This window comes from Gossypium hirsutum, chromosome A08, assembly GCF_007990345.1.
Source record: "Gossypium hirsutum isolate 1008001.06 chromosome A08, Gossypium_hirsutum_v2.1, whole genome shotgun sequence".
In the NCBI taxonomy this organism is placed as follows: Eukaryota; Viridiplantae; Streptophyta; class Magnoliopsida; order Malvales; family Malvaceae; genus Gossypium; species Gossypium hirsutum.
In genome coordinates, this window is record NC_053431.1 from 13,950,397 (window position 1) to 14,022,485 (window position 72,089).

Here is a 72,089-nt window from a genome sequence, read left to right on the forward strand (position 1 = left end):
CTTGATTCTCTAATGTCTTGAGGTTTAAACAATCAATGCATTAATGCCTACATTTTAATTCAAGATATATCAATCATCGTCATAAATCAATCAAAATTTTTCTTAAAAATGATATGAGAGCTTTCCAAGAGAACAAGGCAGTCATTCAGGGATTTTTCTGATAATGGAATAAATATCCCCCCACACTTAAGATGTACATTTCCCTCAATGTACAAAGATAGATATTAGAATAAAAATAAGATAGGGAGAGAAGTGAAACTTCCTGTATGATGAATTCCTCGAACTGGAGTTTTGGAGAGTGATCGGTTCGAGAGTGGAGGAGGATACTCCGGCAGTCGTAGAGGTTCATTAGTCTATAAGTCCTGCGCCAAAAGAATATTATATCTAATGGTAGCTATGGTCGTGGTCGATCAGGACATGGCAGTCCTGGAGAACCTTTCTCGGTGGAGTTTTTAGTTCCTATGCGATGATTAGCTTTAAGAGCTCTATATAACTGTGATAAGATCAGAAACTTTTTAGGGGATATTAGGGAGAATAATTATTCATAAAGAAAAAACTGAAATTGATAATTAAAAATAAAATTCTAAAATCCAATCAAAAATAAAAAGTAGTTTTAATAAAAATTAAAAACATAAAAAAATAAATATTTTTAAACATCTTCATCGTTGTATGGTTCGCGAGGTGGGTCTGGCGATGAGATGTGGAGGTGCTGACAAATCTGCTGTAGAGTAGCATCAATGTTGTCAAATCGTTGAAAACACTACTGCTCGAATCTAGTTAGGCACTCAGAGATGTCAACATATGAAGCCGCCGCATGAACTGGACGAGAGGGTGGTGGTGGCTGGGATGGTGGGTCCTCGTGCTGCGGAGGGACATCATCAGGAATGTCCTCGTAGGCCTCCTCCTTGGTAGATTGGGCGAGACAATATTTAGGAGGGTAGGTTCCTCGGCGCCTCTCGATCATCCTCATGCTAAGCATGCTCGAGATGCCTTGTGGAAACATCTGGCCAATAAAGGTCAAGGATGATTCCTGGGCCGCGGTGTCGAGAAGCCCAAAGTTTCGAGCCAATCGCGTCACATAGGGGCCAATGGAGATGACCCCCTTCCTATGCCACTCCTTCTGGTGCTGAATCGCGAGGGAGATGAAATAGGCAAGGTCGATGACGTGCCCGTGCAACATATACCATAAGAAGTAGGCATCGTGAGTGTTGATGACGCCAGTGCTCTTTCACCTCCCTATAATCGTGTAAGCCAAAATGGCGTGTAGGTACCTCAGAGATGGTGGGAGAACTGATGCCTTGGAGCGGCTAGGATTGTAGGAGGCTGCGCCAGGAGCCAAAGTGTGCCAGCACTTCGAGGGAGAGAAATGTATGTGGCGAGTGAGAGCATGTAGTTTATTCTCCTCCTTAAACTCCTTCGTATATAAACCCAGTGCAGCACCGAACTCTGCGACGCTTAGCTGGTGGATTAATCTGCCTAGGCGAAATTAGACCGTATCGGGATCATCATAATTCGTCATTACGGTCTGAAGATGGAATGTTGAGCATAGTTCCATATGTTGGTTCGATAATCCCAAAGAACAGTTTCCAAAGGTTGGTGGTTAGGAGGGCCCGAATTGCATCAGCCATCTGAACTTGTTCTAAGGCAGCCCAGTCGATGCAGCAGCCCGCAATTAAAGGTCGGGCCCGAAGTATTTGAAAAAGCTCTTCTTGGGGCCCTCGGGGGAACTGCAGGAGAGGGTGACAAATTTTTATGGTTAAACCCGCAGAAGATGACACTCCCTTCCTCTTCTTCGAGGCAGGTACGGTGATTTTCTTTCCTCGTTAAGACAACATGGTACCTGCGATCAAGAACCATTAATTCATTTTGAGGAATGATCAAAGTAAAATGAAGATAATTTGTAAATAACAATCGTAATGTCAGCAACTACTAAGACTAACAAGTTAATCAAAGCAATCAATTGTATGGCATAAAAATAGCAACAAATTTCATGGAATGCAATATGTGTGACGGATGAAAAACACTAAAGGCGTGAGTTTGAATATTGTTCTAATCATGAATATTTACTTCTAACTAATCAAATAAAGTAGAGAAATAATATAATGAGTAAAAATTTTAACATGAAAAAGATAATAACTATTCTAGATATAACATTTGTATGAAAAAATAAGAAAGTAACATGAAAATTTTCATATTAGTATGATAAATAGCCCTAGAAACTAGTACGAATAAACGAGAAAAGAGTGAACAAACGCTAGAAAGATGAGAATGGGCGTCTAAAATGGAGTTGGAGGCAGTGCACAGGCGTGGCAAGAAGGCCGTGTGGAATTGCAGCGGCTAGGGTTAGGGTTTTTGAGTGGGGAAGACAATGAATAGTGCAGGGTATTTATAGATTTTGGGGCACACGGCCAGGAAACACGCCCGTGTTCCCTAATTTTTACCCGTGTGTTTTACGTTTTTCCTATTTAGGTGTGTTTGAAATTTGTCCCACACCCGTGTAACTTGGGCGTGTGGGTGCACACGGTCGTGTCGAACGACCGTGTCTAGCTTCGTTCGCTTCTCCCACTCCCGTGTATGCAAGGTCCACACCCGTGTTAATTTAACAGGTTCGACCATGGGCACTAGACAAGGGCGTGTTAAACGCCCACGCTAGTTTCTCAGATTCAACCACAGGTCTCCCACACGGGCGTGTCTCACGCCCGTGTTGTTTTGGCAGGTTCAACCACGGCCATGTCGCACGGCCGTGGTGTTTTATCGTAGTCCGTGTTGGGGAAATCTTTTACCCTGTTTTCACACGGCCCTAAGCACGCACGTGCGCTTGGCTGTGTCTTTGTGGAAAAGCCTGTATTCAAGATCTCTATTAGTAAGTTAGGTGTTAAATACTAAAATTTAAAGAAATCAATATTGTTACTGCTCGAGTTGCCTCCCGAGAAGCGCTTATTTATAGTCTAAGCTCGACTTACCTCTCCATTGAATGGTCATGGTGGTTCGAGGAGTTTATACTTCTCATTCCTGTTGTTAATCTCATCAAAATAAGGTTTTAAACGGGTGTTGTTTACCTTAAAAGTGCCAAACTTGGGATGATTCATCTTGACCGTACTGAATGGGAAAATGCTGAGTACCATAAGAGAGATTTCTTCATTCGATGTGGTAGCGACAATGTGGGGATCTGTGGAATCTAATAAGACTCTATCTCCAACCTTAAGTTGATTTGGAAAGGGATTGAGCTTGTTCTGTCGTAGATTCAGTTTGTCAGGTGTTCTCGGTTTATACGTCCGCCATTCATCTAGCTCCTTGATTTGTAGCCTTCGATCTTCATGAATGGGTCCTCTACTATTGCTTGAGAGTGTCTCATGTGCTACCTTCAGACTCATTTCCTGCAAACTAGGTTGTACCATATTGTCAGTTTTAGAAGAATGGGTTAAACGATCACCTTCAATTTCCGATGTGTTGCCAGAATTGCGAGCTTGAAGAGTGATTGTTTCGTCTCCCACACGGAGTGTGAGTTCACCTATGCCAACATCAATAATTGTTTTAGCAGTTGCTAAAAAGGGCCTTCCCAGAATTAAAGGAGTGTTGCTATCCTTCTCTATATCTAGAACAATAAAGTCAACGGGAAATATAAATTTATCGATTTTAACTAGTACATCTTCAATAATACCCCTAGGGAATCTTATAGTTTTATCTGCTAATTGAATGCTCATCCTAGTCTGCTTGGGTTTCCCGAGACCTAATTGCTTAAACATTTTGTAGCACATGACATTAATACTAGCCCTTAAATCAGCTAATGCATTATTAACATCTAAACTACCAATTAAGCAAGGAATTGTAAAACTCCCTAGATCTTTTAGTTTGTTAAGTAGTTTATTTTGGAGAATAGCTGAGCAAACTACGTTCAGCTCCACATGCGGTGCCTCGTCCAACTTCCGCTTATTTGCTAAAAGATCCTTTAAAAATTTCATTGCGTTTGGAATCTACGATAGAGCTTCAATAAACAGTAAGTTAATATGTAATTTTTTTAAGAGTTTAAGGAATTTACCAAATTGTTCATCTGAGCAGTCTTAAGAACAAGTTAAATATTTATCATACAATTCAGAAAATAATAACAAGATTCATCTTAGGTTTCATTCCCCTTAGGTATTTAGGGGATTTAGTTTATAACTAAATAAGAAAACATCTCAGAATAATAAAGAATACAAAACATAAAGAAAAACCCAAAACTCCTGAAGGGGAAATTGAGGAGAGATCTTCAGTTTTGATGATGAATCTGGCTTCTAAGATGAATCAATAGACTTTCTTGGAGAAATTCCTTACCCCCTATTCTTTGTGTCCCCTTTCTTCCTCCTCTAAGGTGTATTTATAGGCTTTGAAATGCCTAAGAACCTTCAAAATTAGCCTTTTCTGAATTTGACTCAACTTGGGCTCGGCAGGGACATGCCCGTGTAACACGCCCCTGTGCAATTACTTCAGGCTATGCTCGAGCCTGCCAAATTGACATGGCCGTGTGGTCTGCCCGTGTGATGAGGTCCAGGCCATGTTGATTTCGTAATTTGGCCCATTTTCTCCGTTTTTGGCCCGTTTCTCATTCCTTTCGCTCTCCTATGCTCTTCTAAGTATAAAACATGAAATTAAAGCATTAAGAGCATCGAATTCACCAATTTTAATGGGAAATCATCCATAAAATGCATTAAACATGGGGTAAAAATATGTATAAATTACGGTTTATCACTAAACTAAGAAATCACAGAAAAGAAATTTGGGGAAAATACTTTTTGGAAAACTCGATTGATTAATATTGTAATATCCCGAATTAGGGCCTAATCAGAATAGTGGTTTTGTGACCACAAATCTGAGATAGAAATAATTATTTTATAATTATTTTGAGGTCTATGATATGATTTCATGATTGTGTGAAAATTTCGTGAAGAAATTCTATGCATAAAGTGCTTAATTTGAAGTTAGGGACTAAATTGAATTAGTTGCAAAACTTGCATTCTAGAAGTTTCTAGTATGAAATTGTTGTGAAATATTAATTAGGAAGTCTTAAATAGAAATTTGACCAATTTCTAAGTTTATGGACAAAAATTTGGACATGGATGGAATTTTTGAAAGTTTAGTAAGGAATGGTATTTTGGTCATTTTGATATTAAATGAAATAAAATGGGAAAAATAACACAAAAATGGTCATCTTCTCCATATGTTGCTGCTGAATTTTTCTCTCTCCATAGCTAGGGTTTCTTCAACTTTTAAGCTTCATAGTAAGTGATTTCAAGCCCCGTTTTTAATGATTTTTATGTTTTTGAAATCCCGGTAGCTCGATTTAGCTTATGCTAGCAATAATTCAACCTAAGGTTCATAATTGGAAAAATACCCATAGGTGAAATTTGTGTATTTTGGTGTTTTATGATAGAATATGATGTTTTAAATTATGTTAGACAACTTGTGCTACTCGGTTTTAAGTGAAAACGAGAAAAAAGGGCTTAATCGGTAAAAATACCTAATAGTCATAAGTACATGTTAGAGTGAGAATTTGATGTTGCCATAGAAGGGAAAAATGATTAGCATGGCATAAAACATAAGAAAATAAGATGAAGTTTAATTTTCAAACATTGGGGCAAAAGTGCAAATATGCAAAAGTTTAGGGGTCAAAATGAAAATTTTTAAAAATATGATTTTTGGACCCGTATGAATAGTGTGACTAATTATTAGGCTAAATGTGATATTATAGATGAAGGAAATCGAGATTCGGGCTTAAATTGGGAAAATATAAGGTTATGGACTAAAATGGTAAATTGCCATTTCTGGATCGAGGTAAGTTCGTGTGTTAATAATAATGCAATACCATGCATGAATTGTAATTCTCTATTGATATGACATAAATTGTATGATTTAATATGTTTAAGAGAAGTTGATGGATGGTATGTATGATATGGAAAAAAAATGTAATGCTTGTTGTGTCATGTGAAATTGAATGGAAAATTTTTGTTACATGAATTGAGTGTTAAATTACTATTACCTGGGTTGTATGAATTGCTGCACGGTTGTACCTGATAAGATTTTGACAAGTTTGTACGTAAATAATTTATCGATTCTTTTTATTTTATTATATTTTGCTATCATATGTAATGTGGCTACCTATAGATTGACTATTTGTTGTAAATTGAAAATTGAAAAAAAGACTATGAATAAATTTGTAACATGTTGGAAAGTGAGGAATTTCCCGGTTGAGCCTTCAGAATAAAAACGATACTAATGATCTATTGTAAGGTCGCATGTGTAGCACTAAGTGTAGGCTACTATGTGTACCTGATAACTTCGATCACGTGTGTAGTACTAAGTGCAGGCTACTACGTGTAACGGATAATTGGTCGCATGTGTAGTACTATGTGCAGCTACTATGCGTACCAGATAACCTTGTCTACAAGTGTGAAAATATGTGCAGGCAACTGAGTATCAGTTATTATTCCGAAGAGTTCAACAGGAAAATCGATTAAGTAAAAATACATGTGAACATGATTATATGATGAATAAGTGCAGGTATATGTTTATGAAAATTTTGAGCAATGTGCTCGATATTTGGGTGAACTTCAATAAGACAAAATGGATTAAGTGAAATTATGTAAGAGTGAATTTTAGTAGTAAAACAGTGTTGGACAGCAGCAGTTGCGTGACTTTGAAAATTCACCAAAATTTTTTAAGTTGAATTAAATTTCAAACAAATTATGGAATTAAACATTAATGAGTCTATTTTCATATAAAAAAAACAGGGGGAGCAAAAAAGTTATATATTATGTGATATTATAATTTTTGTGAGACAGTGTTAGAATGAATTCTAAATCCCCTGTTCTGACTTGGAAAAAAAATTGTAAAAAAATAATTATGAGTTATAATTTACATGAATAGAATCTTCAATGAGTCTACTTTTAGGAGGAATGGATGGGAACATCATCTGAGTCCCGAAATATGAGATAAATAATTTTTAGTGGAGAGAGGTCAGAACTGTTGGACAGCAAAACAGAGGAAACTTTAATGAATAAACTGTACTAATTGGCTGAACCAAAAATTCTAGAAAATTTATGGGAGAAATATATATATGAATCTAGTTTCAAGGAAAATTAACGAAACTAAATTTGGAGTTTTTTAGCTTCAGATATGAATGATTTAGTAACTGTAACTCGATAGCACAGCTTAACCTGAACATGTGTAATGGTACAATTATAGTGTTTTATCTTGAAAAGCGTGGTAGTAATTGCTTATTATTTTCATATAAACTTACTAAGCGTAAAGCTTACCCATCCTCTCCATTTCTTTAATATTGGCAAGTCAGCTCGGGGTTGGAGATCGTCGAAGGCAAAATCACACTATCAAACTATCATTTTTGGAAGAATTAATTCAAATATTAGAAATATCAAGTGAGTGGCATGTATAGGAAGTTGGTTTGTGATATGTACTTTTATTATGATTTTGACCATACGTATCAGTCTGCATTGAGCTATCGTATATAATCATGAGATGTGGTCCTTATCCATTATGGTTTATAAGTTTAATTAATCGTTTCATGTCCTATGTTTTGATGTAATGATATAGTTAGCTTTGTTTGTTATGCATGTGTTCGAAAAGTTTTGAATTAAATAAAATTTTATGGCCCGATTTTCGTCTATGTGTATTGTTAAGTCTGGTAATGCCTCGTACTCTGTTCAGGCCTTAGATACGGGTAAGGGGTGTTACAAAGACAATACCTAAGGAAAAATCCACCTAGACTTCACTTGTTATTTGACTCTGAATCGGACAATTTATTTATTCAATTTGTTCCGTAGAGACCCCTAAGTTATGTTATTATCTCTCTCGAGACTAACAACGTCTAACCCTAGTTTGAATAATTGATATCTCTTTCTAATTAACGCCCTAGGGTTGCATTAACTCGATCTATGGATCCCCTTATTAGGTTCACCCTAATCCGGCAAAATCTTGTCACCCTATCTCTAGGCGTGCAACCAACTCCGCTTAATTATGACAAATTTACTCTTAGACAGGGTCTATTCCTCCTCTGAATAAGAGCTTAACTTGAATCAATATTCTAGAATATCAAAACAAGAATTAAGAACACATAATTAAGAACAAGTCAAATATTTATCATATAATTCAGATAATAATAACAAGGTTCGTCTTAGGTTTCATCCCCCTTAGGTATTTAGGGGTTTTAGTTCATACTAATGAAAGAAAACATCTCAAAAGAATAAAAATAACAAAACATAAGAAAACCCAAAACTCCTGAGGGAATTTGAAAGGAGATCTTCAGTCTTGATGGTGAATCCGGCTTCTGAGATGGATCGATTAGCTTCTCTAGAGCAATTCCTTGCTTCCTCCTCTGCGTCCCCCCTCTTCTCCTCTCCTAGGGTGTACTTATAGGCTTTTGAATGCCTAAGAGCCCTCAAAATTGGCCTTTTCCGAATTGAACTAAACTTGGGCTCGGCAGAAACACGCCCGTGTGACACGCCAGTGTGCGATTGCTTAAGGCTGTGCTCAAGGCTATTAAATGGGCACGGGCGTGTGATCTACCCTTGTGAGGAAGTCCAGGCTGTGTTAATTTCGTATGTTGGCCCATTTTCTTCATTTTTGGCCCGTTTCTCATTCCTTTCACTTTCATATGCTTACCTATGTATAAAACATGAAATTAAGGCATTAGGAGCATCGAATTCACCAATTTTAAGGAAAAATCATCCATAAAATGTGCTAAGCATGAGATAGAAATATGTATAAATTATGGTTTATCAAATACACCCACACTTAAGCATTTTCTTGTCCTCAAGCAAAATCCTCAACTCTTAATCAAAATAAATTATTCTCAACTCATAATTTCTATCGATAATATCTCAAAATAATCCATAGGTAATCATACATTGAAATTTCAACTGAAAGAATATCAAAGTTTCAAGCATTCCAAGTTGAGCATTTTATTATGAAAACATAGGTGTCTCCCATCATATAAGTAATTTCCTTTGATTCAAAATATCACAGAGTTTCACATCCTCACTAAATATTCACTCAAATCAATCGAGGTGTTTAAGTACAATAAATGAAGCACTCAATAGTCAATAAGGGAAAGTCATTACCATAGGCTTGCATGAAAATCAAATCTCCACCACTGTAAATTAAGATGAAAAATCAATCAAAAGGTCTTTAGAGGGTTGTAACGTGGCTTTGGTTAGAGGGTGTGGTCACAAGCTGAAAGAAAGGGTTAGAATCGAGATTGAATTGAAAAATTGCCTAACTAGAAAAATGACTAGTCATCAATTGCGTACAATAGAGCTTTTTCTCAGAATATGAAATTTAACTTTTTAGCTTGAAAGATCACTACTACTAATATGTATACATGTATATATATATTTTTAAGAACAAGTCAAATTACAAAATAGAATAAAACATAGCTAAGCAGCTATTCCAACTCAAATCTCGACAAAAATAGGGATCAAATTGATTTAGGGGATTTCAACAATAATGAGTTATGGGTTAATATTGAGGGTAAATCAATGAATGGGTTGTTAGGCTCAAGGGGGTTCACTAAGGGTTAATTGTAAAGGTAGGCTTTTATAGAGTGAGTGGGTTAAACCTAAGTGCCTTTATCATTTTGACATATCAAATCAAATGGTGTAGTCTTGACATGCATAATCAAGCAAGTTCTAGAATAACAATTCAATACTAACGCACTCATAATGAAAGTGAGCATGAAAGAAATAATAGATGCTCTAAAGGCTCAAGATCTCACAAAAATTATGGCTTTTTGATGTTTAAACTTGTGAATTCCAACTCAAAATAATACCAAAACTTAGGGAAACAACCTAAAAGTTTTTAATTCTTCAAAAATCAACTTATCATGCTTGATTCCCTAATGTCTTAAAGTTTTAACAATCAATGTATAAATGCCAATGTTTTAATTCAAGATATATCAATAAGCATTATACACTAATTGGAATTCTGTATAATAATGATATGAGAAGATTGCATGAGAATAAAACAAAATTCAGGGATTTTTCTGATATAAAAGACCCCCCCACACTTAAGATGTACATTGCCCTCAATGTACAAAGGTAGATATATTGAAAAAGATAGATATATAATTATAAGATAGGGAGAGAAGTGAAACTTCCTGAATGATGAATGAATTACTCGAACTGGAGTTTTGAAGAATAACCGGCGTGAGAGTGGAGGAGGATACTCCGGTGGTGTTAGAGGTTCATTAGTCCATAAGTCCTGCACCAAAAGAATATTATATCTGGTGGTAGCTATGGTCGTGGTCGATGAGGACATGGCAGTCGTGGAGAATCATTTCCGGAGGAGTTTTTAGTTCCTATGTGATGGTGAGCTTGAGGAGCTCTTTATAATTGTAACAAAATCAGGAATTTTTTTAGGAAGTATAAGGAAGCATAATTACTCATAATGGAATAACCAAATTTGATAATAAAAATTATAAAATCTAATAGAAATAAGCTTAAAGGAAAATAAAAAGTAGTCTTAAAATAGAATAAAAATAAAAACATAAAATAATAAATAAAAGTTTTTAAACATCTTCATCGCTAGATGGTTCGCAAGGTGGGGGTGGCGATGAGATGTGGAAGTGCTAGAAAATCTACTTAGAGTAACATCAATGTTATTGAAGCGATGAAAACACTGTTGCTCGAATCAGGTAAGGCGCTCAAAGATGTCAGCATATGAAGCCACCGCATGAACTGGACGAGAGGGTGGTGGTGGTGGCGGAGACGGTGGGTCCTCATGACGTGGAGGGACATCATCAGTAATATCCTCGGGATCCTCATCCTCGGTGGATTGGGCTAGGCGATACTGAGGAGGGTGGGTTCCTCGGCGCTTCTCGATCATCCTCATACTAAGCATGCTCGAGATGCCCTGTAGGGACATCTGGCCCATGAGAGTGAGGGAGGATGATTGGGCTACTGTGTTGAGAAGCCTGAAGTGCCAAGCCAACCGCGTCAGATAAGGCCCAATGGAGATGAACCCCTTCCTATGCCCCTCCGTCTGAAGTTGAATGGCGAGGGCAATGAAATAGGCAAGGTCGAAGACGTGCCCGTGCGACATACACCATAGAAAGTAGGCATCGTAAGTGTTGACGACACTAGTGCTCTCTCTCCTTCCTGTTAATGTGTGAGCTAAAATGGCATGTAGGTACCTCAGAAATGGAGGGAGAGTCGATGCCTTGGAGCGGCTAGGATTGTAGGAGGCAGAGCCAGATACGAGGGCATTCCAGCACCGTGAAGGAGAATGTTGGATGTGGCGATTGAGAGTGTGGAGCTCATTCTCCTCCATGAATTCTTCAGTGTAAAGGCCCGGTGCGGTACCGAACTTTGGGACTCTCAACTGGCGGACTAGACTACCGATGCAGAATTGGACCTTTCTCGGATCATCAAAATGGGTCATCACGGTCTAAAGATGAAATGTTGAGAAAAATTCCATCGTGAGCTCGAGATACGTTGACTTGACAATCTCGAAGAAAAGTCCCCAAGGATCGGTGGTGAGGAGGGCCCAAATTGCATCAACAAGTTGGACTTGTTCTAGCGTGGTTCAGTCTATACAGCGGCCCAGTTACAAGGGTCAAGCCATAGAATCTGAAATAGTTCGTCCTGATTGCCTGGTGGAAATTGGAGAAGGGGTGGAAAATTTCTGTGGTAGGTCCTGAGGATACACCCCTTTCCGTTTTTTCGAAGTGAGGACGGCAATCTTCTTGCCATGTGAGGTAGACATAATTTACCCATAATGGAAATTGAAGTGGAATATGAATACTTTCCATGGGGCTTACTTATTAACCTATACTATAACAACCAAAATAAATGTGCTAAATAACCTTATGAGAATAAGTAATAGAGATATCTAAAGAATGAATTTGTGTGGGGTTAATAGCATGAAACTCTTAGGAACAATGAATGTAGCCTAATATACTGACTAAGAAAATAAAAATTACCAAAACAAAACTTAAAAACATAAATTTATCTACTATTCTAACTATGAAACTGCACGAAAAATAGTCAAATGGAGCATAGAAATCATGAAAGAAGCAAAATAATTGAAAAAGATTGAGATAAAAGAGTAAACAAACACAAGAGGGAGGAGCTTAGGTGTCAAAAATATGGTTGAAGACGGTGCACGAGCGTAGGAGGAGGCCGTATGAATCTGTAGCGGCTAGGGTTAGGGATTTTGGGTGAGGGAAATGATGAATAGTGAAGGGTATTTATAGATTTTTGGGACACACGGCCAGGGGACACGCCCGTGTTCCCCAATTTTTGCCCGTGTGATTCTCAAATTTTGAATTTGGGCGCGTCTGACATTTAGCCCACGCTCGTGTTTCTTAGGCGTGCGGGTGCACATAGCCATGTCGCACGGCTGTGTCTGTCTCCGTTCGCTTCTCCCACGCCCATGTTAATCTGACAGGTTCGACCATGGGTTCTAGACACGAGCGTGGCGAATGCCGGTGCTATTTTCTTAGGTTCAACCATGATTCTACGACACGGGGGTGTCGCACGCCATGTTGTTTTGGCAGATTCACCCACGTTCCTAACGCACGGCCGTGGCGACTTATCGCATCCCGTGTTGGGGAAAATTTTGCCTTGTTTCCACACGGCTTAAGGCACGTCCGTGTGCCTAGCCGTGTATGCTTTAGAAAGCCTGTGTTCCATGAGTCAGTTAGTATGTTAGATGTTAAAACTAAATTTAAAGAAATTAATATTGTTAGTGCTCGGGTTACCTCCCAAGAAACGCTTATTTATAGTCTAAGCTCAACTTACCTCTTTGGTGAATGGTCATGGTGGTTTGAGGAGTGTATACTCCTCATTCCTGCTATGAATCCCATCAAAATAAGGTTTTAGGCAGGTATTGCTCACCTTAAAGGTGCCGAATTTGGGGTTACTTACCTCGACTGTACCAAATGGGACAATGCTAAGTATCGTAAGAGGAATTTCTTCATTCGGTTTGGCAGTGTTAATGTGAGGATCTGCAGCATCTAATGAAACTTTATCTCCAACCTTAATTTGTTTTAGTAAGGCTTTGAGCTCGTTCTGGCGTAGTTTTGGTTTATCGTATTTTCTCGGTTTAAATGTCAGCCATTCATCTAACTCCTCAATTTGTAACATTCGTTCTTCATGTGTAGATCCTTTGTTGTAGATTGAACATGGCTCATGTGTGTCCTTCGAACTTATTTCCTACAAAATAGGTTGCACTGTATGATCAGTCCTAGTAGAACAATTTGTACAATCACCTTCAATTTTCAATGTGTTGTTTAGGTTGCGAGCTTGAAGATTGATTGTTTCGTCTCCTACACGAAGTGTGAGTTCACTTGTGCCAACGTCAATAATTGTTCTAGCAGTTGCTAAAAAGGGCCTTCCCAAAATTAAAGGAACATTACTGTCCTCTTCTATGTCTAAAACAACAAAATCAACTGGGAATATAAATTTTTCAATTTTAGTGAGTACGTCTTCAATGATACCCCTAGGAAATTTGACAGTTTTATCTGCTAATTGAATGCTCATCCTAGTTTGTTTGGGTTTCCCTAGACCTAGTTGCTTAAAAAATTTGTAAGGCATAACATTGATACTAGCCCCTAGATCAGCTAACGTATTATTAACATCTAAACTACCAATTAAACAAAGAATCGTAAAACTCCCTGGATCTTTTAGTTTGTTGGGTACCTTATTCTGAAGAATGGCTAAGCAAACCGCGTTCATCTCTACATGCGACCTTTCATCTAACTTTTGTTTATTTGCTAGAAGCTCCTTTAAAAATTTGACTGCATTCGGCATCTGCAAAAGTGCTTTAATAAACGGTAGGTTAATATGTAGTTTCTTTAAAAGTTTAAGGAATTTACCAACTTGTTCGTCTGAGCAGTCTTTCCTTATCTCATTGGGGTATGGCACACGAGGTTTATATTCTGTACTTCCGCTTTTTGTTCGTTTTGGCCTACCTCATTCTTACTTTCACTTACCACCGGTTCTGGCCTTGGTTTTGCCACTAACCCTTCCTCATCTTAAATGGCAATTGCGTTGAGTTGCTCCCTCGGGTTAGATTCTGTGTTGCTTGGTAGGCTATCTTGTAGTCGTTCGGAAATCAATTTGGCAAGCTTTCCAATCTGAGTTTCGAGCCCCTGGATTAATGCTTGTTGATTTTTAAGTGCTGTTTCGGTATTCTGAAAATGAGTCTCTAACGCCGAGATGAATTTGGTTAGCATCTCCTCAAGGTTCGGCTTTTTCTCCTGCTGGTATGGTGGTTGCTGAAAGCCTGGAGGGGGTGGTGGTTTCTGATTTCCTTGGCCTCCCCATGAAAAATTTGGGTGATTCCTCCAACCTGCATTGTAAGTATTGCTATAAGGATTGTTTTGAGATCGAGGATTATTACCCATGTAATTTAACTGCTCATTCTCCATGTTGTGGCCATAAAGTGGGTATTCTGAATTGCTCGATCCACCTCCATTTTCTTCATACTGCATTACTGGGTGAACCTTTGAAGAACTAAGAAAACCATCAATTTTCTTATTCAAGAGTTCTACCTGATTAGAGAGCATGGTGACCGAATCGACATTATAAACGCCGGCTGTTTTTTTTGGCTTTCTCCTCATGACTTGCACTGATAGTTATTCAATGACATCTCATCTATAAATTCATAGGCATCTTCAGGTGTCTTATTATTGATGGTTCCTCCAGCGACTTCATCAATCATCTGCCAAGTCGAAGGATTCAGCCCATTATGAAACGTTTGAACCTGTAGCCAAAGCAGTAACCCATGGTGAGGGCACATTCTCAAAAGGTCCTTGTATCTCTCCCATGCATCGTAGAGTGTTTCTAAATCCATCTGCACAAAAGAAGAGATATCATTAAGTAATTTATCCGTTTTAGCCGGCAAAAAGTATTTTAATAGAAACTTTTTGGTCAATTGTTCCCAAGTAGTAATTGACCCTTGTGGTAACGAGTTCAACCACTGTTTAGCTTTGTTCCTCAACGAAAAGGGAAACAACCGAAGGCGGATGGCGTCATCAGAAATGCCATTAATTTTAAAGGTATCTCAAAATTCTAGGAAATTTTCCAAGTGAGCATTGGGATCTTCGTCCTGCAAACCATCAAACTGAACAAACTGTTGTGTCATTTGAATTCTGTTAGGTTTCAGTTCAAAATTATTTGCAGCAATAGCAGGTCTAACTATACTTGACTCAGTTCCTGTTAAATTAGGTTTAGCATAATCATACATAGTGCGTGAAGCAAGATTCTGATTTACAGCAATCGCAGGAGGTAGCGGATTTTCTTGGTTTTCAGCCATCTCCTCGGTTGTGGTTTGAATATCGTCCTCTTGCTCGTTCTCTGTGTATCTTAAGCTTCGCCTTATTTCTCTTTGGTTTTTGTGAACTCTGTGATCAATCACACTGTCAAAAGTAATGGTCCTGACGGGTTTCTTCTAGTCATAAACTATAATAACCTTCCAGAAAAAGGGGAAAAGAAGAATTAGTAATAAAAGTTAGATATAAATTTAAATTGCAGTAAAAGTAAATGGCTAAAGTAATAAAAATCGAGTGTTCCTAATATCTTAGTTCCCCGGAAACGGTGCCAAAAACTTGATACGTGATATTCGTGATAGGTTTTAAATATTTATAATGAATCGTTCTTGAAACTAACTATTATCACGATGAAGGTAAGTGTACCTATCGAACAGTAGTATAGCTTTAGCAAGACCGGATTATCGAACCCAAAGGAACTAAAAGTACTAGTATCAACTTTCATTTTATTATCTAGCCTAAAAAATAAAAGGGTTTTGTTTATCTAACTAATTAACTAAACTAAGAAATAACAGAAAAGAAATTTGGGGAAAATACTTTTTGGAAAACTCGATTGATTAAGACAATACCTAAGGAAAAATCCACCTAGACTTCACTTGTTATTTGACTTTGAATCGGACGATTTATTCATTCAACTTGTTCCGTAGAGACCCCTAAGTTATATTATTATCTCTCTCGAAACTAACAACGTCTAACCCTAGTTTGAATAATTGAAATTTCTTTTCAATTAATGCCCTAGGGTTGCATTAACTCGATCTATGGATCCCCTTATTAGGTTTCACCCTAATCCGATAAAATCTTGTCACCCTATTTCTAGGCGTGCAACCAACTCCGCTTAATTATGACAAATTTACTCTTAGACAGGGTCTATTCCTCCTTTGAATAAGAGCTTAACTTGAATCAATATCCCGGAATATCAAAACAAGAATTAAGAACACATAATTAAGAACAAGTCAAATATTTATCATACAATTCAGATAATAATAACAAGATGCGTCTTCGGTTTCATCCCCCTTAGGTATTTAGGGGTTTTAGTTTATACTAATGAAAGAAAACATCTCAAAAGAATCAAAATAACAAAACATAAGAAAACCCAAAACTCCTGAGGGAATTTGAAGGGAGATCTTTCGTCATGATGGTGAATCCGGCTTCTGAGATGGATCGATCGGCTTCCCTTGAGCAATTCCTTGCTTCCTCCTCTGCGTCCCCCCTCTTCTCCTCTTCTAGGGTGTATTTATAGGCTTTGGAATGCCTAAGAGCCCTCAAAATTGGCCTTTTCCGAATTGGACTAAACTTGGGCTCGGTAGAGACATGCCCGTGTGACACGCCCATGTGCGATTGCTTAAGGCCATGATCAAGGTTGTTAAATGGGCACGGGCATGTGATCTACCTGTGTGAGTAAGTCCAGGCCATGTTGATTTCGTATGTTGGCCCATTTTCTCCGTTTTTGGCCTGTTTCTCATTCTTTTCACTCTTTTATGCTCACCTAAGTATAAAACATCAAATTAAGTCATTAGAAGCTTTGAATTCACCAATTTTAAGGAAAAATCATCCATCAAATGTGCTAAGCATAGGATAGAAATATGTATACATTACGATTTATCTGAATTCCTTACACGGGTAGACCACACACCCGTGTCATGTTAATAGGCTCTAACACGGCTTCGACTTCCTTACACGGGAAGATCACACGGCCATGTCTATTTAACAGCCTTGAACACAGATTGAAGAAATCACATACAGGCGTGTCCCTGTCGAGCCCAAGTTTAGTCCTATTCAGAAAAGGCCACTCTTGAGGGCTTTTAGGCATTCTAAAGCCTATTTAAACACACTAGAGGAGGATTAGAGGACACACACGGAGTAGGAGGCAAGGAATTACTCGAGGAAAGCTGATTGATCCATCTCAGAAGCCGGATTCACCTTCAAGACTGAAGATCTCCCTTCAATTCCCCTCAAGAGTTCTTGGGTTTTCTTTATGTTTTGTTATCGTTATTCTTTTGAGTTGTTTTCTTTCATAAATATGAACTAAACCCCCTAAATACCTAAGGAGAATGAAACCTAAGACGGATCTTGTTATTATTATCTGAATTGTATGATAAATATTTGACTTGTTCTTAATTATGAATTCTTAATTCTTGCTTTAATATTCTAGGATATTGATTCAAGTATTGATGTGCTTATTCAGAGGAGCAAAAGTCCCTGTCTAAGAGTAGATCTAACATAATTAAGTAGAGTTGATTGCACGCCTAGAGATAGGGTGACATAATTTTGCCAGATTAGGGTGAAACCTAATAAAGGAATCCATAGATCGAGTTAATGCAACACTAGGGGTTTTAATTAGAAAGAGATTTCAATTAATCAACCTAGGGTTAGATGTTGTTAGTCTCGAGAGAGATAATAATATAACTTAGGGATTTCTATGGATCAAGTCAAGTGAATAAATCGTCTGATTCAGAGTTAATAACAAGTGAAGTCTATGTGGATTTTTCCCTTAGATATTGTCCAAATCTTTCAGTTTTCCCAAAAGCTATTCCCAAATTTACTTCCTGTGCATTCTTAGTTTAGTAATTATTTTAGACAAAACAAACCCCTTTATTTTTGGGCTAGATAATAAAAAGAAAGTTAATACTAGTACTTCTAGTTCCTCTGGGTTCAACATCCCGGTTTTACCATAAGCTATACTACTGTTCGATAATGTGCACTTGCCTTTGTCATGATAATAGTTAGTTTTCGAGAACGGACATTCATAAATTATAAAACTTATCACGATTCACATCACATCAAGTTTTTGGCGCCATTGCTGGGGAACTAAGATATTAGGAACACTCGATTTTTATTACTTTAGCCATTTTACTTTTATTGTAATTTAAATTTTTATTTTCCTTTCTAATTTTTCATTTATTCGCTTCTGGCAGGTTTTTATAGTGTATGACTAGAAGAAACCCGTCGGGACCATTACCTTTTGATAGTGAGATCGATCGCATAGGTCCCAAAAATCGAAGAGAAATAAGGCGAAGCCTAAGATTTACAAAGGAAGAGCAAGAGGATGACATTCACACCACAACCAAGGAGATGGCTAAAAATCAAGAAAATCTGCTACCTCTTGCGATTGCTGTTGATCCAGTAAATCAGAATCCTGTTCGGCGCACTATGTATGATTATGCTAAGCCTACTTTAATAGGAACTGAGTCAAGTATAGTTAGGCCTGCTGTTGCTGCAAATAATTTTGAACTTAAACCTAACACAATTCAAATGATTCAACAGTTTGTTCAGTTTGATAGTTTGCAAGACGAGGACCCAAACGCTCATCTGGCGAACTTCCTAGAGATTTGCGATTTAAAATCAATGGCGTTTCTAATTATGCCATTCACCTTCGGTTGTTTCCTTTTTCATTGAGGAACAAAGCTAAACAGTGGTTGCACTCGTTACCACGAGGGTCAATCACTACTTGGGAACAAATGACCGAAAAAATTTTACTTAGATATTTTTTGCCGGCTAAAACGGCTAAATTGAGAAACGATATCTCTTCTTTTATGTAGATGGATCTAGAGACACTCTATGATGCATGGGAGAGATACAAGGACCTATTGAGAAGGTGCCCTCACCATGGGTTACCTTTATGGTTGCAGGTTCAAACGTTTAACAACGGCGTGAACCCCTCAACAAGGCAACTTATCGATGCAGCTGCTGGTGGGACTATCAATAACAAAACACCTGAAGTGGCTTACGAATTTATTGAAGAGATTTCATTGAATAACTATCAGTGGCAAGTCATGAGAACAAAGCAGACAAAAGCAGCCGGTGTTTTCAACCTCGATGCGGTTACTATGCTATCTAACCAGGTAGAACTCTTAAATAAAAAGATTGACAGTTTGTGTGGTTCTACTCAGGTACATCCAGTGATGAGGTGCGATTCAAATGGAGGAGGAACATACACAGAATATCAACCCTTCAACCCTAGTATCGAGGAGGAACAAGTTCAATATATGGGTAATAACAATTCTAGATCTCAAAATAACCCATATAGTAACATATATAATGCAGGTTGGAGGAACCATCCCAACTTCTCGTGGGGTGGTCAAGGGAATCAAAGGCCACAACATCCTCCGATTTTCAACAACCACCTTACCAACAGGAAAAGAAGCTAAGCCTTGAGGAAATGCTAACAAATTTTATCTCGGTGTCAGAAACTCACTTTTAGAATACCGAAATAGCACTTAAGAATCAACAAGCATTGATTCAAGGGCTCGAAACTCAGATAGGCCAACTCGCCAAATTGATTTCTGAATGACCTCAAGGTAGCTTGCCGAGTAACACTGAATCTAACCCAAGGGAATAGCTCAATGCAATTACCATTCAAGATGAGGAAGGGTTAGTCGAACCTGAACCAGAACCGAGGCAAGGAATTGTGGTAAGTAAAAGCAAATGTGAGGTAGACCACTGTGAACAAACACCAGTAAGTAAAGAGTACAAACCTTGTGTGCCATACCCCAATGCAACAAGGAAAGACCGCACAGACGAACAATTCAGTAAATTCCTTAAATTATTAAAAAAATTACATATTAACTTACCGTCTATTGAAGCTCTTTCGCAAATGCCAAACGCAGTCAAATTCTTAAAGGAGATTTTAACAAACAAGCAGAAGTTGGATGAAGCGTCGTATGTGGAGTTAAATGCAGTTTGCTCAGCCATACTACAAAATAAGTTGGCCAACAAATTAAAAGATCCAGGGAGTTTTACGATTCCTTGTTTAATTGGTAGTTTAGATGTTAATAATGCTTTGGCTGATTTAGGGGCTAGTATCAATGTCATGCCTTATAAAATGTTTAAACAACTAGGTCTTGGGAAACCCAAACAAACTAGGATGAGCATTCAGTTAGCAGACAAAACAATCAAATTTCTTAGGGGTGATATTGAAGATGTACTCGTTAAAATTGATAAATTCATATTCTCAATTGATTTTGTTGTTCTAGACACAGAAAAGGATAGTGACGTGCCTTTAATTTTAGGGAGGCCTTTTTTAGCAACCGCTAGAACTATAATTGATGTTTGTACATGTGAACTCACACTTCGTGTGGGTGAGGAAACAATCACTCTTCAAGCTCGTAATTCAAGTAACACATCAAATATCGAAGGTGATTGTATAAATCGTACTACTAATATTGATCATGTGGAGAAACCTTCTTTGCAGGAAACACGTTCAAAGAACACACCTAAGTCATGTTCGAGTAACGACAAAGGACCCATCTATGAAGAACGAAGGCTACAGGTCGAGGAACTAGATGAGTGGCGGACATAGAAACCAAGATCACATGATAAATCAAAACCACGCCATGACGAGCTCAATATTTCACTAAATCAACTTAAGGTTGGAGACAAAGTACTATTAGATGCAGCAGACCCTCGGATTGCCACCTTTGAACTTAATGGAGAAATCCCTCTTACGGTACTTAGTACTTTCCCATACGGATTAGTCGAGGTAATTCATCCTAAATTCGGTACGTTCAAGGTAAATAGTACTCGTCTAAAACCTTATTTTGATAAAATTGATAGCAGGGATGAGGAGTGTAAACTCCTTGCACCACCATGACCACACAACAAGAGAGGAAAGTCAAGCTTAGACTATAAATAAACGCTTCTCGGGAGGCAACACGAGCACTAACGGTGTTAACTTCTTTAAATTTTAGTTTTTAACATTTACTTCATTAACTGAATCACTGAACACAGGTTTTCCAGAACCACACGGCCAGGCCCACGGGCGTGCTTTAGGCTGTGCCCATACCACGAGAGGCAACACGGCCGTGCGATACAGTCATGTGAAAATAGAGCCAAATTTTTCCCAACACGGGATTCGATACGTTGCCACGGCCGTAAGATATGGCCGTGGACAAAACTGTCAAAACAACACGGTCGTACGCCACACCCGTGTTTAGAAGCCGTGGTTGAAATTGAGAAATTAACACTCACGTATGACACGCCCGTGCCCACCACCCGTGCTCGAGACTATGAAAACAACACAGGCGTGGGAGAAGCGAATGAAACAGGACACGGCCGTGTGCACCAATACTCCCAACGAACAAGGGCGTGGGCCTAATTTCAGACGCGCCCAAATTTAAAAATCACGAAACACACGGGCTGAACGGCTGTGTGCCCCAATATCTATATATACCCCTCACTATTCATCATCCCCTTCCCCAAAAACTCTAAACCCTAGCCGCTGTAACCCCTCCCCCACTGCAGACCGGCCATCCTAGCTTTCTTTTCTCTTTCATTTTTCTCCCCTCTCTCTCTTACTCCTCCCCTCTTCTCACCCTTGCGCACCACATGGCACACCGCCCACGCCCATGGCAGACCTCAACCGCTCCCCACCATCACACCGTCGCTCCTCCGGCCACCACTCCTCTACTAACGGTTTTCTCTTCTCTATTACTTCCTTTGGACACTTACTAACATGATAATTCTAATTTTTATCCTTTTATTTCTTTTGCTACTAATTGTTTGTCATATCATCCTTTTTGAGGATTTAGTTCACCAGGCTTAGTTACTTTCATTTAGTTCATTTTGAATTTAGTCCTGCTATTACTCTGCCATGTACCATAAAATCTCTATCAAGTTTGATTGCTTTTTGTTGAGTCTTGCTAGTGTTAGTAGTTTTTGATTGCATTTGTTAGTTTAATTCATGGTTAACTCCTTTTTGGATTTGTTAATATATTTTATCGTTTACATTCATTAAGATTTAAGTTCCTCTTGCAGGTATATTATGTCGAATCCATGCGACAAGACAATCGTTGTCCCCACCTCGAAAAAGAGGAAAAGAGCAGCATCATCCTCTGGTCCTATAGCAAAGATCAAGCACCCATTCTTCCAATTCCCACCGAGATCGCAGGAGGAACTATTTCAGATATTACGGGCCCAACCCTTAGGTGTGGGCCGTTGCATTGACTGGGCCGCACTTGAACAAATCCAACTGGTTGACTGGGCTCCTTTTCGAGATCATCGAGCTAACATACCTCGAGCTCACACTCAAACTCTCCTCGACCTTCCATCTTCAAGTAGTTATGACGGAGTTCGATGATCCCAAAATGGTCCAGTTTCGTCTCGGCAGTTTAGTCTGCCAGTTGAGTGTACCTGAGTTCGGTGTCGCTTTGGGGCTCTATACGAAGGAGTTCATGGACAACGATGATTTTGACACACTCCATCGCCACATCCACTTATCTCCCTCCAACTGCTGGAGGGCCCTCGTTCCTTCTTCAGTCACCTACGACCCTAGTCACTCCAAGGCATCGGCTCTCGCCCCATCCCTGCGATACCTACACGCCATCTTGGCCCACACTCTGACGGGTGGCGAGAGAGCACCGACATCGTCAACACTCATGATGCCTACTTTTTATGGAGTATGGCAAACGAGCACGTCTTCGACCTTGCCTATTCCATTGCCCTTGCCATTCGCCATCAGACGGAGCGGCATAAGAAGGGAGTCATATCTATCGACCCTTATGTGACTCGCCTGGTGCGGTATTTCAACCTCCTTAACACGGTGGCGCAAGCATCTTCCCTCACCCTCATTGGTCAGATGTCCCAACAAGGTATCTTAAGTATGCTACATATGAGGATGATCGAGCGACGACGTGGAGTTGACCCTCCCTAGTACCGCTTGGTCCAGTCCGCAGAGGAGGAGGACCCAGAGGACATTACTGATGATGTCCCTCCACAGCACGAGGACCCACCATCTCAGCCACCACCCATTTATCGCGCATTTCATGCGGCTGCTTCATACTCTAACATCTCTGAGCTCCTTACTTGATTTGAGCAGCAGTGTTTTCAGCTCTTTGATCACATTGATGCTACTCTACATCAGATTTGTCAACACCTTCACATCTCATCGCCACCACCACCTCGCGAACCATCTGGCGATGACGATGTTTAAAGACTTTTTATTTATTATTTTTATTTTCACTTTTATCTTTATTTATCTTCTTTAAGTACTTTTTATTTTCTTTCCTTTAATACTATTTCATTTTTAGGTTTTATAATTTTTATTAAATAATTTATAGTTTTGGCTATTTCATTACGAGTAATTATGCTTCTTTATATTTCCTAAAGAGTTCTTGATTTTATCACAGTTATAAAAAGCTCCAAAGCTCACCATCACTTAGGAACTTGAAACTCCACTGGAAAAGGTTCTCCACGACTGCCATGTCCTGCCCGACCACCACGACAACCTCTTCGCTGGACACTGTGGTTGTGGAACCCAACCTCTACCACCACCAGAGTATCCTCCTCCAATTTGATCATTGCCTTGGCCGATTATTCTCCATACCTCCAATTCAAGGGTTTTATTCAACATTCAGGAAGTTTCACTTCTCTCCCTCTCTCTTCTGATATCTTTACACATTAAGGACAATATACATCTTAAGTGTGGGGGGATATTTATATCATTAGCAGAAAACTCCCTGAATTTTGTCTTATTCTCAAATAATCTTCTCATATCATTATTAGAATGAATTTTGATTAATTTATGATTTTTATTGATATGTCTTAAATTAAAACATATGTATTTATGCATTGATTGTTAAACTTTAAGGAATTAGAGAATCAAGCATGATAAGTTGATTTTTTTGAGAATTAAAAATTTTTAGGTTGTTTCCCCAAGTTTAGGTATTATCTTGAGTTGAAATTCACAAGTTTAACATCAAAAAGCCATAATTTTTGTGAGATCTTGAGCATTTAGAGCATCTACTATTTCTTTCATTCTCACTTTTATTATTGCTTTGAGTGCGTCTATATTGATTTGTTATTCTAGAACTTGCTTGATTATGCATGTCAATACCACACCTTTGATTTGATATGTTAAGATGATAAAGGCACCTAGGTTTAACCCGCTCACTCCATAAAAGCCTACCTCCATAATTAACCCTTAGTGAACCCCCTTGAGCCTAACAAGCCATTAATTGATTTACTCTCAATATTAACCCATAACCCATTCTTGTTGAAATCCCCTAAATTAATTTAATCCCTATTTTTGTCGAGATTTGATTTGAATAAATTGCTTAGCTATGTTTTATTTTTGATAGCTAGCCTATCTTATTTGACTTGTTCCTAAAAAAAATACATACATTTATATTAGTAGCAATTCTTTGTTTTTGAGCGTAAATTTTTAATTCCATATCCTGAGAAGAAGCTCACTTGTATTCAATTGATGATTAATTATTTTTCTAGTTAGGTAATTTTTCAATTCAATCTCGATTCTAACTTCCTTTTTCAGCTTGTGACCACACCCTCTAACCAAAGCCACGTTACAACCCACTAAAGACCTTTTGATTGATGTATCATCTCAATTTATAGTGGTGGAGATTTGATTTTCACGCAAGCCTATGGTAATAACTTTTCATATTGACTAATGAGTGCTTCATTTTTTATACCTAGGTGAGCACAGGAGAATAAAAAGAACGAGAAATGAGATAAAAACGAAGAAAATGGGCCAACGTGGGAAATCAACACGGCCTGGACTTCCTTACACGAACAGACCACACGCTCATGTCGTGTTAACAGGCTCTAACACGACTTGGACTTCCTTACACGAGAAGATCATATGGTCGTGTCTATTTAACAGCCTTGAACACGGATTGAAGAAATAGCACACGGGCGTGTCCCTGTCGAGCCCAAGTTTAGTCCTATTTGGAAAAGGCCACTCTTGAGGGCTTTTAGGCATTCTAAAGCCTATTTAAACACACTAGAGGAGAATTAGTGGACACACACGGAGTAGAAGGCAAGGAATTACTCGAGGAAAGCCGATTGATCCATCTCGGAAGCTGGATTCACCTTCAAGACTGAAGATCTCCCTTCAATTCCCCTCAAGAGCTCTTGGGTTTTCTTTATGTTTTGTTATCATTATTCTTTTGAGATGTTTTCTTTCATAAATATGAACTAAACCCCCTAAATACCTAAGGGGAATGAAACTTAAGACTGATCTTGTTATTATTATCTGAATTGTATGATAAATATTTGACTTGTTCTTAATTATGAATTCTTAATTCTTGCTTTAATATTCCAGGATATTGATTCAAGTATTGATGTGCTTATTCAGAGGAGCAAAAGTCCCTGTCTAAGAGTAGATCTAACATAATTACGCGGAGTTGATTACACACCTAGAGATAGAGTGACATAATTTTGCCAGATTAGGGTGAAACCTAATAAGGGAATCCATAGATCGAGTTAATGCAACACTAGGGGTTTTAATTAGAAAGAGATTTCAATTAATCAACCTAGGGTTAGATGTTGTTAGTCTCAAGAGAGATAATAATATAACTTAGGGATTTCTACGGATCAATTCAAGTGAATAAATCGTCTGATTCAGAGTCAATAACAAGTGAAGTCTATGTGGATTTTTCCCTTAGGTATTGTCCAAATCATTCAGTTTTCCCAAAAGTTATTCCCCAATTTACTTCCTGTGCATTCTTAGTTTAGTAATTAGTTTAGACAAAACAAACCGCTTTATTTTTAGGCTAGATAATAAAAAGAAAGTTAATACTAGTACTTTTAGTTCCTTTGGGTTCGACATCCCAGTCTTACCATAAGCTATACTACTGTTCGATAAGGTGCACTTGCCTTTGTCATGATAATAGTTAGTTTTCGAGAACGGACATTCATAAATTATAAAACTTATCACGATTCACATCACATCAAAATGCACCTGCTCTTTTTATGGACTTGATTAATAGAATTTTTCGACCGTATTTGGACAAATTTGTGGTTATGTCTATCAACGACATTCTGATTTATTCTCGAGACGAGTTCGAGCATGCCGAGGACTTAAGAATTGTATTGTAGACTTTGAGAGATAAATAGTTGTTTCTTAAATTCAGTAAGAGTGAGTTTTGGCTCCGAGAAGTTGAATTTTTGGGACATATAGTTTCAGGTGATGGTATTCGAGTTTATCCAAGTAAGATTTCCACTATTGTCGATTAGAAACCGCTGAGAAATGTATCTAAAGTTAGAAGCTTTTTGGGCTTAGCCAGTTATTACCGAAAATTTTTCCAAGGATTCTCGATGATTGCTACTCCTATGACCAAGTTATTGCAAAAAGATGTTAAATTTGAATTGTCTGAAAAATTTCAGCAAAGTTTCGAGAAGTTGAAAGCATTATTGACTGAGGCACCGGTTTTAGTACAACATGAGCCGGGAAAGGAGTTTGTAATTTGTGGCGACGCGCCACTGAATGGATTAGTTTGTGCGTTGATGCAATAGGGCAAAGTGATAGCTTATGTCTTGAGACAATTGAAACCGCATGAGAAGAATTATCTGATGCATGATTTGGAATTAGCCGTCATTGTGTTTGCTTTAAAAATTTGGAGACATCATTTGTACGGTGAGAAATGTCATGTCTTTTCTGATCATAAGAGCTTAAAATACTTGATGACTCAGAAAGATTTGAACTTGCGACAACGGAGATGGCTCGAGTTATTGAAGGATTATGAGCTGGTAATTGATTACCACCATGGTAAGGCAAACGTAGTTGCAGATGCATTGAGTAGAAAGACTTTGTTTGCTTTGAGAGTGATGAATACACGGTTGACTTTGTTTGATAACGGTTCAATTCTAGCTGAGTTGAGAGCTAGACCATTATTTCTTCAGCAAATTTTTGAACCTCAGAAATGTGACAGTGATTTGCAAGCCAAAAGAGTTCATTGTGAATTAGGTAGTGACTCAGATTTTCATATCAGATCTGATGATTGTTTGATATTCTGAAGAAGAATTTGTGTACCGAAAAATGATGAACTTATTCAGAAAATTCTTCACAAAGCACATAATAGTTATTTATCTGTGCATCCGAGTAGTACAAAAATATATAATGATTTGAAAAAATTATATTGGTGGTCAAGTATGAAACAAGATCTTTTAAAATTTCTTTCCAAGTGTTTGATTTGTCAACAAGTGAAAGCCGAACACCAAGTGCCTTCGGGTTCACTTCAGCCAGTTATGGTACCCAAGTGGAAATGGGATAGGATTATGATGGATTTCGTAATAGGTTTGCCTTTGACTCCAAAAAAGAAAGATTTCGTATGGGTTGGGGTTGATAGACTGACGAAATCGGCTCATTTTATACCGGTGCGTACGGATTACTCACTTAATAAGTTAGCCGAATTGTACATTTTGGAGATTGTGAGATTGCACAGAGTGCCTATGTCTATTATTTCGGATAGAGATCCGAGGTTTTAGAAGAAGCTGCAAGAAGCTTTGGGTACGAAGTTGAACTTTAGTACCGCATTTCATCTGCAAACCGAAGATCAGTCTAAAAGAATGATTTAGGTACTTGACGATATGCTCCGATGTTGTGTTCTGGAATTCGAGGGTAGTTGGGAAAAATATCTACCGTTGGTTGAATTTGCTTATAACAACAGTTTTCAGTCGAGTATAAAGATGGCACCTTATGAGGCATTGTATGGCCACAAGTGCCGAACATCCTTGTATTGGATAAAGCTTAGTGAGAAATAGATTCACGGGGTTGAATTGGTCAGAGAAACCGAAGAAAAAGTAAAGGTAATACGTGATTGCTTGAGAGTAGCTTCATATCGACAAAAGTCGTATGTAGATTTGAAAAGAAAAGAGATTGAGTTTCAGGTTGGTCATAAAGTATTTGGCCGTAACGACAAGTTGAGTCCACGTTTCATTGGGCTGTATGAGGTTATTGAAAGAATAAGGCCAGTGGCATATCGGCTATCTTTACCGATAGAGTTGGAAAAGATTCATAATGTGTTTCATGTGTCAATGTTGTGTCATTATCGATTAGAACCCTCATATGTGATTTCTCTATTAGAGATTGAGATTCGACTGGATATGACGTATGGTGAAGAACTGATCAAGATATTTGCTCTAGAAGTCAAACAGTTGAGAAATTAGAGTATAGCCCTAGTGAAGGTGTTATGGCAACGACATGGGGTTTAAGAGGCTACATGGGAACCCGAGGAGGCTATGAGAAAATAGTACCCAAACCTATTTTCTGGTAAGATTTTTCGGGATGAAAATCATTAAAGGGGGAGAGTTGTAACAGCCTGATTTTAGGCCTAAACGGAACAATAGTTTCGGGACCACGAATTCGATGTTGTAAAACTTGTTTTTATTACATTTTCATGGTCTACAATTTTTTGGAATAATTCTGTGAAAATTTCGTTCGAAAATTTTTGACATCTGCACACTCAGTTTGGTCAAAAGGACTAAATTGTAAAAAGTGAAAAAGTTGAGTTCTACATGCTAGAGGTGTCTAATTGTTATGAAATTTTAAATTGAAGGTCCTTAGATGGTAATTGGAACATTTTACTTTAAGTTGGACAAAAATAGACATAAGGTAAGAGAGTTTTAGTGTATTGAGAAAAGGGCATTTTAGTCATTTGGTAATTCAATGAATTAAAAACCAAAAATCAAGCCAAAATTTAGTCCATCTTCTTCATGCTTGGCTGAAAATTTCAAGGAAGACATATCTAGGGTTTTGCCACTTTTCAAGATCGATTATCAAGAGAAACAAGGTTTGGACCTAGATCGGGAGAAAAACAAAGTATTTGACGATTAGGTCCATTTCCTACTATTTTTGTACTAAGTGTCATCAAGCCAGCTCAAGGATCAGAGATTGTCGGAGATCTAGTTACACTATCAACTTAATATTTTGGTACCAATGATTTCAATATTCTGAGTTATGGCATGTATAGGGACTTGGTCATTTTGTTATGTGTCATAATTGAATTAGCCTAATGTGTTGGCCTATATTGGTTGATAATTTATTTTGTAAGTGGCCATATGGTGTTGGCTAATATTGGTTTAAGTATATATATAAACATGCATGTGATGATGTTTTCATGGATGTAGAAGTTTGCATGATTGAAGTTGATAAGTACGTGATGTTTGTATGTGGTAAATGGTAGCATGTGAATGATGTGTGGGTGTCTTGATTGTGGCTGAATTTGTTGAACATAATTGCTTGGATTGGTGTTATGTTTTGTTGTGTAGGTGTGTGCATGGAAGGGTGACAAACTGGCTTGGTAAATAGCCTTATTTTTTTCCACATGGGTAGACACACGAGCATGTGTCTAGGCCGTGTGTGACACACGGCTTGCCCCATAAGCGTGTGTTCTGGCCGTGTGTCCCCTGCACCTTAATTGTTTCAAAACAGAATGCTCAGAATTGGGCACACGGGCAGAGACACGGGTGTGTGTCTTAGCCGTGTAGATGACACGGCCTCAGGCACGGGCGTGTGCTATTTTATGAAAAATTATAAAAATTAAATCGACTTCACCGTGTGACTTCAATTTATTCATAGGTGACAAATAGAGAGTTACACGGGTTAGGGAAACAAGCGTATGTGACCACACGGCCTGCCCACACGGGCGTGTGGCTCTTAAAACATGAAAAATTTTCTAAGTGTTGTGAAATTTTCCAAAGTTCTCGGTTTAGTCCCAAACTGCTTCCAATGCATGTTTTGGGCCTCATAGGCTCGTTTTAGGGACGATTTAAATGTAAATGAAAAGTTTTAAATTTGGATGGAAATTTACATCTCGGTTTTGTATGTTTGCTTATGTTTAAATCTGGTAATGCCTCGTACCCTGTTCCGGCGTCGAGTACGAGTAAGGGGTGTTACAACATATACTTCCATTTCAAATCATACAAATCATATATATCATTATTCATTTCTATATTGAATATATTGATTTGCTTATTACCATATCAGCCCTCCAAGCTCGTATAAACCGTTTTGCATGGTATTTCACATGCATTCCATAATCGTATTTTGCATGTAACACTTGTAATATCAAATCATATCAAAACAAGGCACATAATGTTACAACATAGTGAGCATAAGAAACATAGGTATTCATTTGTGTCAATATTAGAAACATAACCAAATATCATCAAATTGTACCAATTCATATAAGATCATTACAATCTCACATACATTCACTAGGATACTAGTCCACGTCAACACAATTATAACCACCTACCTTTATAGCTTATGAAATTCGAATCATTTTCATTTACCAATTTCATGATTCAATTTTATAATTTAGACCAATGAAACCCTAGTTAAAATGGACTTGGATACGCGAGTGAACTACACCACATCAAAATAGCTCATATAAGCAAAACTACACCAAACCAAGCACTAAAGCTAAGCCCATAGGCGACAAATGCATATAAATATGCAAATACACCCTCCGCCACACCAAGCTCTTTAAAAAGACAATGAATACTCGATGATTCACAAAAAATGTTGGATCTCGAGTGGCATAACATGATCTCCACATCGCTAACAAACCCGTACATAATGTGCATGTAACACCCGTTAACCCTTATCCGTCGCCGGAACAGGGTTACGAGGCATTACCAGACAGTTAAAAACAAAAACAGGAAATCACATATATGTTTAACATATACATTATAATCTAATCACAATGTTCCTTTAATGAGCTCTCAAGGCCCAAAACACGTGTTCGGAACTAATCGGGACTTAACCAAAAACTTAGACAATTTTTCACGAAATTTCAAAATTTTTCCTAGGTGCAAGGCTCACAAGCCTATGTGGTTCAAGGACACGCCCGTGTGACCTTAAACACGCTCATGCTTCAGACTGTGTCCTACCCTGTGTAACTCTCTAACTTAGGCCACACGCTCGTGTGTAAAGCCCGTGTGCCTAACACGGTCGAGACACATGCCATGTCTCTACCCGTATACAATTTCCTGAGCACTCTATTTTGCATTTTTAAGGTACAAGGGACACACAGCCTATCCACACGCCCATGTGTAAGCCATGTGTCTCACACGGTCTGGCCACACGCCTGTGTGCCAGGCCATGTGGACTCAAAATGAGCCATTTTATGTCAAGTATACCAACCCTACAAATTTTACACGACAAGCAATTCAATACCCAATTTTTCAACCAATTCAAAATACATTCAAATACCTGATAAAGCTAATGACTTAAACAATGTATTCACATAGTTATTTCTTAAATTTAAATCAAAACAATCCAATATAACATCATTTAAGCCAATTCAATCTTTATACCAAAATATACCATTTATAATTTCAACAAAACTCATAAACTTAGACATAAAACCAGCTAGTATCATTTGTATCATTATATACAACTATTTCTCCACATGACTTACATATAACAACCTAGGTACATACCATTTACCAAAAAGAAAATGTACTTCACCACTTGAGTTCAGAATTGGTTCTAGATGCTGATTCAACGTGTGAACTTTAACCTAACCTGCGCATGGAAACAAACTGTACACTGAGTATAACACTCAATGGTATTTCTATAATCCAAATAAATTTATAATATTTAAACATATAATTACACAAAACAAAAACTATTCAACAACAATCAAATTTCATAATTATAGTTTTCAATACACTTCCAATTATCATATCTTTTTTTTCAATCATTTATTTGTTATTTAATAGCAATTCACAATAAGATATTCAATGTGATTTCAATATCAATATCCATTTCATGAACCCATGGTTCATACAATTCCATGCATTTCAATTACATATTCCATTTCAATACTCATTCCAATTCATAATCAATGTCTTTCAATATCAATCAATTGATTAATTCATTCACAAACCCCTATTAACGCAACTCGGACTCGGACGGATACACGGATCCAACCAGAACACACCAGTACAGTACTGAGTGCCTCATCAGCTATGCCAAAGTATAAATAATACGGTACTCAGTACCTCATCGAAATTATCCGAAGTAACAATACGACACACATGGTGCCTCATCGACTCAAGGTCGAAGAATCGCTTACTCAATCAATCCTATGGCATGCCAATTATATCCGACTTAGCCCGAAATTGTTAATAGGGTTTTCAATTCACATTTCAATTTCCCAATGATATCAGTTTCAATTGATTCCAATTCAACACACATTTCAATCATTCTCATGTTTCACAAGACAATTCAATTCAATATCAATATAATAGCAAATAATACACAATTAATTCAATTTCACTTACCTTACCTATTAAATGACAAATACAATAAATAATTATCAAATTTGGATTATAGAAATACAAATCGTATTTTTCTGAGTCACTCCTCGTTAATTTTCTCTTTCCCCTTCTTAGCCGATGTCTCCAGCACAACGTTAGCTACGGAAATTAAAACAATTAAAATTTATCAATACATTACAATTTCATATTAAATATTTCAATTTATACAAACTTTTACCTAAATTCCAATTTAGTCCTAAAATTTAACTAACTTCTTTTCTTACAAAACCAATTCCATATCTCAATTTAATTTCCACTTTAATCAAATTTTGTACTTGCTCGATTTAGACCCTATTTCGAATGGTGGTTTTGGGATCACGAATTCGAGTCAGAAAAATATTTTAAAATTATTTTCTATGTTTATTATGTGTCAATTTATATCTGTGAAATTTTTGTGATTGAATTTTGTCGTTTGAGTGCCCGATTTAATAAAAAGGGCTTAATCGCGTAAAATGAAAATTTGATAGTTAAATGTGAAAGGGGCAGAATTGATGCTGTCTTTATAGCATGAGGTATTTAAGTTTAAATGATACCATAAATATATAGGATGGACAGATGTAACTTTATGTTATAATGGTTTTATATTTTAAGTTAAAGGTTAAAAATGTAATGTGTGTAATAATATATGTTATAATAAAACATTAAAAATTAAAAGGCATTGTTCATATTTTCTCTCATGACCGGACAACAAAAAAAAAGAACAAAAGCTTAGGGTATTCAGCCATTAGCAAGCTTGATTCAAGGTGAGTTTTAGCTTGATTTTTTATATTTTTCACGTTTTTGAGATTGTTGCAGTTAATGTACAAAGCCCATGCTTGAATTTTTTATTTTGATGAATATTTTGAGTTATGCCATTGATGAATATTTGAGCTTTGTGATGTTAGTTGATGAAATATGAAAGATATGTTTTGGATTAACATGTTTTGCATTGGAATTTTTGATGATTTTGAGTAATTAGGACTAAATTGCAAAAATAATAAATTGAGGGACTAAAATGTGAAATAAATGAAATGTATGGACTTGTATGAACACAAGGAACATTTGGCCTAAGCATGGTGTGTGCAAATTTTGCATGTTTTGTGTTTTGTGTAATTTGGACTAAATTGTAAAAAGTGTGAAATGTCAAGGGTAAAATGGTAATTTGCCCATTTTTGTACAAAAATGAGTGAAAATATGTTTGAATGAGTTTAATTTGAATATCTTTAGATCAAGAACCAAAGAAATCGAATTTGGATCGGGGGAAAACCAAAGTTGTCGATTAGCTGTCTTGTTCCGATTCTCGTTGTCCGAGGTAAGTTTATAAGCAAATAAATGCTGTAAATTTTGAATATATGTGAATGTAAAATGCTGATTTAAATTTTATGAGCTTGTATATATGATAGCCGAATGTGTATTTACTTGGGAACTATGTGTACAAGTTCGATTCGATCGAGTTACGACGTCCGAAAGCCCCGTACAAACCTTAGGAATAGCTAGGATACATATGTCATGACATAGGATTTCTTATATGTGTTCTCGTGTAAGACCACATCTGGGACATTGGCATCGATATGTGATTACGTGTAAGACCATGTCTGGGACATCGACATCGTATTTGATTCATGTAAAACCCTATCTAGGACAGTGGCATCGATATGTAATAGCATGTAACACCACGTCTGGGACATTGGCATTGTACGATATGTGTGATTATCCGAGTATCCTATTCAATTCCGAATGGTTCAACAGGCAATGATAAGTTGTGATTGAATGTGTAAAACGAGCTAAAATGATCAAGTATGAGTTAGTTGATTACCTATTTGAAAATAAGATAAGTTGGCTATTTGATATGTGATGCAAATTATACAAGTTACTAATGTAAACATATATACATTTGTGTAGTATATTCGGCTATATGCTATGAATATGTATGTGATGTTATTTTTTGATTCATGAGTATATATATATGAGTGTAATTGTACTTGGTTATATAATGAAATTTTTGGCTTTGAAATTGAAAAATACTTTGTTAATATATATATACATTCGGCCATGAATAAGTTTATATGTGAAAGTATATGTTACACATGTAATTGTAAGTTTGAGATTTAATGTGATTATAATAGTATAATTTAGTTTGGTTAAAATGAGTTGATTATGTAACAGGCTGATTTTGGGCCTAGTCGGAACAGTGGTTTCGAGACCATTAATATGAGGTCAAAAAAAGAATTTTATTATTATTTTAATATTTTAACATGTTTATATTAGTGCATGAAAAATTTGGTGAAGTAATTTTAGCGTTTATGAGCTTAATTACGAAAAAGGACTAAATCGCATAAAGTGCAAAAGTCCTATTTTGATAGCTAAAGGTGTCAAATAGCTAGAGAACCTAAATTTGAGGTCTTTAAAGGGCAATTAGACCCTTTAGAATAGCATGGTCGGCCATAGGAGACAAAGGTGGTCAAAAGTCAAAATTTGGTGAAATTAAGTGTTGAAATTGAATAAAATAAAACAAATAGTAAAAGTTGTCTTTTTTTTTCATCTCTCTCTTTCTTCTCGATTTATCTCCAAGAAAATGGCCATGGAAGCTTGAAAATTTTTAGCAATTAAAAGCCTTTGCAAGTAAGTGATTTGAGGGTTTTTCTTGAATATTTTTGTACTTTTGAGGTCCGTGTAGCATGAGCTTTCTAATAAAGGGACTATTTTGCAAAATGGTTGAAAGTATAGGGTCTTTCCATGATAGTAGACATGTTTATTTCTGAAATTTTATGGAAGAATATGAGTTATAGTTCTGAAATAAACAACTTTTGTGAAGTAGTTTTCATGGAAACCCTAACTAAGGACCATTTTGCATAAGTTGTAAAATAAGTGATAAATGTGTGAAATAATGAGAATTGTAGGCTGCCTCTAGCATGAAAACTATTCGGCTAGCCTTGGTTAATGAGAAAGTGTGATAAACATCAATTTTCGGGTCTAAGGGTAAAATGGTCATTTTGCAAGAGTCTAGGGGCAAAATGGTCATTTTACCCAATTTTAAATTTTTGAGTACCTAGATTGATAGAGTGATTAAATTTGTTAATTTTTATCATTATAGATCAAGAATTACAAAATCTGGGCCTAAACCGGGGAAAAGCAAAGCTAGCGGATTAAGACTGACTCGTCGCCTACATTTTGATTACTAAGGTAAGTTGTATGTTAATAATGCAACTATATCTTTATTATCTGCAATTGAATTGATATGGCATAAATTGTTTTAATTTTGAATATGAGAATACATGTTGAAGGATTAGTATAGTAGAGACTTTCATTGAACATTTGGAATAAACTTGGATATTGATACCTTGATATTGGGTGATTGTGTGCTAGTGTAAAACATGTCTGGGACATGCATCGGCCACAATATGAGAGCCAGTGTAAGACATGTCTGGGACATGCATCGGCGTCGAGATATTTAAGCTAGTGTAAGCCATGTCTGGGACATGCATCAGCATTGAGACAGGAGCTAGTGTAAGACATGTCTGGGACATGCATCAGCCTCGCGATAGACAAGCTAATGTAAGACCTATCTGGGACATGGCGTCAGCTTGTCGTGTGTCAGTGTAAGACCTATCTGAGACATGGCATCGACACTGATAGATGAGAGCCAGTGTAAGACCATGTCTGGGACATGGCGTCGGCATCCTAACCCATGTTAGGGCTATTGAGTATCCGGTAGAATTCCAAATGGTTCAACAAAAAAGTTTATGATTTATATCAAAAAGAGAAGAGTTATGACCATGTGATAAGTGGTACAGGTACCTAATTGAAATGTATGAGATATGAGTTCAATGTATGCAATACAAGTTGTAATGGATGGTGACGAGTAAGTTGTATTTACGTCTACTTATGGTATTCATTAATAACCTATGAAAGATTATGAGCATATTGCCTTATGATAAGTAGTTGTTGTTTATTTTCATGCAACTTACTAAGCTTTATGTTTACACTATTTCTTTCCATTTTCTTATAGTGTCGCCTAAATAGCTCGATGACCAATGGACGTTGGAGCCAACGATCACACTATCAGCCGAAGCACTTGGTATAGTTAGATTACTTGTTTTGAGTATGGCATGTATAGGGCTTAGGCTTTAATGTTTTGTGTCATTGAGAATTGGCCAAATGTGTTGGCTTGGGTTAAAATCCTTTATTTTGCATAAAACCTTGAATGAGGGCTAATATTCATTTTGTTATATATACATAAAAGATGTTATTTTCATGGATGAGTATATTACATATGTGAAATGTTGTCTAATGTGGCTATTTTAGTTATGTGGATCATTCTTGTATTGGTGTTGATTGATTTTGTGTAGGTTATGAGAGTAAGGGTGATAAAGAGGCTTGGTAGATAGCCTTATTTTGCCCACGCCCATGTGTCTAGGCCGTGTGTGACACACAGTATGCCCCACAGGTGTGCGATCCGACCGTGTGTCCTCTGCAGGTAAAATTTGCAAGTCAGTATGCATGGTAGTAAACACACAGGCAAACACACGGTCGTATGGCTCAGCCGTGTGAAGGACACGGCCTAACACACGGGCGTGTGACTTGGCCGTGTGACCCTTAAGAATTGCTTACGTCAAAAATAGAATGTCCAGGTTTTTGCGCAGGGGAGTGTCATGGCCGTGTGAAAACCCTTGTAGGTTCAAAATTGAAATTAATTCCACATGGGTAAAGGACACAAGCGTGTCGCTGTATGCTTAGGCTGTGTGAGCCACACGAGCCAATAGCACGACCATGTCGAATTGGTCACACGGGCGTGTTGCCCCTCCCACACGTGCATGTGCCCCTATGTCTAGTGTTATTTTTCAAAGTTTGTTGAAGGACCCCAATTGGTCCCGATTGGTTTTTAAATGAATGTTTGGAGTCTTGTAGGCCATATTGAAGAAGTTTAGACAAAGTTTTAAATTTGACCAGGTCTTGATGATTCAGAAACGTAGGAATGCATGTGTTCAAGGTAGGTAACGCCTCGTATTCCGTCCTAGCGTAGGGTACGGGTGTAGGGTGTTACAAATTATGTCATTGATTTGTTTATTTGCTTATGACTTACTAAGCTATGATAGCTTACTGTGTGTGTCTATGTTTACCTCTGTTTTATAGATTTTGGAGATTTGTTACAAGCTCGGGGATCGTCAGCAAAGTCCATCACACTATCGACCACTTTTGGTATTTTATAAGTTTAAACTTGAACCTATGGCATGTATAAGCTAGGATATATATGGTTAAGCTTGAAGTTGTATATATATTAAGCCATGCGAAAATGGCTAATATGCTATGAGAGTATATAAAACTTTAGTCAAGTTTATATGTGTTATATGTATTGATGATGGTTGGTGAATTTGGATGTGGTTTGATTAAATCGGCCATGGTATGTACATAAGTATGAATTATGCTTGTTATGTTACTTTTGATTTATGATTCGGCATTTGTATATATATATGTTATAGTGCTTGGTCATGTGTTTCGATAATAGGGTAAATGATGGATGCTTCTTGAGTTATAATATGTAATATATTAGTTAAGTAAAATGCATGTCATATATATGTGGTGTACTTGGTATATGCTTACGGTTTAAAGTAATGATATGTATGGCTCATATCATTTATTATGGTAAGCTTGTCAATTGATATGTTTTGTTTTAGTTGAACTTTATGATTTAGCTTAAACGAGGTAAACATAGTTGATGGACATATATATATATATATATTTCGGTTGTGGTTTAATGTTGGCATATTAGCAATGTATGATATGTATTATGAATAGTTCAAGTTAACAAGCTTAATATAAAGTATATATATTTGTGATGTTGTTATATGATTTGGTAAAGGGGTAATGATAAGCAAATTGTATATTCGACTGTGTTACTAAAATATTTTAGAAGTGTTTTTATGGCATATTTAATGTGATGGATTAGTATGATTCTTGTGTAAATATGTTTGATGATTGAAATTATGACCATTTGTATAGTAAAAAGAAATGTTAAGTTAATGCTTGTAATCGGTTAGTCATAAATAAAATAAGTGTATTTACCAACGGTATGAACATGTGTACTTGGTTATGTAAATGTTAATTATGTATGATAATTATCATGCGAATGGAATGTACAATGGGTTGTATTATGTACTCATTTAATCGTTCATAGTAGTATTCTAAAATGTGTATTATATATATATTGCATTAAAGTTATGTTCGGCCATATAGTAATGATATTAAGGTTGCATATGTGTTTGGACATTAATTGGTGTGTAATGGAATGTTTGGTTTTTAACATGCGCAAATGTAGAGTTCTTTAAACGATATGTTTGATATTTATTAAATTAAATAGATATATTAGCATGTATTTGATATATGTGTCTAAGTGACTTAAAGTATGCGCATGGAATTTGTTATGTAGTATCATATGTTATAATTCAATTATTTGAATGTTATAAAGGAAATGTACATATGATTTGTATAATTGAGTTTGTATTAACTTAAACATGAATAGTAACGTTTGATTCTCTTAAGCTGTGTATGGTTCGGTAATGCATCCTAACCCTAATCTGGTGACGAATACGAGTTAGGGGTGTTACAAATTTCAACACCCTAATTTCACCATAAAACTCAAATTTCAAATTTCTTTCAATTTAGTCCCTACTATTTAAAACTTATGATTTGTTTTACAATTCAATTCTTTTCTCAATTCTAACTTAAAATTCTATCAATTCAAACCCTAATTATTCAATTAATTCAATATAAACCACATCTAAAAATCAACTAACTTTCAAATTTTCCACATAAATCAAGTAGTATTTTGTTCTAGAATTCCAAAAACAACAAAATTACAAGAACATGGACTAAATTGACTTACCACTTAAGCTTGAAACCTCAAAACCCTAATTTCTCCTTTTTTTTCTTTCCCTTTTTCTTTCTTTCTTTCCTTCCTCTGTTTTGTTTTTGCTATTCTATTTCTTTTGTTTCTTTTTATATTTTATTATATAAATATATAACTTAATAATTATTATTTCTTAATTAATAAGTAAAAACATATATGTATTACAAATGTATGTATAATATTTATTACACGTGTATTTTATTTTTACCACACAATTGTCATGATTTGGTTTATTTATTTATTTAGTCTTTCATTTCTTGATTCTATAATTAAGCTTTCACACTTAATTCCATTTAATCCTTATACCTACTTAACCTTAATTCAAACTAATTCACCTAATTAAAATCTAATTAACCACAAAACTAACTTCGTAAATATTTTTAATAAATATTTACAACTTCGTTTTATGAAAACGGTGACACGAAAATTCACTTTTTCGATAACCATAAATTTCAAGTCGTTACAATTCTCCCCCTTAATAAATTTCGTCCTCAAAATTTACCTGAAAAGAGGTAGGGGTACTGAGATCTCATAATTTCTTCCGGTTCCCAAGTCGCTTCTTCAACACTATGACTTTGCCATATGATAAACTGTAATTTATACATATTTTTACCCCATGTTTAATGCATTTTATGGATGATCTCCCAGTAGAATTGGTGAATTCGATGCTCCTAATGTTTTAATTTCATGTTTTATACTTAGGAGAGCATAGGAGAGCGAAAGGAACGAGAAACAGGCCAAAAACAGAGAAAATGGGCCAAAGTACGAAATCAACACAGCCTGCACCTCCTCACACGGGCAGACCACACGGCCATGTCAATTTGGTAGGCTAGAGCACGGCTTGAAGTAATCGCACACGGGCGTGTCCTTGCCGAGCCCAAGTTGAGTCCAATTCAGAAAAAGCTAATTTTGAGGGCTCTTAGGCATTCCAAAACCTATAAATACACCCTAGAGGAGGAAGAAAATGGGGCACTGAGAGGAAGGAAGGAATTACTCGAAGAAAGCCGATTGTTCCATCTCAGAAGCCGGATTCATCATCAAGACTGAAGATCTCTCCTCAATTTCCCTTCAGGAGTTTTGGGTTTTCTTTATGTTTTGTATTCGTTATTCTTCTGAGATGTTTTTCTTTTTAGTTATGAACTAAATCCCCTAAATACCTAAGAGGGATGAAAACTAAGACGAATCTTGTTATTATTTTCTGAATTGTATGATAAATATTTAACTTGTTCTTAATTATGTGTTCTTAATTCTTGTTTTGATATCCAAGGATACTAATTCAAGATAAGTTCTTATTCAAAGGAGGAATAGACCCTATCTAAGAGTACATTTGTCATAATTAAGAGGATTTGATTGCGCGCCTAGACATAGGGTGATAAGATTTTGCCGGATTAGGGTGAAACCTAATAAAGGGATCCATAGATCGAGTTAATGCAACCCTAGGGTGTTAATTAGAGAAAAGTCTCAATTATTCAATCTAGGGATTAGACGTTATTAGTCTTGAATAGGGATAATAACATAACTTAAGGATCTCTACGGAACAAGTTGAATGAATAAATCGTCCGATTCGGAGCCAGAATAACAAGTAAAGTCTAGGTGGATTTTTCCTTAGGTATTGTCTTAATTCAATCGTTTTCCAAAAGTAATTCCCCAATTCCATTCTCTGTGAATTCTTAGATTAGTTAATTAGTTAGTTAAAACAAAACCTCTTTATTCTTAGGCTAGATAATAAAAAGACGGTCATTACTAGTACTTTTAGTTCCTTTGGGTTCGACAATTCGGTCTTGCTAAAACTATACTACTGTTCTATAGGTACACTTGCCTACATCGCGATAATAGTTAGTTTCAAGAACGATTAATTATAAAGATTTAAAACCTATCATGAAATCACGCGATCAAGTTTTTGGTGCCGTTGCCAAGGAACTAAGATATTAGGAACGCTCAATTTTTATTATTTTAGCCATTTATTTTTCTTGCAATTTAATTTTATTTTTTATTATTTATTAATTTACTTTTTCTTTCTCTTGGCAGGTTTTTATAGTTTATGACTAAAAAAACCCGTCAGGACCACTACTTTTTGATGAAGAAATCAATCACACAGTTCGTAGAAACCAAATAGAAATAAGGTGAAGCTTAAGATACACAGAGAACGAGCAAGAGGACGATACTCAACCCTCAACCGAAGAGATGGCTGAAAACCAAGACAATCAGCTACCTCATATAATTGCGGTTAATCAAAATCCTACTCCACGCACTATGTATGATTATGTTAAACCTTCTTTAACATGAACTGAATCAAGCATAGTTAGACCTACTGTAGTTGCAAATACTTTCAAACTGAAACCTAACACAATTCAAATGATACAACATTTTGTTCAGTTTGATGGTTTGCAGGATGAGGATCCCAACACTCATGTAGCAAACTTTTTGGAACTATGTAATACATTTAAAATTAATGATGTTTCTGATGATGCCATTCATCTTCAGTTATTCCCTTTTTCGTTGAAGAACAAAGCTGGACAGTGTTTGAACTCGTTACCATGAGGGTCAATTACAACTTGGAAACAAATGACCGAAAAATTTTTACTAAAATATTTTCCGCCGGCTAAAACGGTTAAATTATGTAATGATATCTCTTCATTTGTGCAGATGGACTTAGAAACTCTTTACGATGCATGGGAAAGATACAAGGACTTACTGAGAAGGTGCCCTCACCATGGGTTACCGCTTTGGCTTCAGGTTCAAACATTCCATAATGGCCTGAATCCTTCGACTTGACAAATGGTTGACGCAGCTGCTGGTAGAACCATCAATAATAAAACACCTGAAGATGCTCATGAATTTATAGAGGAGATGTCACTGAATAACAATCAGTTGCAAGTCATGAGGACAAAACCAACTAAAACAGCAGGCGTTTATAACGTCGATTCGGTTACTATGTTGTCAAACCAGGTACATCCAGTAATGAGGTGCGAGACGAATGGAGGAGGAGCATGCACAGAGTATCAACCCTTCAACCCTAGCATCGAGGAGGAATAAGTCCAATATATGGGTAACAATAACTCTCGATCCCAATTTAACCCATATAGTAACACTTATAATGCAGGTTGGAGGAACCATCCCAATTTCTCGTGGGGCGGTCAAGGACATCAAAAACCACAACATCCTCCGGGTTTTCAACAACCACCCTATCAACAGGAAAAGAAGCCGAACCTTAAAGAGATGCTCACAAAGTTTATCTTGGTGTCAGAAACCCGTTTCTAGAACACCGAGACAGCACTTAAAAATCAACAAGCGTCAATCTAAGGGCTCGAAACTCAGATAGACCAGCTTTCTAAACGAATCTCCGAACGACCACAAGGTAACTTGCAAAGTAATACTGAACCCAACCCAAGGGAACAGCTCAACGCAATTAATATTCAAGATAAAGAAGGAGTCGTTGAGCCTGAGCCAGAACCGAGGCAAGACACTGTGGTAAGCAAAGGTCAATATGAGGTAGGTCATAATAAAAACAAATCAGTGAATGTCGAATATAAACCTCATGTGCCATACCCCAACATGACAAGGAAAGACCGCTCAGATGAAAAATTTGGTAAATTCCTTAAACTTTTAAAAATATTACATATTAACTTACCGTTTATAAAAAGCCCTATCGCAGATGCCAAACGCAATGAAATTTTTAAAGGAGCTTTTAGCAAATAAGTAGAAGTTGGACGAGGTGTCGCATATGGAGCTAAACGCAGTTTGCTCAGCTATTCTCCAAAATAAACTACCCAACAAACTAAAAGATCCAGGGAGTTTTATGATTCCTTGCTTAATTGGTAGTTTAGATGTTAATAATGCATTAGTTGATTTACGGGCTAGTATCAATGTCATGCCTTTCAAAATGTTTAAGCAACTAGGTCTTGGGAAACCTAAACAAACTAGGATGAGCATTCAATTAGTAGATAAAACTATAAGATTTCCTAGGGGTATTATTGAAGATGTACTAGTTAAAATAGATAAATTTATATTTCCCGTTGACTTCATTGTTCTAGACATAGAAGAGGACAGCAACACTCCTTTAATTCTAGGAAGGCCCTTTTTAGCAACTGCTAAAACGATTATTGATGATGGCACAGGTGAACTCACACTCCGTGTGGGAGACAAAACAATCACTCTTCAAGCTCGCAATTCTGGCAACACATCAAAAACTAAAGGTGATCGTTTAACCCATTCTACTAAAACTGACAATATGGTACAACCTACTTTGTAGGAAATGAGTCTGAAAGAAGCACATGATTCATTCTCAAGCAATAGTAGAGGACCTGTTCATGAAGATCGAAGGTTACAAATCGAGGAGCTAGATGAATGGCAGACGCATAAACCGAGAACACACGATAGACCAAAACTACGCCAGGACGAGCTCAATACCTTTCCAAATCAACTTAAGGTTGGAGATAGAGTCTTATTAGATGCCGCAGATCCCCACATCGTCACTACCACACCGAATAAAGAAATCTCTCTTACGGTACTCATCATTTTCCCATTCGGTACAGCCGAGGTGAGTTATCCCAAGTACGGCACTTTTAAGATAAACAACACCCGTTTAAAACCTTATTTTGATGAGATTGATATTAGGAATGAGGAGTATAAACTCCTCAAACCACCATGATCATTCAACGGAGGGGTAAGTTGAGCTTAGACTATAAATAAGCGCTTCTTGGGAGGCAACCCGAGCACTAACTGTATTAACTTCTTTAAAATTTAGTCTTCAACACCTAACTTACTAACGGAGCTCTTGAATATAGGTTTTCCACAGAGACACGGCCAAGTGCTTAGGGCCGTATGAAAATAGGGCAACGATTTTCCCAAACACGGGCTATGATAAAACACCACGGCCGTACGACATGGCCATGGTCAAACCTACCAAAACAACACGGGCGTGTGACACGCCCGTGTGGAAGAACCAGGGGTGAACCTGTTAAAATAGGACGGGCGTGTGACACGCCCGTGTCTAGCACCCATGGCTGAACCTGTTAGATTGACACGGGCGTGGATCTACATACACGGGCGTGGGAGAAGCGAACAACGCCATACACAGCCGTCCAACAAGACTGTGTGCACCCACACGCCCAAGGAACACGGGCGGGTACTAAATGTCAGACGCGCCCAAATTCAAAATTCGCGAATCACACGGGCTGAATTGGAGAACACGGGCGTGTTACCTGGCCGTGTGCCCTAAAATCTATAAATCGGCTGCACTATTCATTGTCTTCTTCACCTAAAAACCCTAACCCTAGCCGCTGCAAGTCCACACGCCTTCCTCGCCACGCCCGTGCGCCGCCTCCAACTCCATTTTTGACACCCATTCTCTTCTTTCTAACGTTGGTTCACTCTTTTCTCGTTTATTCTTACTGATTTCTAGGGCTATTTATCATAATAATATGAAATTTTTCATGTTCCTTTCTTATTTTTATCATACAAATGTTATATCTAAAATACTTATTATCTTTCTCATGTTAAAATTCTTACTCATTACGTGATTTCTCTACTCCATTTGACTAGTTTACGTAAATATTCATGATTTCTCATGCCTTTTGTGTTGACATTTTTGTTCATCCATACAATATTCTTTGCAAAAAAAAATAGTTATTCATGCTACTATTATGTAATGCCACAAAAGTATGATTACTTTAATTAAAATTGTTAAGTGTTAAGAGTTATGGCTGAAATTATGATTTTTATTTAAAATTTGTCTTCGTTTTACTTTGACCACTCATCAAGACGACTTAATGATTCTATTTGCAGGTACCATGTCATCTTCACGTGGTAAAAAGGTCGTTGTCCCTACTTCAAAGAAAAGGAAGGGAGCGTTATCTTCCTCGGGTCCTACCGCGGAAGTTCATCACCCTTTTCTGAAGCTTCCCATCGGGCCCCAAGAAAAACTATTCCAAATACTCTGGGCCCGACCTTTAACTGTGGGCCGCTGCATCGACTGGGCTACTGTAGAACAAGTTCAATTGGCTGATGCAATTCAAGCACTTCTCACCACCGACCCATGGAACCTCTTCTTCGAGATCGTTAAGCCGACATATCTCGAACTCATGATGGAATTGTGTTCGACATTCCATCTCCAGACTGTTATGACCAACCATGATGATCCCGGCACAGTCCAATTTTGACTTGGCAATCTAGTCCGCCAGTTGAGCGTTCCAGAGTTTGGTTCACCATTGGGCCTTTACACAGAGGAGTTCCAAGAAGAGAACGATCTCGACACCCTAAACCGTCACATCCATTATTCTCCCTCGAAGTGCTGGAGCACCCTTGTCCCACATTCAGCCAACTACGACCCCAATCGTTCCAAGGCATCATCTCTCCCTCCATCCTTGAGGTACTTACATTATATTTTATCTCACACTCTGACAGGACGGAGAGAAAGCACTGGTGTCATGATGTCTACTACTTATGGTGCATGTTGCACGGGCACGTCAGCGACACCGGAGGGGGTCATCTCCATTGGCCCCTACGTGACTCGACTGGCGCGACACTTCGAACTCCTCAACAACGCGGCCCAAGAATCATCCCTTACCCTCATCAGCCAGATGTCTCCACAAGGCATCTCGAGCATGCTTAGCATAAGGATGATCGAGAGGCGCCGAGGAACCTACCCTCCCCAATATCGTCTCGCCCAATGTACTGAAGAGGAGGCTCCAGAGGACATTGCTGATAATGTCCCTCCCGGGCACGAGGACCCACCTTCCCAGCCACCACGCTCTCATTGTCCAGTTCATGCGACAGCTTCATATGTTGACATATCTGAGCGCCTCAACTGATTCGAGCAGTAGTATTTTCAAAGATTTGACAACATTGATGCTACTCTCAAGTAGATCTGTCAGCACTTCCGCATCTCATCGCCGCCACCACCTCATGAACCATCCGACGATGATGATGTTTAATTCAATTTTATCTTTATTTTTATTTTTCTTTCTACTTTTATTTTTATTTTTTTAAGTTTTTATTAATTTCACTTTTAACATTTAAATATTATTTCCTTTTTTTTATTATCTTATATATTAGATTTTATTAATTACTTTTAATCTCGGCTATTTCTTTATGAGTAATTATTCTTCCTAATATCCCCTAAACATTTCCTGCTTTTATCATAGTTATAAAGAGCTCTAACGCTCACAATCACTTAAGAACTTCAAAATCCATTGGAAAAGGTTCTTCACGACTGCCATGCCCTACTCAATAACGAGATATAATATTCTTCTGGCGTAGCACTTGTGGTACCCAACCTCTACCACCACCGGAGTATCTTCCTCCACCTCTATAACTCCAAACTAGGGAATTTATTCATTCAAACATTCAGGAAGTTTCAATTCTATCCCTATCTTATGATCTTATATTTTTCTATATATGTATCTTTGTACATTGAGGGCAATGTACATCTTAAGTGTGGGCGGGTAATCATTTTATTATTCGAAAAATCCCTGAATATCGCTTTGTTCTCTTGTAAATCTCTCATATCATGTTTAGAATAAATTTTGATTGATTTATGATGTTGATTGATATATCTTGAATTAAAACATAGGCATTTATGCATTGATTGTTTAAACCTTAAGACATTAGAGAATCGAGCATGATAAGTTGATTTTTAAGAATTTAAAATTTTAGGTTGTTTCCCCAAAGTTTAGGTATTACTTTGAGTTGGAATTCACAAGTTTTAAACATCAAAAAGCCATAATTTTTGTGATATTTTTGAGCCTTTTGAGCATCTATTAATTCTTTCATGCTCACTTTTATTATTGCTTTGAGTGCGTCAGTATTGAATTGTTATTCTAGAACTTGCTTGATTATGCATGTCAAGACCACACCATTTGATTTGATATGACAAAATGAGAAAGGCACTTAGGATTAACCCACTCATTCCATAAAAAGCCTACATCCAAGATTAACCCTTAGTACACCCTGTTGAGCTAACAAGCCATTTCTTGTATTACCATTAATATTAACCCTTAACCTATTATTGTTGAAATCCCCTAAATTAATTTGATCCCTATTTCAACTCAATCTCGATTCTAACCCTTTCTTTCAGCTTGTGACCACACCCCCTATCCAAGCCTCATTACAACCCTCTAAAGACCTTTTGATTGATGTATCATCTCAATTTATAGTGGTGGAGATTTGATTTTCATGCAAGCCTATGGTAATGACTTTTCATTATTGACTATTGACTGTTTCATTTATTGTCCTTAAACACCTCGAGTGATTTGAGTGAATCTTTAGTGAGGATGTAAAACTCTGTGACATTTTGAATACAAGGTAATTACCTAGACGAGGGGAGACACCTATGTTTTTAGAATAAAATGCTCAACTTGGAGTGTTTGAAACTTTGATGTTCTTTTAGTTGAATTCTCAATGTATGATTACCTGTGGATTATTTTGAGATATTATCGATAGAAATTATAAGTTGAGAAGAATTTATTTTGATTATGAGTTGAGAATTTTGCTTAAGGATAAGTAAATGCTTAAGTGTGGGGGTATTTGATAAACTATAATTTATACATATTTTTACCCCATGTTTAACGCATTTTATGGATGATTTCCCATTAGAATTGGTGAATTTGATGCTCCTAATGCTTTAATTTCATGTTTTATACTTAGGAGAGCGGAAGGAACGAGAAACGGGCCAAAAACGGAGAAAATGGGCCAAAGTACGAAATCAACACGGCCTGGACCTCCTCACACGGGCAGACCACGTGGCAATGTCAATTTGACAGGCTAGAGCACAGCCTGAAGTAATCGCACACGGGCGTGTCCCTACCAAGCCCAAGTTGAGTCCAATTCGGAAAAGGCTAATTTTGAGGGCTCTTAGGCATTCCAAAACCTATAAATACACCCTAGACGAGGAAGAAAATGGGGCACCGAGAGGGAGGAAGGAATTACTCGAAGAAAGCTGATTGTTCCATCTCAGAATACAGATTCATCATCAAGACTGAAGATCTCCCCTCAATTTCCCTTCAGGAGTTTTGAGTTTTCTTTATGTTTTGTATTTGTTATTCTTCTGAGATGTTTTCCTTTTTAGTTATGAACTAAATCCCCTAAATACCTAAGGGGGATGAAACCTAAGACGAATCTTGTTATTATTTTCTGAATTGTATGATAAATATTTAACTTGTTCTTAATTATGTGTTCTTAATTCTTGTTTTGATATCCAAGGATACTGATTCAAGAAAAGCTCTTATTCAGAGGAGGAATAGACCCTGTCTAAGAGTACATTTGTCATAATCAAGCGGATTTGATTGCACACCTAGACATAGGGTGATAAGATTTTGCCGGATTAGGGTGAAGTCTAATAAGGGGATCCATAGATCGAGTTAATGCAACCCTAGGGTGTTAATTAGAGAAAAGTCTCAATTATTCAATCTAGGGATTAGACGTTATTAGTCTTGAATAGGGATAATAACATAACTTAAGGATCTCTACGGAACAAGTTGAATGAATAAATCGTCCGATTCGGAGCTAGAATAATAAGTAAAGTCTAGGTGGATTTTTCCTTAGGTATTGTCTTAATTCAATCGTTTTCCAAAAGTAATTCCCCAATTCCATTCTCTGTGAATTCTTAGATTAGTTAATTAGTTAGTTAAAATAAAACCTCTTTATTCTTAGGCTAGATAATAAAAAGACAGTCATTACTAGCACTTTTAGTTCCTTTGGGTTCGACAATCTAGTCTTGCTAAAACTATACTACTGTTCGATAGGTACACTTGCCTACATCGCGATAATAGTTAGTTTCAATAATGATTAATTATAAACATTTAAAACCTATCACGAAATCACGCGATCACCATAACACTTTCACTAATGGAACCCATTTATTATGCAAACTCTTTCACTTCTCGGGCTAATATCTTAACTAGTTCTTCTTCATACGATAAATCAGGTCAAATTTCAATGTCCTCTATTGAAATAACATGAGAGGGATCTGATCTATATCTTCTGAGCATTGATACATGAAAAACATCATGAATCCTTTGTAATTCCCGAGGCAAAGGTAAACGATAAGCAACTAGCCCAACTCTTTCTACAATCTCATACGGCCCAATAAAACGAGGACACAATTTTCCCTTTCAACCAAATCTCAATCTTGTCTTCTAAGGTGAAAAATTTAAGAAATAATTTATCTCCAGCAGAATACTCAACCTCCCATCATTTTAAGTCTGCGTATGATTTCAGTCTGTCGAAAGTCGCCTTCAGTCTATCTCGAATCTTCTTAACAGTGTCTTCTGTTTCTTGAATCAATTTTGGCCCAATTATCTTTCTTTCATTCAACTCCAACCAACAAACAAGTGATTTATATCTGCGACAATATAAAGCTTCATACGGAGCCATCTGAATACTCGATTGGAAACTATTATTATACACAAATTCAGCCAACGGTAAATAACGTTCCCAACCAGATTTAAAGTCAATGACACAAGCTCGGAGCATATCTTCTAAAATTTAAATAACCCATTCGGATTGCCCGTCAGTCTCTGGATGAAAAGCTGTACTAAAGCTGAGTCGAGTACTAAGAGATTCATGCAACTGCCTCTAAAATCTCGATGTGATCCGTGGATCGCGATCAGAAATTATCGATACAGGTATACCATGCAATTTCACAATTTCCCGAATATAAACTTCAGCAAGTTTTTGAAGTGACTAATCAGTTTTGACTGCTATGAAACGAGCTAATTTTCTAAGTCGGTCAACAATCACCCAAATAGCATTTTTGTTACTTGTTGGCGATGGAAACCCTGTCACAAAATCCATCATAATACAGTCTCATTTCCATTCAGGAATGTTAATAGGCTGAAGTAATCCAGTAGGAACCTGATGCTCTGCCTTAACTCGTTGACAAGTTAAACATTTAGCCACATATTCAACTATATCATTTTTCATACCTGGCCATCAATATGATTCTCACAGATTACGGTACATTTTTTTTCCTCCCGGATGCATTGCAAAAGGGCTATCATGTGCTTCTTGATACGTGATATTCGTGATAGGTTTTAAAAATTTATAATTAATTGCTCCTGAAACTAACTATTATCACGATGAAGGCAAGTGTACCTATCGAACAGTAGTATAGCTTGAACCCAAAGGAACCAAGAGTACTAGTAATTACTTTCTTTTTATTATCTAGCCTAAAAATTAAGGGATTTGTTTATCTAAACTAATTAATTAAACTAAGGGTGCACAGAGAGAAAATTGAGGAAAAGCTTTTGGGAAAACTCGATTGATTAAGGCAATACCCAAGGAAAAATCCACCTAGACTTCACTTATTATTTAACTCTGAATCAGACAATTTATTCATTTAACTTGATCCGTAGAAATCCTTAAGTTATATTATTATCTCTCTCGAGACTAATAACGTCTAACCCTAGGTTAATTAATTAAAATCTCTTTCTAATTAACACCCTAGTGTTGCATTAACTCGATCTATGGACTCCCTAATTAGGTTTCCCCCTAATCCAACAAAATATTGTCACCCTATCTCTAGGCGTGCAATCAACTTCGCTTAATTACGACAAATTTACACTTAGATAGGGACTTCTGCTTCTCTGAATAAGCGCATTAACTTGAATCAATATCCTGGAATACTAAAAAAAGAATTAAGAGCACATAATTATGAAAAAGTCAAATATTTATCATGCAATTCAGATAATAATAACAAGATCCATCTTAGGTTTCATTCCTCTTAGGTATTTAGGGGGTTTAGTTCATAATTATGAAAGAAAACATCTCAAAAGAGTAAAGATAACAAAACATAAAGAAAACCTAAAACTCCTAAAGGAAATTGAAGGGAGATCTTCAGTCTTGATGAAGAATCTGGCTTCTGAGATGGATCAATCGGATTTCTTTGAGTAATTCCTTGCCTCCTACTCCGTGTTGCCTTTTCTAGTGCCTCCTCAGGTATTTAAATAGGCTTTAGAATGCCTAAGAGCCCTCAAAAGTGGTCTTTTCTGAATAGGACTATACTTGGGCTCGACAAGGACACGCCTGTGTGACACGCCCGTGTGCGATTGCTTCAGACCGTGGTCAAGGCTATTAAATAGGCATCGACGTGTGGTCTACCCGTGTAAGTCGTGCTTCGATTCTTCCAAATGGACACAGCCGTGTGGACTACACGTGTGAGGAAGTCCAGGCCGAGTTGATTTCTCATGTTGGTCTATTTTCTCCTTTTTTGGCCTGTTTCTCACTCTTTTTATTCTCATATGCTCACCTAAGTATAAAACATGAAATTAAAGGATTAGGAGCACCGAATTCACCAAATCTAAGGAGAAATCATCTATAAATGTGATAAGCATGGGATAAAAATATGTATAAATTACGGTTTATCACTTCCTGAAGTATTAACTCTTTCAATTCTAAAATAGCTGGAACACAAATCCGATTACGAAATCTCAAACAATCATGTTCATCAATACTGAAATTTTCTAACATGCCATTTTGAACCATTTTTCTTTTCTTCATTAACTTATCATCTTCTAACTGTGCTGACCTGATCTGATCGAACATCACTGGTTGGATTCTCAATTTAACTAACAAACTTCCATCATCATTGATACTGAGCTGTGCAAACATCGCTCGTAATTCAATTGCTACTTTTCTACTTAATGCATCAGCTACAACATTTGTCTTTCCCGGATGATAATCAATTACACAATCATAATCCTTTAGAAGCTCTATCCACCGACGTTGTCTCAAATTTAACTCCTTTTTATGATAAAAGATACTTGAGACTTTTATGATCAATATGAATATAACATTTCTCAACATATAAGTAATGTCTCCAAATCTTCAGTGCAAAAATCACAGCAGCTAACTCCCAATCATGTGTCGAATAATTTCGTTCATGCAGTTTCAAATTTCGAAATGCATAAGCTATCACTTTCCGTCTTGCATCAAAACACATCCAAGACCATTCAAAGAAGCATAACTGTATACAATAAAATCTTTTCCTGACTCTAATAAAGTCAAAACCAGTGCCGCAGTCAACATTTGCTTTAATTTCTCAAAACTTTCCTTACACTGATCATCCCAAACAAATGGAACATTCTTTTGCAATAAATTTGTCATCGGCAAGGCTATCTTTGAAAATTCATTTACAAATCTTCGATAATAACCAGTTAATCCCAAGAAGCTACGTACCTCTGATACATTTTTCGGTGCTTTCCACTGAACAATAGCTTCAATCTTCTTCAGATCAACTCTAATTCCATCTGTCGATACCACAAGTCCCAAAAATACAACCTTTGATAACCAAAACTCATATTTGCTAAGCTTTCCATACAAATGTTTCTCCCATAATATTTACAAAAAAACTCAAATATGTTGTTCATGTTCAGATTCAGACTTTGAATAAACCAAAATATCATCAATGAAAACCACTACAAACTGATCCAAGTACGGTTCAAAAATCCGATTCATAAGATCCATAAAAGCAGCTAGGGCATTAGTCAGTCCGAAAGGCATAACTAAAAATTCATAATGTACATACTGTGTTCGAAATGTTGTCTTTGGTACATCACTTTCCTTTACTTTTAGCTGGTAGTAACCCGATCTCAAATCAATCTTTGAAAACACAGAAGTTGCTTTCAACTGATCAAACAGATCATCAATACGAGGTAACGGGTATTTATTTTTATCATCACCTTATTCAATTTTCAATAATCAATACACAACCGCATCGAACCATCTTTCTTTTTAACAAATAATACTGGAGCTCACCAAGCTGAAGTACTCGGACGAATAAATCCTCGGTGCAGTAAATCCTGTAACTGTACTTTCAATTCTTTCAACTCTGTAGGTGATACATGGTATGGAGGTATTGATATTGGAGCTATACCAGGATAAACTTCAATTCCAAATTCAACCTCCCGACCTGGTGGTAATCCTTATTCTTCAGGAAATACATCAGGAAATTCACATACAGTCCAGATTTTATTGCACTGAATTTCAACTGAATCTGAATTAATAACATAAAGCCAAGAAAGCTGCACAACCCTAATGAAGAAGTTTATTAGCATGAGTTGCTGAAATAATACGAGCCAACCCACTGGTTCGAATACCATTAACTTCAATTTATCTCTATTTTCACTCTGAATAGTAAACTTCTTTTTACAACAATCTAAAATCACCCCGTGCTTAGATAACCAATCCATTCCCAAAATCATATCATAGTCACCAAATGGCATTATCAACAAATCAATAGAGAAAATTTTTTCTTGTATCACTCGTGGACATCTCCTACGCACTTGATCCACTAGCACCGTTTGCCCCAATGGACTAGACACTGTTATTGATACTTTAGACAGCTCAGATTTTAATTTCTCGACTCAACCAGTTTTGTATTAACATATAAATGTGAAGATCCCGGATCTATTAAAAGATAAACAGGTTCTGAATGCAATAAAAACATACCTGTCACCACATCATGAGCATCACCCTCTTCACTAGTCCGCATAACATATGCAAGGGCTGGTGCTCTAGCTTCTGATTGCTAGGTGGCAATATCACTTCCTCTTCTAGCTCCTCCTCTGATAACCAAACCAGTTCGGCCCAATCTTCGGCCTCTAGAAGCAGATTCAGACCTCTCTGATGTAACTGGTACAATATTTTATTTTTCGGGCAATCTTTAACAAAATTCTCGGTAGATCCACAACCGAAACAATCCCGTGTTAGTCTCCAACATTCACCCTGATACCTATTCCTACAATGTTCATATTCTGAAATTTCAGTATTCAGTGATGGACCTCAAACATTGCCAGTAGAAACTGTCATCTGTTTTCCCTGACTTCTATCACCTCTGTCAGATTTAAAACTCAGTCTCCAATTGCTACGAGATTCTTTTGATCTTTTAGGTTGCGGATTCGAACTAGTGGCTCCAGAACGTTTCCCAAATGGACGAGTATTTTTACCTAATTCTAATACATGTTCAACCATCTTTGCCTTTTCAACAAGATCTACAAATTCTGTAATTCTAAGAGGTACTAGTTGCACTTTTAATTCATTACGTAAACCCCGTAAAAATTGCTTGCAACTATCAACTTCGGTTGGCATATACTCAATAGCATATCTACTGAGTCGTGAAAACTCCCTTTCATATTTTGTTACTGACATTTCACCTTGTTTTAACATCAGAAACTCTTGTTTCTTATCTTCAATATACATATCACCTATATACTTTTTCTGAAATTCCCTCTGAAAGAAATCCCAGTTTGCCTATTCTTCTCGTACATTTCGAGTCACTGATTCCACTAGACATATGCTTCTTCTTTTAATAATGAGACAGCTGTAGATGGATTGACTTCTTTTAAACCTGGAAATTTTGTAGCACCATATTTATGCAATTCTTTAATTGAGGCTTGACGAGTGGTAGGAGTAGATGTCGTAGCAATTACGATTTTAGCTACCCATTGTAAAGCATCAGCAATAACACTTAGTAATTCTGAATTATCTCTTTCTCTTGTGTTATCTCTTTCGACATTAGAGGATTGATGTCTTATTGGATTTACACTCGATGTTATTGACTCGGTTTCATCTCTTTCATATGATTCATCACCTCCGGTATACATTTCTTGATCAGTTTCATCTATATATCCATCTAACATTTTCACTATAAAACAGAAACAAACAAATATATCAGCATCCAAATCTCGACTCAATTTGGCTCAATTATGGCAAGTACCTCTAGACTCAATTCCTAGCTCGATTTAGTCCGAGAATCAGCTAAACCTGAATAGCTCTAATACCACTAAATGTAACACCCATTAACCCTTATCCGTCGTTGGAACAGGGTTACGAGGCATTGCCAGATAGTTCAGAACAAAAACGAGCAATCACATATATGTTTAACATATACATCATAATTTAATCACTATGTTCCTTTAATCACGATGTTCGGAACTAATCGGGACTTAATCAAAAGCTTAGAGAATTTTTCATGAAATTTCAAAAATTTTCCTAGGTGCAGGGCTTACACGCCCATGTGGTTCAGGGACACACCCGTGTAACCCTAAACACGCTCGTGCTTCAGACCGTGTCCTACCCAGTGTAACTCTCTAACTTAGGCCATATAGCCAGCCACACGCCCGTGTGTAAAGCCCGTGTGCCTAACACAACCGAGACACACGCCCATGTCTCTACCCGTGTGCAATTTCCTGAGCATTCTGTTTTGCATTTTTAAGGTGCAGGGGACACATGACCTATTCACACGCCCATGTGTAAGCCATGTGCCTCACATGGTCTGGCCACACGCCCGTGTGCCAGGCCGTGTGGATTCAAAATAAGCCCTTTTATGTCAAGTATATCAACCCTGCAAATTTTACACGACAAGCAATTCAATACCCAATTTTTTAGCCAATTCAAAACACATTCAAATACCTCTATAACATGTCCAAAATGATAGAGCTAATGACTTAAACAATGTATTCACATAGTTATTTCTCAAATTTAAATCAAAACAATCCAATATAACATCATTTAAGCCAATTCAATCTTTATACCAAAATATACCATTTATAATTTCAACAAAACTCATAAACTTATACATAAAACCAGCTAGTATCATTTGTATCATTATATACAACTATTTCTCAACATGACTTACATATGACAACCTAGGTACATACCATTTACCAAAAATAAAATGTACTTCACCACTTAAGTTCAGAATTGGTTCTGGATGCTGATTCAACGTTTGAACTTTAACCTAACCTACGCACGGAAACAAACCGTACACTAAGTATAACACTCAATGTTATTTCTATAATCCGAATAAATTTATAATATTTAAACATATAATTACACATAACAAAAACTATTCAACAACAATCAAATTTCATAATTATATTGTTCAATACACTTCCAATTATCATATCTTTTATTTTAATCATTTTATTGCCATTTAATAGCAATTCACAACAAGATATTCAATGCAATTTCAATATCAATTTCCATTTCATGAACCATGGTTCATACAATTCCATGCATTTCAATTACATATTCCATTTCAATACTCATTCCAATTCATAATCAATATCTTTCAATATCAATCAATTGATCAAGTCATTCACACACCCCTATTAACGCAACTCAGACTCGGACGGATACACGGATCCAACCAGAACACACCAATACGACACTGAATGCCTCATCGGCTATGCCGAAGTATAAATAATACGGTACTCAGTACCTAATCGGAATTATTTGAAGTAACAATACGACACACACAGTGCCTCATCGACTCGAGGTCGAAGAATTGCTTACTCAATCAATCCTATGGCATGCTAATTATATCCGACTTAGCCCGACATTGTTAATAGGGTTTTCAATTCACATTTCAATTTCCAAATAATATCAATTTCAATCGATTCCAATTCAATACACATTTCAGTCATTCTTATGTTTCACAAGACAATTCAATTAAATATCAATATAATAGCAAATAATACACAATCAATTCAATTTCACTTACCTTACCTATTAAATGACAAATACAATAAATAATTATTGAATTTGGATTATAGAAATACAAATCGTATTTTTCCGAGTCACTCCTCGTTAACTTTTTCTTTCCCCTTCTTAGTCGATGTCTCCGGCTCAATGTTAGTTACGAAAATTAAAACAATTAAATTTTATCAATACATTACAATTTCATATTGAATATTTCAATTTATACAAACTTTTACCTAAATTCCAATTTAGTCCTAAAATTTAACTAACTTCTTTTCTTACAAAACCAATTCCATATCTCAATTTAATTTCCACTTTAATCAAATTTCAACACCCTAATTTCACCATACAACTCAAATTTTGAATTTCTTTCAATTTAGTCCTTACTACTTAAAACTTATAATTTGTTTTACAATTCAATCCTTTTCTCAATTCTAATTTGAAATTCTATCAATTCAAACCCTAATTCTTCAATTAATTCAACATAAACCACATCTAAAAATCAACTAACTTTCAAAATTTCCACATAAATCAAGTAATATTTTATTCTAGGATTCTAAAAACATCAAAATTACAAAAAAAGGGACTAAATTGATTTACCACTTAAACTTGAAACCTCAAGACCCTAATTTCTCCTCCTTTTTCTTTCCCTTTTTCTTTCTTTCTTTCCTTCCTCTGTTTTGTTTTTGCTATTCTGTTTCTTTTGTTTCTTTTTATGTTTTATTATATTAATATTATATCATATTAACTTAATAATTATTATTTCTTAATTAATAAGTAAATACATATATGTATTACAAATTTATGTATAATATTTATTACACATGTATTTTATTTTTACCATACAATTGTCATGATTTGGTTTATTTATTTATTTAGTCTTTCAACTTTTCTTGATTCTATAAGCTTTCACACTTAATTTAATTTAATCCTTATACCTTCTTAACCTTAATTCAAACTAATTCACCTAATTAAAATCTAATTAACCACACGACTAACTTCGTAAATATTTTTAATAAATATTTACGAATTCATTTTACAAAAACGAAGACCCAAAAATGTACTTTTTCGATAACCGTAAATTTCAGGTTGTTACAGTGCAAATGACCCTATTGACATGCCAATTGTACCTTGGCCGTTCTACTAAGTTACATAGGCATTGACTATTCATATATCATAGTCTCATTTCTTTCCATCATCAATTCATATAATATACTATTTTCAAATTCATAAAAATATATACTCAACACCATTATTCCATACCATTTCTACCATCAATTCATAATATAAGACATTTATCAATTTATATCATGTTTATTTCTATTTTATTCATTTTAGTCCAATTCTGATATTCAATATCAACAATCACAAATCAAGTCATGAGACATTTAACCATCTCACCTCACTAGCTAGTATGCTCTAATCATGCATATATATAAATATATATTGTACTCCAATCATAAAAGTACAAACCAAAATTGCAGTTTCTCATCTACGACTCTCTTTTCATTTCCCTCGTAATGGCCCAACAATGGCTCAATGTCGTCTTTCACTACAATCGATAATTTAATAAATAAAACTAAATCAGATTTCATTCGATCCACATTTAAATACAAATCTATACATATTTTACATTTTATTCAATTTAGTCCTTATACTTGGGATATGTATATCTTTCGATATTTAGCATTAGGTTAAAATCTGATTTCACATTCTTTAATAAGGGACACTATACTTTCTATTCATAGCATAATTTCATGATAGGTTTTCAATTTATTCAATTTGGTACCTAATGTCACAAAGTTAGCTAACAAGCCTATTTAGCTTTACAATTTAGTCCTTATCATGATCTAAGCTTAATATCTATCAAATTCAAGCCTAATTAATCAATTTCTCAACAATGAAAACTTGCTAAAAACTTAAAAATAGAACAAATTGATACATGGGCTAGCTAAATCAAGCTCCCATGACCATAAATCTATAAAAATTATAAGAAAATGGTTTGGTTACCTTGGTAGATTTTTCGTCTGAATGCTTAAGACCCAAAAATGGAGTTTTCTCTTATTTTCTATCTTTGGACACTGTAAAAAGATGGTATTATCACCTTTCTTTCCATTAAAATTCTATATATACATAATTAACCTTTAGTGAATCATCATTAATTAGATTAATTATGTTTTATTATATTAATTCATCTATTAATTTAAACTTAATGACATCCACCATCATCATCCACTATATACTATTTAATGTTGGTCTATTTACCATTTTGGTCCTTTTTATAATTGCTATCTAGGTCCCCCAGCCCTTTCTTAATTAAAACTCAATAGCGGTTGAATTTTTACAATTTAGTCTCTAAGCTTTAATTAGCTATTTTTTGGATAAATTACTTAACCGATCATTATTATAATTTTATACTAACCCTGTAAATATTCTTATTTTATATTTACGAGCTTATCTTATGAAAATGGGGTTTTGAAACCGTATTTTTTTACACGATTGAAATTTTGGTCGTTACAGCCTCACTTCTCTGTCCTGGGCCCTATTTGACTAGTGAGGTTCTTGAACTAAGAATTACTTAAGGTACCCCTTTATTCTACAAATTCACACATTTCTTAGTCTGGTATCCTCGAGCATTGTGGTATTTGCAATGATGATTAGATTTGTTATGATGCGCACTAGGCGGGAGATACGAGGCTACTTCTAGGATTCTTTTATTTTCTACCTAATCAATATCTGGGTCAGGGAGTAGTTGAGTTAATGGTAGGTACAGAAATGGTTGTATAAGGCTCTAGTTCACTGATCTTGGCCTCCCTTATAACTATGAATAAGTCCCTAGTGGCCCGTGGAATAGACATTGGTTACCGATTGATTGCTTTTTTGGCTTGATTGTTTATAATGTCCATGTCCACGTCCACTTACCCCTGAACTGGTCATTGGCTACTGATAGCCTTGAATGATCTTCACGAATGATTGCTCTAGTGGGTTGTCAGTGTGGAGGAATCAACATGGATTTTTCTGACCTCATCTCCTTCCGAGAACTTGTCCACCATTTCATAGAGATGAGACAACTTCGTTAGAGTATTCCCAATGATGATGTACCTTAAGTGCTAATGAGAGGTCCCAATAATAAAATCCTGAATGGCTTATTCATTGGTGACTCCTTTCATAATCATGGTGGCAACATTGGATCTTTTAACATAACCATGAAAGAACTCATTTGCTTATTTTCGAATGGTCATCAAGTATGCCGGAGATTGTTGGAGCATCTTGTTGGCCAGAGAACGACTCATGAACTACTTAGCCAATTGATCAAAGAAATGTATAGATCCCCAAGGTAGCAATAGGTACCACTATCGGGTCGTCGACTCTATCAGATGCTCCAATATATTCATGTGGTTGTTATATCGAGCTAGATAGTTTTTTAGATCCCCTAATCCATTGTACAAGAACTTTAAAAAACTTAAAATTTGTAGATATGGTTTTTGAAAACTTCAGGTGCTAATGGTTCATTGGAGTAATTCTAGATAGATTCATCCGGTCTTCCCCATTTTACTTTTTGCAACAACTCTACCTTGAAAGTCTTGAGTTGTTCTTCCACAAAGATGTTGTTGTTTTCCTAATAGCATTGGGATGCTACTGAAAGGTTGTCATTATGCATGCAAAAACCTTCTAAATTACCACGATCATTACTTCTTCAAAGTACAAATTGAGATTCCTCCTCTTAATGCTCTATATTTTCTCGTCTCGAGACCTCCTATGTAACTCTTAACTTCGTGATAAGCCACTTATTCTTAGCGTTCCTTTGATCAAGGTTCCGCTACTGCTTCTTGAAGTAGGGTTCTTACTAAGAGAACTATTTTTCCAAACATCATAATTTCTCCTGAATCTCTTTGTCATGAGGCTGGAGAATTTACGCCTATTGGTGAGAACCCTGGTCTAATAGAATGTGAGTCACAATTGGTGGAGGAGGTATGGCCGTAAAGCAAGTTACAGCTTCTTGTAAGCAGCGAGCTATATGTTTAAGAGGTTTAGGATGAGTCACACTAGGTTGTGATTGAAGCATTACAACAGTGAAGAGAGTCAAGGTGACTAGAGGAGTAGTTCTTATTGGTACAGCTAAAATGGTAAAGTTGGTGGCTAGAGGATCTGTCAAAGCAAGGTGGGGAGAAGGACGTTTGCATATTACAAATGAGCTCCAACAAGAATGGAGGCAGAAATAAAGGTTTATGTATAGTTAAAGCCAGTAGAAATACCTAAGACAGGGGGATGGAGGTGTTAAGTGAAGTGGAAGAGTTGACTTAGACAATTGGGTTATTGGTTGGTTGGTTTGATCATCCAGAGTGCCACTTTAAGATTAAGAAGTCATGTTATCCACGCTCACTGCACCAATTTTAATACAATGATACAACAAGGGGGAGTACAGAGGAGGTAATGGTGGTTACTACAGAGACTAATTCACCCAGTCAGGCTGAAAAGCCCAAGGTTATGGATAGTAAAGGTAGAGAAAGTGTCAAAGTCGAAAGTTAAAGGTATGCTGGCAGAGTGTAGGCTTACTATTCTTGAAGATTTCATCCTTTCTTCATCATTCCTGGAGGTATTTATAGGCAAGGGTCCCGTGTAAGATGGTGTTAACATGTTGGACTTTCCATTAAGCCATCATTACGGAGCGCCTGAGAAGAATGTCTTTGATGGGACGAAGATGTGTAACACCCCCCACCCGTGCCCTACCCTGATATGGCATATGAGGCGTTACTAAACTTTAACACATGCACGCAATCATTTCCATGTCACCAAGACTTGATCAAATTTAAAACTTTTTTGAACTTTGTTTAATCTCCTTAATACAGGCCTACGATGCCTCAAACATTCATTGGAAACCATTCGGAACCAACTAAGGTCCTTAAATCAACTTAAAAAAATGACCCTCGAAGCAGAGCACATGCTCGTTTGGAAGGACAACACGCTCGTGTGGCCCTTGTGACATGGTCGTGCTGATGGCCCGTGTGACACACACAGCCTAAGCACCTAGGGATACGCCCTTGTCCCATGCCCATGTGAATTAAATTCCAAATTCGAACCTACAAGGGTTTTCACACGGCCTGACACACGTCGGTGTCTATGACCCGTGTCCCTCACACGGCCATGACACGCATGTGCCCGTGTCCAAAAACCTTGACATTTTGTTTCTGACGTCAACATCTAATAAAGGGCACACGGCCAAGGCACACGCCCGTGGCCAGAGGCCGTGTCCTCTACACGGCTGAGACACACGATCGTGTCTCTGCCTATGTGTTTACTACCATACATACTGACTTGAAAATTTTACGTGCAGGGGACACACAGTGGGACAACACGCCCATAGGGCTAGCCGTGTGTGACACGCTTAGTTACACGCCCGTGTGACTACCCGTATGGACAATATAAGGCTATCTACCAAGCCCTTTGCCACCCTGAGACATATTCTATCACCAGCCAACATATCAACATCTAACTTGATATAAATTCTCAATCCAACAACTATAGCTAAGGCCTATATACATTTCATCTATTCCACCATGTCAACAATTTCACATTTATGAAAGACTACTTTGCATTCATATAATAACTTTGAATATTAGCCATTTTTTTCATGGCCTTATACAAAATGACTCAAATATTAAAACAAGCCAACACATTTGGCCCCAAAACAATGTGACACTAAAACAAAATCAATGAGTCCTATACATGCCATAATTAAAATTTAAGAACTAATTATACCAAGTGCTTAAATCGATAGTGTGATTGATGCCTCTGACATCCGTTGATCCATGAGCTAATGAGGTGACACTATAAGAAAATGGAAAGGAATAGGGTAAGCATAAAGCTTAGTAAGTTGCATGCAAATAAATATAACAACAACTTTACCATTCATCATCATGCTCATAATACAAAAGTAGGCATAAGTACAACTTACTCGTCGCTATCCAATACAATTCACATAGCATTTATTAAGCTCACATCTCATACATTTCAAATAGGTACCTGTACCACTCACAACATGGTTATACTTTTCTAGTTTAACTTAAACTGTAACTCTCACCATTGAACCATTTGGAATGCTATCGGATATTCATTAAGCCTCAAACATTGGGTGTAATGCCGATGCCATGTCCCAGACATGGTCTTACACTAACTATCGAAATTGAGGCCGACACCATGTCCCAGACATGGTCTTACACTAGCTATCACATATCCGTACCGATGCCATGTCCCAGACATGGTCTTACACTGACACATCTCGTAGCCGATGCATGTCCCAGACATGTCTTACACTGGCTTACATCTCGAGGCCGATACATGTCCCAGACATGTCTTACACTAGTTCTCGTCTCAATGCCAATGCCATGTCCTAGACATGGTCTTACACTAGCTCTCATAATGTGGCCGATGCATGTCCCAGACATGTCTTACACTAGCACACAAATAACCCAAATGTCATGGCATGAGTATCCGATTTATTTCTTAAAGTTCAAGCGGGAATTCTACTATCTTAATATTCATCCTACATAATCATTTCCACAAACAAGCAATTTAAGCTATATCAATTCAAACACATATAATAAAAATGTAGTTGTATTATTTACATACAACTTACCTCGAATTACAAAATGCAGGCGACTAATCGGTTTTAGTCTACTTGCTAGGCCTTCCCCCGGTCTAGGTTCGAATTTTGTAGTTCTTGATCTAAAAGGATAAAAATTCACAAGTTTAGACATTTTATCGGTCTAGGTACTTAACAAATTCATAATTGGGCAAGTTGACCATTTTGCCCCTAGACTTTTGCAAAATGATCATTTTAACCCTAGCCCCGAAAATCGATTTTTATCGAATTTCTTAATATCTTAAGCCTAGCCGAACCCTTTTTACTCTTACAGCAACCCAAAATTTTTATTATCTCTCACATTTATCATCTAATTTTCAACTTATGCAAAATGGTCCTAGTTAGGGTTTTCATGGAACCTACTTCACAAAAGTTGTTTATTACACAACCATAACTCATATTCTTCCATAAAATTTCAATTAACAACACATATGCTTTCATGTAAAAACCCTAGACTCTCAACCATTTTTCAAAATAGTCCCCTCATTTGAAAGTAGGGTCGTAGCCACGGGGGCTGGCATGGGCCCCGACCCCCCTAAAATGTAAAATTACATTTTAGGCCCTTAAATTTTTTTAAAAATTTTAAATTAATAAAGGTAAAATTTCACTTTGGCCCCCCTAAAATTATAAAAATTCGATTTAATCTTTTACAAATTATAAAGATATAAACTATAAAAAATTAAAATTTCAGCCGGCCCCTCCTAAAAAAGTTTTCTGGCTTCGCCCCTATTTGAAAGCTCATGTTACAAGGGTTCTAAAAGTAAAACAATCATCAAGAAAAACCATCAAGATCACTTACTTGAGAGAGTTACAAGTTGCTGAAATTTTCAAACTTTCAAACCCAAGCTAAATTTTCGGTGGAGAAGAAATGTTGAAAAGGGATGATATCTTCTTTTATTTTATTTCTATTTTAGTCAAATAAGCTACCAAAACCCACCTAATTTGACTTTTTGACCATTCTTGTCCCTATGGCCAGCCAAGCACTCTTTTTAGGGTTTATTTACCCTTTAAAGACCCCCAATTTTGGTTCTCTAGCTATTTGACACCCTTAGCTATCAAAATAGGACTTTTGCACTTTATGTGATTTAGTTCTTTTTCGCGATTAAGTTCTCAAACGCTAAAATTAATTCACCAAATTTTTCATGCACCTTTATAATCATGCCATCACACATAAAATAATATTAAAATAATTTCTATGACTTTGGAATAATGGTTCCGTAACCACTGTTCCAACTAGCCCCAAAATCGGGCTGTTACAGGATGTCTGTCACATGATAGATTTTGTGTTTCATTTGACTTGATAGGATAAAAAAATTGAGCCCATGTGATGTTTGGTGACCAACAACTTCATGTTCCCAATGAAGAGTAGGCCCCTCGTTGCTAAGATGGTCACTCTAGAAGGGTGAGTACTTAGTGGTCTCTCAGCTTTCTGGTGGCAGACTTACTGCTCAGGTGCCTTTTTTGCTAGCCACGTGTCTTTGATACGAATGGGGTATAACAATTGATGTAAGGCATAAAGATAAGTTTAGCCCTTAGCGTTTACTCTTTTTTTTTTCCATTTTGGCATTTTTTTGTCATTTTGGCTCTCAACCTTTAAATTTTAGTTAAATTACTTGCTTTTAGGCAGAAAATCTGACTAAACTGTTAAAATTTTAATGATATTGATGTGGCAGCTCATGTGGCATTTTACGTATACTTCACTGCTACTAAAGATAATTTTTTATAAACCGTTTAGTCAATTTTCCATCCAAAAGCAAACAATTTGACTAAAATTTAAAAATTAAAAGGCCAGAATTACCCCCTAAAAAAGAATAAGGGCTAAAATGACAAAATGAATAAAAAAGAGACTAAACTTTGCCATAAAGTAATAGCCATGTAATATATAATAAATTATGAGACATTCACAATATGAGTAAAAATAAAGTTATGTAATAAATATATTTGTAACATTAAAATAAAAAATCTCTTTCAAAATAATATAATTTATTTTGAAAAGTAAGGTATTTTTATTTGAAAAAAATGTTATATAACAGTAAGGCAAAACTCAAAAGAATTCACAAATAAATTTCAGCCACAAATTTTAATATTTCTTAATTTTATCTTTTTAAATATTTTTTTAAGATTTAATATCAAATTTTTAATATTTATTGTTTAGAATTCAATCATATTTAAGGTTTAGATTTTTTTTTACTTCTTTGTTTCTTTAATTTTTTTTGTTTTTATATATTTAGAGTTTTATAATTTTATAAAAATATTTAATTAATATTCAAATTTATATTAAATATAAGTAAAAAATAAATTATAAATATAAAATTCTACTATTAAATCGAAAAGAAATAAGGGCTTATATTTGGCAGTGAAATTGATTGAATTTTAGGGACTGTTAAAAGGAAGTCTTGCCCTTTTTATTTTTATTTCAATTAAGTTGATAGTGGGTTAGTTCGAGTGCAACTCAACTATGGGTTAAAGTATAGATATACGGTACGGGTGGCGGCTGGGTTTGTTTCAGAAGCATCGTCTCCCGACCCGGTCCGGCTTATCCAAGCTATAGCAACGTTAAGGGTAAATGTAAGATTGGAGACAATTTGTCGTCCCGCTTTTTAAATCAGCCACCAAATCTGAATCGTTACCTCCCCACCTATTTGGCTATTTCCAATCTCAGGAATCGTCTTCTTCGCTAAAACCCTCCTTAAGCCCTAACTTCTTTTTTTTTGCCGAAATACCCCATGTCTCCCTTGGGATCCCAATGAAGCGCGTTCTAAAAATCTCAGACGCTGCAGCAGCCCAATCGGAGAAGCTGCTATTGAATCTCCACAGGCACCCTTCGAAACCCAAATCTTTAATCTCACTTTCGTGTGCTACTCCAAGATCCTCCCTTTTCAGATTTTATGGAGACACTGTTGCCCCTGCCACGCATGCTCCCCTGCCCAATAAAGTCCCCGTTAATGTTATCAGCTTGTTCATTGAAAAGCTTTCTCTGGCAGACTCCCAACGCCGCCCCAAACAGGAATTGATGCAGAAAGTGCTTCAGCTCAGAATGGAATTGGTTAACGGTGTTTATTCTTCAGGGGAAGTGGTCCAGATTTTGGAGGGGAGAGGTGATTGGTTACTTGGGTGTTATGAATATCAGGGTGGTGTGCCTGCGCGTACCAAAGAAACCGATGACCGTGCTTTTTCAGAGTTATTGAAAAATCTGTGTTCTTGGCCTAATTTGGCATTGGAGGTATGTTTTTCTAATTTTCTTCTTTTTTGTTTGGATTTAGGATGAAATATTTTCTGGGTTTTTGTTTTTGTTGTGAGGGGGGGGGGGGGTTTGAAGCTCCATGGTAGACATTGGTATATGTTGGATATATGTTTTCATAGTAGACTGTTCCTTCAGGTATTTAATTGGAGGAGAAGAAAGATAGAACAAGGTTATCCCATGACGTCGGAAGAATATGCTAGTAGCATCACTATTGCTGGTAGGATTGAGAATGTAGATCTTGCTGTTGAGCTCTTTTCCGAGGCTGATAGTAAGCGGCTCAAGACAACTTCTACCTACAATGCGTTAATGAGTGCCTATATGTTCAATGGTCTCATTGACAAATGCCAATTAGTGTTTCGGAATCTAAAAAAAGAACCGTATTGTAGCCCCTCAATTGTAACTTATAACATTCTTATATCAGTCTTTGGTCGTTTGATGCTGATTGATCACATGGAGGCAGCATTTCAGGAGATTCAACATTTAAATCTCTCCCCTAATGTAAGTACCTATAACAATTTAATTGCTGCATATGTGACTGCTTGGATGTGGGATCGGATGGAAAGAACTTTCCATTTGATGAAGGCTGGACCAGTTAAGCCTGATATTGATACTCACTTGCTTATGCTTCGAGGATATGCACACTCAGGGAAATTGGATCAAATGGAAGAGACATACCAAATGTTAAAGCATCAGGTGGATGTCAAAACCCCATTGATCAGAGCCATGATATGTGCATATTGCAAGAGTTCAGTCAAGGATAGGACTAAAAAGGTTGAGGAACTGTTAAGGCTAATTCCAGAAGATGAATACAGGCCTTGGTTACATGTGTTGTTGATTAGACTTTATGCTCAGGAGAATAATTTAGAGAATATGGAGAAGTTTATTGACGAGGCTTTTGAGCTCAAGGCCTCTGTATTTACTGTTCCTGTAATGCGTTGCATTATCAGTACTTATTTCCGTTACAATTCAGTGGACAAACTGGCAAGTTTTATAAAGCGCGCAGAATGTGCTGGATGGAGAATCTGCAGGTCTTTGTATCATTGCAAAATGGTCATGTATGGCTTACAGATGCGCTTGGAAGAAATGGAGAATGTCCTTAATGAGATGAATAATGTCCGCATCAATCACACTAAAAAGACATTTCTCATATTGTACAAGGCATACTTAATGTGTGGTAAAAGACATAAGGTTGAGACTGTAGTGGGATTGATGTGCAAACGTGGCTATCAAATTCCGTTGGAAACATTTCTTTCATAATAAATCTTTTGTGAAGCAATGTACCGACAGAAGTTGCAGGAAACGTTTAGCCGATTAGCATTTCTGGTTCATCATGATCACAGCACTGAATGGAGATTTGAAATTACCCGTAGGTACACATCTTGTCTTGGTTTGACTTACTCCCCCAAGTGTTGGTGTTCTATGAAATGTTGTCACTAGGAAATGATACATCATGTACTTGACCCCCCCCCCCCAAAAAAAAAGCGTCACTTGAGCTCTTTCCTCCAATTTTTATTGTATGATTCAACAGCCATCATAGTTTTTTCTGGCATTGTGAAGTTATTCTTCATCTTAATAACAATCATCATTTGATCCTAGCCTAATATCTAAACTTTATGCTATTTTTGTCTTGATTATAGCAAGCACCAATAGTAGCTCCAAGAACATTGGGAGTTAGTTAGAGCTGGTTGGCTATTTAAAGGATTGCACTTGTAATTGGTCAGCTTTACCACTACTTTAGGAGAAATATAAGTTCCTGGTGGAATCACCAGGTTCTAAGAATGACTTGAGAAGAAAGCTATAGAAGAGTATTACTTGAACTGGATCTGGACTCCTTAGTTGCTGTAAATATGTTAAAGGTGTCTCTCTCTGCTGTATGTTCCCCGTTGCATATAACCTGTTTCATGCAGTAAATATCAGTATATCTTGCTGGTCTGCCAGTAGATCATAGTGGTTTTATCTCACCGGCTTGGACCAAACAAGAAGTATGGTTTCTCGCTTCTGACTATAGAGTAATTGTTTATATGTCTAAACCTATGAGTGATAGATGGAACATCTGGGAGTGCCATGAGTTATCATGCAGCACATTATTAGGTTCCATAGGTTATTCGAATAATGAATTGTTTGTTAAATCCCAACAGATTTTTTCTCTGACCTAGCAGTTTATTGCCTCCCATTACCAACCTATGCAACATTAACTTGGCTAGTGATATCTTATTCTTGAATTGAGAAGAAAGGGTGCAGGGGGGATCATGCATTTCCTTGAGCTATATCAATATACCTCTATGGGGAAACATAATTTCTGGACTTGCTAAATTCTTTCAACCAGTGTAAGATGATTATCTTGCTAGGGATTAGTTGCAGTCTGAAAATCATTTCAATTCTATGTTCACCTAAGATGATGTTACTTGACAATGCTTGTGAAGCACTAAACCCCTAGTATCATTTTCTTTTTTCTAGTTAGGACTAGAAACTTGAAAATCTGCATTTTGTCTGATTTCCTTCATGCCGAGTTGGATAATTGCTCAATCTTGAAAAAAAATTTAAAAATGTTTTTGGTCTGTTTATTCTTTATGGTATACTGCAATTGACTGGCTAACCATGTAATTGCAGAAAGGGCTACATTGCTTGATGGGCTGAGACTACCCATAAGATGATTGCGACAGTGAATGAATGAAACTCACTAGGACATTCAGGATCATATCATGTGTTTTTCTTGCTGCTTGCTAATGAACTTGACCATTTTCTATAGAATAGTAGTTAGAAAAAGACCAAATCTTCTTTACCTTAAAACTCAGGGACTGATAATGTGTTGGCAATTTGAGCCTAGGAGGAGAGCTTGTCGTCTATGAGAAAGGGAGCTGAATGTAGCATCTTTCTGATGTACATGTTGAATGGGATCATTGGGATGATCTTAGTTTGCTTGCTTAGTGTAGTCGTGTTCTCAGCCTGTGATATTATTCGCATCGTAAAGTTAAAATTGACCTTTAGGGGATGCTGGCCATCTGCCAGGAACTTTTACTTGACTAACAGGTTATAGTATATTCCCATAAAATACAGTGGCAGAGCAATTGAAGTGTTCTAATATACAAATGCATTGGAAATTCAGAATTCTAGCTATGTTCTTACTCTATAAAGGGAAATGAGTGATTGGAAAAAATGGTCTGAATCATTTCAATTAGAGATAACTTTAGCTTTGGATTGTATTAACAAATATTTTACATAAAAAAATAGTTGCTTATATATTGACTTCATGTAGTTTTTGGCTATTTCGTTGCCTGAATGATCCCTGGTTTTTGTTCCTTACAGAATCCGTCGATGATGCTTATGTCTGTGAGCTCTTTACTCAAATCATGCATATGCAAATCAAATTTCAATAAAAAATTTCAGGGATTCCTCAATATTAAAATTATTTTAGTTTTGGCTTCTTTTTTTAATAAAGCGGGCAATTTCAAAATCAACATTTAACTCTTTTTTCTTAAAAGAAATTCTTAAGCTAATATCCTTTCCTCAATGTTTTTGCCATCGGTTCTTGATTTGTCCAGATCAAATAAGTTATTATAAAAATAAATAAATAAAAAGAGAGAAAATTGGTTTAACAGTTTATTTAATCGATTTTTTTAACTTGGTTCAATTAGTTGTATTGATTCGATTTCATCCTCCTGTTTAAATATCCTGACCTTGTTCTAAATATCCATGAATTTGTCATATCAATTTTTTAATCAAATGCTTTTCCATTTCAACTTTCTTCTTTTGGATTCTTTTCTCTTAAACTCATCTTTTATTTTCTTAGATCTAGAAAATGTAAAAAAAGGAAAAAGATTGATCAAATCTCATAAGTTTGAATAATAAAATTGTTGTTTTCCTAGTTGCTGTTAACATTCTTTTTGGTGTGTTTAATCTTTATGGAATTAACGGGCTACATATGTATTATTTCTATTTTAGTTGAAATGTATGAGTTCTCATTATCTTTCTCAAGTTACTCTTTCAAATGTTTTTCTTTTTTAACTTTCTTATCTTTGATTATTATCCCTTTTTGAGTTTGTGGTGAAAGAGAGGCTTTCTTAGCTTTGAATGAATTGAAGCAGCAAGCTGTTTTTGAATGAGCCCGATGAACTATTCTAAGTTTCATCGTAAGAGCAGTTGATTGGGGCGAAAACTTTGGTGAAAAGTTAGTGGTGATGTAGGTTAGTAAGGATTTGGTGGTCAGTAGTAGGGGTTGGTAAGGATATGAGTAGGTAAGATAAGATCCACCATATGGGTTTCGCCCTCTTTTTCCTTAAACAAGAGCAGTCCTCTATCTAGGCTATTGTTGTATCTGCATTTTCCATCCTCCCACACTTGATGACATTCTCAAGAAGCTATTCTAATGTCACTGTATCAACAAAATTCTTTGTGGCACTACCCACTTCTTCATCAGCTCACTGGTGCCGACAAAGAAGACAACTTCTCCTGTTCTATTAGCAGTGGCTATACTCGTATTGTCAATCCCTCCATCTTTGTGCATATTGTTTAGAATTGTCCGTGAGTTTCTTCTGCATACTTTGTAGTGTGGGTCATGACTTATGCTAATCTAGGAATGCCTTTGTTAGATCCTTTAATTATCGGAGTTTGTAGCTTTCTAATTGATTCTCATGTCAGTTTTTTAAGAAATAGTATAGGAATCTATCCTTTCAATCATCATGTCAACAAATGCAATGCATCATTTATTTACACAAAGGTGAAAAACCTCCTGATAAACAATTTTTGTTAGAGCAAGTTTTACAGTAAGTTTGGTTCACTGTAATGGAATGAATAGGGCTGTAATTGAATAGAGTTGTAATAAGTAACTCAACTGTTTGGTTGAATGGAATGGAATAGAACTGTAATAATATTCTTGTGTTTGGTTGAATGGAATGATGTTGTAATAGCATAAGGAAAAAAAACTAAAATGACCAGAATACTTTTAGCAGATTTTTTTTTAAAGTAGATGATTATTGTTATTGTTATTAAATTTTAATAAGATTATTATTAAAAATAATTTAATAACATTCTTAATATAATTATTATATGAATTAAAAAATCAAAATATATAATACTATAAAAACATATATAATCACTTTATTATTTTTAAACTGCAATACATATTTAATGTGCTAAAATATTAAAACAAATAATTTAATTATTCTACAATAAAAATAATTAAATATTAGAAGTAATAAATAACTTCGGAATTATATTTCACATTCAAACATAATATTCATATATTAATAAAAAATTACATTATTTCATTAGTTTACATATCATAATCCATATGTTATAAAATTTTACAATCTCAAAAAGTTTGAGATTCAATTTATTAAACTGAATTTGGTTTATAAACTCATTGTTTGATTGTTATATAATTGTTATTGCTTCTGCTTATTTTGTTTATTTATTATATAAGTATTATATTTTTGTTTGATTATTTTATATC

At 36.4% G+C, this 72,089-nt stretch overlaps 2 protein-coding genes and 3 non-coding genes across 6 annotated transcripts; 2 read left to right on the forward strand and 3 right to left on the reverse strand.

Moving 5' to 3' along the window:
- Window positions 1–14,773: 14,773 nt before the first annotated feature.
- Window positions 14,774–14,880, forward strand: LOC121205886 (small nucleolar RNA R71). Its single transcript, XR_005900959.1, has one exon. It is a non-coding gene; the product is annotated as a small nucleolar RNA R71 (small nucleolar RNA).
- A 3,948-nt stretch (window positions 14,881–18,828) lies between these two features.
- LOC121205594 (small nucleolar RNA R71) lies at window positions 18,829–18,935 on the reverse strand. The gene has a single exon (XR_005900670.1). It is a non-coding gene; the product is annotated as a small nucleolar RNA R71 (small nucleolar RNA).
- A 22,947-nt stretch (window positions 18,936–41,882) lies between these two features.
- On the reverse strand, window positions 41,883–41,989 carry LOC121205190 (small nucleolar RNA R71). Its single transcript, XR_005900275.1, has one exon. It is a non-coding gene; the product is annotated as a small nucleolar RNA R71 (small nucleolar RNA).
- A 10,192-nt stretch (window positions 41,990–52,181) lies between these two features.
- Window positions 52,182–53,760, reverse strand: LOC107891272 (uncharacterized mitochondrial protein AtMg00860-like). The gene is made up of 2 exons (XM_016816046.1): window positions 53,718–53,760; window positions 52,182–52,516 (listed from the first exon to the last, which is right to left on the reverse strand). The coding sequence occupies exons 1-2, from the start codon at window positions 53,758–53,760 to the stop codon at window positions 52,182–52,184; spliced, it is 378 nt and encodes a 125-aa protein (XP_016671535.1).
- Window positions 53,761–65,769: 12,009 nt separating this feature from the next.
- On the forward strand, window positions 65,770–69,875 carry LOC107952199 (pentatricopeptide repeat-containing protein At2g30780). 2 transcript variants are annotated; one of them, XR_001698805.2, is made up of 3 exons: window positions 65,770–66,616; window positions 66,773–68,007; window positions 69,248–69,875. XR_001698805.2 is itself a non-coding variant. In XM_016887480.2 (2 exons), exons 1-2 carry the CDS (start codon window positions 66,140–66,142, stop codon window positions 67,892–67,894), a joined length of 1,599 nt encoding a protein of 532 aa, XP_016742969.1. In that variant the 5' UTR covers window positions 65,770–66,139; the 3' UTR covers window positions 67,895–68,232. The 2 variants fall into 2 exon arrangements, 1 of the variants encoding a protein (XP_016742969.1); XM_016887480.2 differs by lacking the exon at window positions 69,248–69,875 and having other exon boundaries at window positions 66,773–68,232.
- Window positions 69,876–72,089: the final 2,214 nt, after the last annotated feature.

Bases quoted from the DNA above. Each gene is read 5' to 3' on its own strand.
- LOC107891272 (XM_016816046.1), bottom strand. From the start codon at position 53,760: ATGCGGACTAGTGAAGAGGGTGATGCTCATGATGTGGTGACAG. The intron at 52,517-53,717 runs GTATGTTTTTAT...TGGTATCGACAG, and splicing joins TGCTCATGATGTGGTGACAG to ATGGAATTAGAGTTGATCTG.
- LOC107952199 (XM_016887480.2), top strand. From the start codon at position 66,140: ATGAAGCGCGTTCTAAAAATCTCAGACGCTGCAGCAGCCCAATCGGAG. The intron at 66,617-66,772 runs GTATGTTTTTCT...CTGTTCCTTCAG, and splicing joins GGCCTAATTTGGCATTGGAG to GTATTTAATTGGAGGAGAAG.